Source organism: Akebia trifoliata, chromosome 14 (assembly GCF_017979445.1).
Source record: "Akebia trifoliata isolate Shusen 1 chromosome 14, ASM1797944v1, whole genome shotgun sequence".
In the NCBI taxonomy this organism is placed as follows: domain Eukaryota; kingdom Viridiplantae; phylum Streptophyta; class Magnoliopsida; order Ranunculales; family Lardizabalaceae; genus Akebia; species Akebia trifoliata.
In genome coordinates this window covers 31689289-31761377 of record NC_141388.1, presented here as the reverse complement: position 1 = coordinate 31761377, position 72089 = coordinate 31689289, and the positions used below count along the sequence as shown (strand labels likewise).

General features: G+C 34.7%; 2 protein-coding genes and 2 long non-coding RNA genes across 15 annotated transcripts; 2 read left to right on the top strand and 2 right to left on the bottom strand.

The window, feature by feature from the left end:
- Positions 1-17379: 17379 nt before the first annotated feature.
- On the top strand, positions 17380-24840 carry LOC147386779 (uncharacterized). Of its 4 annotated transcripts, none has more exons than XR_015172223.1 (10): positions 17380-18033; positions 18245-18326; positions 20535-20618; positions 21074-21139; positions 21616-21675; positions 22842-22908; positions 23020-23078; positions 23498-23807; positions 24035-24188; positions 24587-24840. It is a non-coding gene; the product is annotated as an uncharacterized LOC147386779 (long non-coding RNA). The 4 variants fall into 4 exon arrangements; XR_015172224.1 differs by having other exon boundaries at positions 20532-20618; XR_015172221.1 differs by lacking the exon at positions 20535-20618 and having other exon boundaries at positions 17415-18033.
- A 9438-nt stretch (positions 24841-34278) lies between these two features.
- Positions 34279-40545, top strand: LOC147386778 (uncharacterized). 3 transcript variants are annotated; one of them, XR_015172131.1, is made up of 6 exons: positions 34279-34690; positions 34773-34927; positions 35548-35618; positions 36032-36126; positions 36879-36950; positions 39605-40545. It is a non-coding gene; the product is annotated as an uncharacterized LOC147386778 (long non-coding RNA). The 3 variants fall into 3 exon arrangements; XR_015172129.1 differs by having other exon boundaries at positions 34789-34927; positions 39605-40537; XR_015172130.1 differs by lacking the exon at positions 36879-36950 and having other exon boundaries at positions 34789-34927; positions 39605-40537.
- Positions 40546-43974: 3429 nt separating this feature from the next.
- LOC147386777 (NADP-dependent malic enzyme 4, chloroplastic-like) lies at positions 43975-47739 on the bottom strand. Of its 5 annotated transcripts, none has more exons than XM_086422012.1 (6): positions 47385-47735; positions 45560-45678; positions 45388-45462; positions 45013-45273; positions 44694-44859; positions 43976-44306 (listed from the first exon to the last, which is right to left on the bottom strand). In XM_086422012.1, the coding sequence occupies exons 2-4, from the start codon at positions 45644-45646 to the stop codon at positions 45130-45132; spliced, it is 306 nt and encodes a 101-aa protein (XP_086278138.1). In that variant the 5' UTR covers positions 45647-45678; positions 47385-47735; the 3' UTR covers positions 43976-44306; positions 44694-44859; positions 45013-45129. The 5 variants fall into 5 exon arrangements, 4 of the variants coding, with proteins under 4 accessions (XP_086278138.1, XP_086278139.1, XP_086278137.1 ...); XM_086422013.1 differs by having other exon boundaries at positions 45074-45273; XR_015171669.1 differs by having other exon boundaries at positions 43975-44306; positions 44694-45270; positions 47385-47739.
- A 1360-nt stretch (positions 47740-49099) lies between these two features.
- On the bottom strand, positions 49100-53212 carry LOC147386776 (methyl-CpG-binding domain-containing protein 5-like). 3 transcript variants are annotated; one of them, XM_086423764.1, is made up of 4 exons: positions 52871-53199; positions 51362-51481; positions 51029-51266; positions 49100-49607 (listed from the first exon to the last, which is right to left on the bottom strand). In XM_086423764.1, the coding sequence occupies exons 1-3, from the start codon at positions 53141-53143 to the stop codon at positions 51051-51053; spliced, it is 609 nt and encodes a 202-aa protein (XP_086279890.1). In that variant the 5' UTR covers positions 53144-53199; the 3' UTR covers positions 49100-49607; positions 51029-51050. The 3 variants fall into 3 exon arrangements, with proteins under 3 accessions (XP_086279890.1, XP_086279889.1, XP_086279891.1); XM_086423763.1 differs by having other exon boundaries at positions 49100-49604; positions 52871-53198; XM_086423765.1 differs by lacking the exon at positions 51362-51481 and having other exon boundaries at positions 49100-49604; positions 52871-53212.
- Positions 53213-72089: the final 18877 nt, after the last annotated feature.

Sequence of the window (72089 nt, the reverse complement as noted above, 5' to 3'; positions counted from 1 at the left end):
GGTCCTGTCATCTGGTGTCATCCAACTAGCTCTTCATAGCTTTGGTGATTTGTGAATTTAGAAGAAAAAGTTGAAATCTCCATCTTTGGTGGGTGGGGGAGTTGGAATTTGATAGCAGTGACTCACCCAACGCTCTTCTTCATAATCTAATAACATGCCTTCTACGCAAAATTCTGTGTCTTACTCTCACATACTCACAATCAATCTCTCCGAAAAGAAGGAAAAAAAATTAAAATTATAAGGGAGAGAGACGTGAGTTAATGGGGAAGTATGAAATGGGAATTGGTGGGGCTTTTGATGAATTTGGTTTCTTTTGTGATTTTATGGATGGATTTCTCTCTTTGTTTGTGGAATTGGTATCGTTGCTGGATACGCGAGCAGAGGAGGAGGAACCAAAGCAACTGAAGAGGGAAAACCCCATTAATTTGGTTATGTTTCCTTCCTTTTCTCAAACCAACAAGTAAATAATTGGAAGCGATAAGATCTGATTTGGAGAGATATCTTGCAGTCTTTAATTGTATTATATACACGATTGGGTTTGCTTGGAGAGGAAGGAATACTGGGATAGGGGTGATGTTTTGACCACATTAGACTTTCGGAGAAAGTTAATGGAAGAAACATTGAGGTAAAAGTTTATGGAAGAAACATTAGACTTCCCGTTATCATGACATGTACGCGGCATCCCATCTTTTGGTAAAAGTTTCAGATACTCCGCCGTTATCCTAATAAAAAAAAAAACACTTACCTTACTATTGGCACTCCAACCTTTTCTTATTACATCCCAATTTCTTAATTATTTATCTCACCCCAATTAAAGATTAAAGGGATTTTTTTCAAAATGCGCACAACTTATGTCCAATTTAGGTTTCAATGCATTGTTTGTTTTAATTCCCAAATCATGCTTTTTGAGTGAATTCGTCACTTTTATAATCAATGAATTTGCTGGTACATCGTCGTAGATATTAAAAGTGATGAACTCATGAGTTTGAAACTTAAAAAAATGACAAATGCATGTTTTAGGAATAAAAATGAACAGCGTACAACCTCGGAGTTACTTCATGAAATGGAGATTCACCCAACATTAAAACATACTCTTCGAACATTGCAAATGTTTGGCTCAAATTATAATCTCAACATTACAAAACATCTCAACCCTCAGTCAAACGTTTTCAATAGTTTTTTACAAATATGATTAGTCTCGTAGAAATCCTAGAAAAACAAAATCTAGAAAAAAAAACAAATTGTAAATGAGAGAAGTTCTATTGTCACCCCAAATTTTACTTATTCTTAACCATTCACTTCTTCTTTTTATTTTTAACTGTCATGTAGTGAGTAAAAGTTGGGGTGGCAATAAGACCTCTCATTTTAAATCATGCTCATGGACATGGTCATAGGTGAGGAATACCTTTAATTTGTTATTTGCTTAAGTCACTTTCTCGATGACTTCCACCTTCATAGACTTATTAGTCCAAGTCAGTTAGGTCAAAACACTTGCCTTCGACGTTACTTTCAAGTTACGTCTACAACGTGTTCAAAGGAGTGCACTCATTCCTTACCCTCTAAGAAAACACTAATTACATTAATTTGGTTAGTTTGAGAAAAATAATTCTCTCTCCTCTCCTGCTCAAATGAAACAGAGAAAGAAGAGAGAAGCAATGCATGGCTTTCTGCTTCCTCTTGTGCATTTTTAGTAGTTTTCGTCCCTCTATTAGCGAATCCAATATCTGTCTTATTTCTTGCAAGAAATCTGAAATAAAAAATTTAGAAGAATCAGAAGGAGCCACAATTGGAAATTCTAGTTTCTAACTTTCCCATCAACTCACATCTCTCTCTCCTTTGTAGATAAATTATTAATCTTACATTCTTGTGAGATTATTAAATCTATTAAAGAGAGAGATCATGTGAGAAAGTAAGATAGAGAGGCCCTGTTTTATATGCAACACATTTTAGTAGGGATATACATTTTACCCGTTGTAGACAATAAATTTCAACAAATCTACCCCGAGACTCGTGAAATAAGATTGCAAATCATTTTATTGATTTTGATGAAAAAATGAGAGTACAAATCTGAGTATTTTCCTCTGATGAAAATGACGTATATAGATTTTTTTCTATTTAGGCTTCGCACTTTATCGGATAATAAAATTGGTTGGATGATGGCTTTATTTATACTTGATTTTTTGTAGAGGTTTCTGTAGAATTTCTTCTATCCGGGTTTCGTGCTTTATCCATTGAAAATGATTTCTTGACTTCTGAAGAATGACTTTTGAGCTTGATCTTCTTTATAGGTTTGTATAGATTTTCTTTTCTCCGAGCTTCACGCTTTATCAGTTAAGAAGGATTTCTTGACTTCTAAATAATGACTTTTGAGCTTGATCTTCTGTATAGGTTTGCGTAAATTGTATTCTCTTCGAGCTTCATGCTTTATCGGTTGAGAATGATTTATTGACTATTGAAGAAGGGGTTTTGAGTTTGATCTTCTGTAGAGGTTTGTATAAATTTTCTTCTCTCCAGGCTTCGCACTTTATCGGTTGAGAATGATTTGTTGGTTTTGAAGAAGGGCTTTTGAGCTTGATCTTCTGTAGAGGTTTATGTAGATTTTTTTCTTTTCAGGCTTCGTGCTTTATCGATTGAAAATGATTTTTTAGATTCTAGAGAAAGACTTTATGCTTGATCTTCTTTTTAATCGGAGTCTAGATCTCTAAAGAAGTTAGCTTTGTCTCTAGAGGAGAGCTTAAGAGTTTCTTTTTTTCTAGAGGGGGAGCTACTCTCTTCTGAGAAAGTGATCCGGCTCCTCTTCTCAATGAGAAAAGCTCTTGTATTTATAGACTTAAAGATAATTTCATTTTTCAATTATGCCCCAACTTAAGGAGCTTTGACTGACTTGTTTATAGGCTAAATCCTTCCAAATCCAATTTTAAGGATTCAATGGATTATTAATGGGGCAAATTCATTTATTTGAGTATAGGGCCCAATATTTAATATGGGGATTACTTGATTTTTTTTGTAAAAAATATTTAGAACATCTCGAATAGACCTTACTGACAATTCATCACTATTAGAAAAAATTAGAACATCGCCAGCAAAAATCAAATGGAAAATTCTCGGGCTACCCATAACTCTAAGAATACTCAATTGATTTGAAGAAACAAACTAATTAAGGATACAAGAAATAGCTTTCATAATCATTGTAAATAAATTAGGAGAAAGAATGTCTCCTTGTCTTAAACCTCGTCCATTTATGGAAAACCCATGACAAGTACCATTAATAAGAATTGAAAAGCTGGGTGTGGACGGACATTCCATAACACATTCTATCCAAATGGAAGGACATCCTAATTGAAAGAGAATTGATTTCAAAAAGCCCCAATTAACACAATCGTAGGCTTCCCTAATATTAATATTAGCGGTTTACAATTGTGAAAATTGTGAACCATTTCATGGGCAAGAAGAATATAGTCTTGGATTTTTCTTCCCTTAACAAAAGCTGATTGATTAGGAGAAATAATATCAAGAAGACATTTGGCTAACCAATTTGCAAGTAATTTGGAAATGATCTTGTAAATAAAGTTGCAAAGGGAAATAGGTCTATATTTTTCAAGGCGATTGGCATTTTCTTCCTTTGGGATTAAATAAATTAATGTGGCATTAATTTCCTTCAGCATCCTCCCCGTTTTAAAAAAATCCAACACTGCCACACATACATCTTACCCCACAATATCCCAAAAATTACTGAAAAATTCACCCCCAAATCCATCAGGTCTAGGAGATTTGTTCCTCGGGGAAGCAAATATAAAAGATTATATCTCCTCATTTGTTATAGGATTTGATAATATTTTCACATGATCCTCAGAGAATTTCGAATTAAAAGGCACTTGGATACTTACAGTATTGTTTGGGTTGCAAAATAGTTATGAAAAATATTGAGTAGCCCATGCTCCAATCTTCTTTTCATCTTTGAGTAATTCTCCATGATCCGTGACCAGCTTTATAATTCCATTCTTTGCAATATTTGCAACTACTGTTAGGTGGTCCAAAGTTTGACGACCTTTTAAAGAAGGTGGACTAGGAATTAGAAGGAACAAAGATTGGAATACTATTGGTCTAATGAAACTTTTCTTGAAAATAATCAACAATAATAGTCTTTGGAGTGCTTGGATGAGAAGGAGATATGTCTTGCAGGGTAATATTTGGAGATGTAACCCTCCGAATGATTGTTCTTGGGCTTGGAAAGGTATTTTGAAAGTCCGCGAAATCACGAAAAATTATATTTGGTTCTTAGTGGGAGATGGTTCAAAGACATCTTTTTGGAATGATCCTTGGCAAGAAGGGGTTGCGTTAGTCGATCAATTTGGAAGAAGGTCTGCTTTTCGAATGAATTGTAATTTGAATGCTTTGATATCTGATTTTGCAGGAAACGAATGTTGGAAAGGTCTGATGAGAGATGATATAAGACTAACATATATCGCTGATTTAGTTGAAGCTCACCATCCTCTGTGGCCGAACGAGAATGACAGGATAATTTATAAGGAAAATGCGAAGTGGGAATTCACTTTGAAATCTGCATGGAATGCGATTAGAATCCATGATTCAGAGGTGATGTGGCATAAGGTCGTATGGAATAAGTGGAGAATACAATGACACTCTTGTATAGCATGGCTTGCGATGCAATGTAGTCTGTTAACTGTCGAAAATCTAAGGAAGAGAGGATTATTGTTGGTCTCTAGATGTATTGTGTTGTATGGATGTGGAGGATAATGAGCACCTATTTTTCAAGTGTAGTTACAGTAGTGATTGCTAGAAGAGGGTGCTGCTTTGGGCTGCAATATAGAGAAAAATAGTAGGAAGCATTGAAGATGAAATTGGGGGCATTGAAAGTAAACCGATATATCTAATTCTCAGCCTTAAGCTCTGTTCTACATTGTCTCATATATGGCGAGGGAGAAACCGATATATTTTTTATGAAAAAAGAGCTGAATGCCTGCAGCTATGTCAATTAATTATGGCAAATGTAAGAGGTAAAATTGAAGGTATTACGACTTCAAATATTGAAGTGCTAAGGCTGATTAATTTATGGGGCTATCATGGAACGCTGAAAGTAAAGGAAAGGCTAGTTATTCGATGGCTACCGCCTCCAATAGGTAGTATAAAATTGAATATGGATGGGTCAATGTCAGAAATAGGGGGGTATCGATTTTATTGCAATAAATAATGAGGGAGAGATGATCACGGCTGGTATGGGGAGATTGAATTAAACAGATATTATCGCTATCGAATTGGAAGCAATTCTCAAAGGTTTACAACATCTTCGAATGTAGGGGCACGCGAATATTATCGTGAATTCAGATTCGTTATTGGCTGTCAATTGTATTAAGGAGGAATGGAATACGCCTTGGAAATTGATTAGCATATCCAAAGATATTAGAAGAGAAATGCGGTGGTTCAACTCAACTACGATAGAATTTATTTGGCGAGAGACAAATACAGCAGCTGATTGGTTAGCTAAAAGAGGAGTTTTGTATGAGAACCTCTGTATTTTAGATGTTTTAAGCGTTCCTATGGACCTTTAATATATCCTCTTTGAGGATATCAATGTTTGTTATTTTCGGCATTAGTAGTTTTAATAAATTAGGGTGGGGCCCTTTATAGCCATAGCTTACAACAAAAAAAATGTAAAAAACCGAGTATTCCTATCCCCTTCTCGAAGTGATTGTATCCTTGACTTTTGCCTATACATACTTTCTTCATTATCTATCTCAGAATTATACACCCTCAAAGCCTCTACCTCCTGGCCTTGAAGATTATTTCGGCTCCCTCTGAATTTGGTTTTGGATTCTAAACAAATTATCTTTTGCTTCATCTTTCCGCCTGTGAATGGACCCAAAATAATTCCTATTCCATTCTCTTATGAAAATATTCACTGCCCAAATTTTTTTTTCTGAGTCTAAACATAGGATTACCCATGATTTCTTGGTTCTAAGCATTGAACACCACTTCTTTAAAGCTTGGCTTACCTATCCACATAAAAAAAAATTTAAAAACTTTCGGGTCACCAATAGAATTCCTTGGAAATTCCCATTTTAATGGAGCATGATTAGACACTCCATAAGATAAGTAACTAAAACTCATCTAAGGAAATTTAACCACCCACGCCATATTAATTAAAACCCTATCCAATTTACACAAAATTCGTCTACTTCCTATAGATTTATTGAGCCAAGAGAGCCACTCAGAGCTTGTTCTCAAATCTTGCGCACCAATTGAAATAATGAATTCACTAAAGTCTCGCATAGAACGACTAGAAGCAGGTCGACCTCCAACCTTTTCTTTTTGGAATCTAATCCTATTGAAATCGCCCAACATGATTCATGGTTCTGGCATGGCTAAATTCCTAAGATCTGACCACAGTGATCTTCTATCGTTTTCAAAATTTTCAGGATACACAAACGACATAAAGCTAATGAATCCATCCCGAATTCGAGTAACTTTACAATGAATCACTTGACTAGATTCAAAAATCTTGTACACAAAAAAACACATTGGATTCCATCCCACCCATATCCAACCATAAAAATGAGATTCATAAGTATCAACGAACCTCCAATTTTTACAAAGAGTTTTTTGGAACTTCGCTACTTCTTCTGTTTGTACTTTTGTCCACAAAACCCCATCAACTCAGCCTTCTCCTCTTTAATAAAATCATAGATCGCTTGTCTCTTTTGGGCATAGTTCATACCTCAAACATTCCACATTATCACTGACATTAAGACAAATTGATTTGGTTTCCCTCGGTAGGGATAGCTTTAGATCTCGTGGTTCTATTTGCGATCTCCCCCACATTCTTTTTCTTTGTGCTTCTCATACTCTGTTTTTTAACTATTTTTGCGTTCACAGCGCTAGCAACTCATCATCTTCTAGATTCGTTTCTATTACTTTCTTGCTGCTGCCACCGGGCAATTGTACAGGCTCTGCTTCATTCTCCAAGGCTTGAAACGCATTCTCCATTCTCATCGGTTGAACCTTTAGAACTACCTCGAGATTTGATGCCAAATCCGGATTATCCACTTCTTGCTCTATTCCAACCGGTGTTGCCATATCCATTCCAGATTTTTTGATGAAAACCCACAACTACTAACTACCCGATTCCAGCCATCATTCGTTGGAGTAGAATTCTGCAAAATATTTGACTTTCTCACAAAAGACTCCGTATCACCATCCACTCTGACCCACATGTTGTTTTAAAATTTGAATCACCTTGAACTTCGAAATTTGTTGCAGCCACATCATTCCCATCTTTTCCAATTCGATCCATCCTACCTGCACCTGCGCCAACCCCCATCTCACCCTAAATATCCAAATTTACCCCCACAGCTTCAGTGTTACAACCCATCTCTACCGATGTTACTTCGTTAACCCCTTATGGCTTTGTAGCCCAAGCAGCGATTGGTATTACAGGTTTCTTCCTTTTCAACTTTGGACATTGATCATGATTATGATCAAAAGTTGTGCACGCCTTACACAGTTTCGATTTCTATTCATAAACCACTCATTGATTATATTTTGTTCCACTCCCCTGTTAGAGAATAAGATGCATTGTATTAAAATACATGAGATACACTGTATCATTGTTAGTGTATCTCATCACAAATGGAAGGTTGTGATGAAGGATATTCTAGAATATATATTGATATTTAGAATATATCAATTGGGATATTCTAGAATATTTATATTAGGCAGTTTTCATATATCTTGGTTGCTGTAATGTCTATAAATAACCTACTAGGGCTTTTGTAAGAATCATCCAAGAATTATCAATAAAATTCAGTATTTCTACATGGTATCAGAGCTCAAGCTCCATTGAGCACATCGATCTTGGTGCATCGTTCTTTGGCGATGGCGCCATCGCCATCGCCGAACCTTAATCATTTTATTTACCTTATTAGTATTTCTTTTTCAATAAAAATATCATCTTTCTCTATGTTCCAGACCTAGATATCTTTTATTTTATTCTTTGCTATTATTCTAGGTTTTTTTTGTTTTTCCAATAAAAATAACAACTCCTTCTACATCTCTACAAATCTCTCAATTTTCACATTCATGTTACATGATCTCATTTTTTTTTCTTATCTAAAATCTCTCCAATGAGAGTTCTTTCATTTAAATGGCACAATCCTACTTCTTATGCTTCTGGGAGAAATCATGACAGATCTGGTCTAATAAGCCACCGGCTCCGACAGACTCAAAAAGAGCGGGATGCGACAGTGATAGACTTCATAGACAGACGGTGACCACCAGCAAGCACGATTGGCACTTTGACGATCAATGAACACATCCATTAATGAGATCAAGCAATTATTCAACAAAATCAATTGCATATTCCTTTTTCAAAGGACCATGCAATTGCGAGAGGATGTTAGAGAATAAGATGCACTGTATTAAAATACATGAGATACACTGTATCATTGTTAGTGTATCTCATCACAAATGGAAGGTTGTGATGAAGGATATTCTAGAATATATATTGATATTTAGAATATATCAATTGGGATATTCTAGAATATTTATATTAGGTAGTTTTCATATATCTTGGTTGATGTAATGTCTATAAATACCCTACTAGGGCTTTTGTAAGAATCATCCAAGAATTATCAACAAATTCATATTTTCTACATCCCCCTCTCCAAAATTACTATGTCTGGGAAGGCACATCTATAGTCAATCTCGACACATATACGAGCAAATCTGAGTCGGGACCTATTAGCAGTTGCCTCATCTGAATGCAATCCAGTCTCTATTCGTCCCAAACAGATCGGAGACCAAAATTGAATTGGAAATTGTGGAAGCCTAATCCAAATTGGAATCGTAGCGAGCATTTCACACAAAGGTTTAGCATCCATAGACCATTTTCGGAGAATTAAAGGTCTACCTCCAATACTCTAAACTGTAGAATTGAGAACCACATTGCAATCCTTTGAATTGCTGAATTTAAATAAAAAAAATCCATCCTCCATGGATAGCATCTCAAGATTATCATTAATTTTTCACATCCTTAGAACCGCAATTTTTAATCCATGAATTAAAAGGCCGTTTCCCTAGGAGATATCCCACTAGAGAATTTTCCCATCTAGCTGTTTCAGATTCTATCCCCTCTTCTGGCAATAAAATCGTATCACCATTGTTCACTTCAGGAAAAAAATCAAGCCTTTTCTTTATCGAAGAAGGACTACCTCCCTTAAGAAGATCTTTCCAGGAAACTCCAGGAGAATATGCCACCATTAAATCCTAGAGTAAAAACTTCACACAGAAAGTATGGTGATTCTATACTCTTCTCCACAGAGCGAGAGAAAAACGAATCTTCCTGCACCTTTCTTTTGATAGTTTCTCTCTCTAGAACCTCATAGCTTCTCTTTGTTATTGAACTGAAATTAATTTTTTTCAATTTTTTTTAATGATTTGTCATAAAATATCCAAATAATACTTGAAAGATAGTTAACTAACTATTGACAAGCTGTGAAATTTAAATGGTACAACTACTTGTGTAATAGTAATACATGAATTCAAAGAAAAAATTTACTTATATTAAAGACTCAAGAAATAATAAGAGCTTTGCTATAGTGTGAGATTGAATATGATTACTGTTTAATTTTTTGTAGCAATTTTTGTCCATTCTTGAAACTATGGATCTTAAAGTACTCAAATCATACGTAAAATCGAATATATTTTTATTTTTATTTCTTTTCACATTTATTTATCTTGAAAAAAAAAATTGTTTCTCTTAATAGGGGCTAATGATTTACAACACATTCAGTTTTCCTAATAATGGGAAAAATGATGAGTTAGTCAATGCTTCCTAGTTCCTACTCTTATCCATGTTTGTATTCCTACTCATGAGATTTGTATGGAAAATATGTTGAATGATACTATCAATATGGAGATGATCATTATCGCTAAAAAAAATTACATTTTAACTATTATATATACATATATAATCTGACTAATAATTTTAATAGATTGTTCAGATTTTTCAAATGTAGGTCAATTTTTATTAAAATTAAGTACATCTAGATGGAATGAAAGTTTGTTGGAATGGTTTTGAAGATATGGACAATTCATATGGTTGGATGTCTATTGTGAAGGTAATAAATTATATGTAACTTGGACCAAGTATGTAATGCCTTGATATATTAGTTAACTAGATCATCCTCGAATTTCGTGAACGTATGCAATTCTATCCCCCATTTGGAAAACTATCTTGTCTTGAGTCCAAAGGAAAGTCAATTAATCCCTAGAAAAGAGACTATCCAATCTAATGGCAAGTCATTTCTCACCAAGATATTGTAATTTTCACTTAGGGAAAGATCAAATATGATTCGACATCGTTGCAACGCGAACCATGTGGATGGACAGGGGTCGATAGTTAAGAACTTTCCTCACATCCTCATTATTGCCTGTAAAAAAAAAAAATTCTGAAATGGATTGAAAGATGTTGATTGAGGATAGAAAGAAAGAGAGGTTGAGAGGGACATAGAGACAAAGAAAGAGAGATCCAAAAGAATTGGGGATTGGGTTGGTGTTGTGAAAAAATGAGCAAGATAGGGAGGAGGAGATCAAGAAAGGACTGAATAAGTTGGAGCAACATTTGTAGAGAGTGAGGAGAGTTTGAGAGTGGTGGCTGAATGTGAAAGAGAGGTTGTTAGTGAGAAAGCACGTAAGGGAGAGTAGTCCAATGGGAAGAAAAGGACATGAGATGAATGCTACTAGTCTGAGAGTGAGCTGCGTAGATGAAATTGCCTTAGATTCGTGGGGTGCGCGGATCCGCTTTTGACTTTTAAGGTTAGGATTCGCCACTTAGTTATTACGGTTTAGGAACCTAGCATTGACTCTAAAAAGGTAAATAATACTAATCTACGAAAAAAACTCTAGGTCCGGGGATCACGTTACGGGGTTGGAAGGTGTTAGGCACCAACCCCGCCCAATAAATGTTGGTCTTTACTATTTTCCAACAAGACTACATTGCTAAAAAGACCTAAACAATAAAAAAATAAAAAATATTTACCTTTACGAACACAACGGTTTTGTTCCCTCAGATATGGCAGAGAGATCCCTTGATTAATATTCCTTACTTCGTTCTGTCACGTATTCGCTTCAGATCTCCAAGATGAAATACCTCCTTATGAGATTTGAATTTTTTTGTTTTGTTTATGGACTTCTGGGTATTTTTTTTGAGCTAAAGTTGGGGTATGGGTGTTAGGTAAGGAGTTAGGGCTTTAAAATTAGGATTTAGGGGAGGCTAATGAAGCTTTTTGACCTACTTTTCTTAGGGTTTATTTTCACTTACGAAATTAGGTTGTGGAGGCTCTCTATTTATAAAAAAAATTTAGGTACTTTTTTAGATAGAGTTAGTGTTTAATTAGAATTATTTTAGATCAAGTTAGAGTTTAATTAGAATTCTATTAGGATTAGGGTTTGACTTTGGTCTTATTAGACTGATTAAGGTTTTAACTTAAATCTCACTTGATTGACTTGATTTTAGGATTTTGACTTAAGTCTCACTTGACTGACTAGAATTTAGGGTTTTGACTTAAGTCTTACTTGATTGACTTTAATTTTAATTAGGATTTCACTTTACATTAATTAATATTTTAATTATTAATTTCAGAATTTTTTAATTATTAAAATTATAAAATTATCGTTTTGCCCTCGGAGAGGACTCCTTGCATTTTAAGTCGTTTTTCAATGTTTTAGGATGTTTTGAAATCAATTTTTCGCAAGGAATTCAATGGGAATATTGGTTTGTGTCATTTATGAAATTTTTTGTGTGAAATGGTCATGAACTTTATGAGATGCATTTTTATAATTTTATCAAATTTTGTGAAAATTGGTGAAATAGTTGATATGGTTTCGATTTATTGTTTTATGTGTTTAAAAGGATTTTCCTAAGTGTACTCTAGGCTCTAGGGATGTTTTGAGGTTAGGGGTATTTTGATAATTTGATCATTGTTTAGTGATTTTTATTGTAAACTTCTTTTTGTCGGAAAGATGATGATTTCTATATTTTTGAGATTATATTTTTCCTAGCATAGCGTGGTTTCTACAGTTTTGTTTGCTTGAGATACCCCATCCGAATTTCTAAAACATATCTGGTGACAAACAGAGTATTGGAATAACCATTCATGATTGGGAACAGTCGCGATAGGGTTGACGAGTTGATTAATCAGGCGAATACAAAAATGGGGTGTCTACAACAGAGAAGTTGAAAAAGACGTGGGGCCAATGGAGAAGAAGAAGAGATATTGTAGCAAAGAGAGAGAGAATAGGTGAGTGAAGAATGTCCAGTAAAAAAAGAAGGAGAGGGGGCTGGGCAGAATGTGAAGAAGATGAAGGCAAAGAGAGCGTGGAAGAGGAGGAGATGAGTAATTTTTAATTTGATTCTGATTAAATTCGATTGCTTGATTAAATTTTAATTGTTTGATTTTCAATTTTAATTGTTTAATTTGTTATTTGAGTTTGATTTTTAATTTAAATTTTATTTTAAATAGATTAGATTTTTAATTTGATTTCAAATTTCAATTTAAATTTAATTTTGATTTTTTATCATGTTTTCCTAAGGATTAGAGTCTCTAAGTCAAAGAGGGGCATTCTGGTCATTTTTGTGATTTCCCATAAATTTTTCTGTTTTCGTCGATTTGGGTCTCATTAGACTCGAAGTCATATTCTAAGTGCAACGGTTATACTTTCGAGTTTTTTCGAAAGTCCAAAATTCATGAGGGGTATTTTCATCATTTTGGTGACTTTGGCAAGTTTTTTACGAATTTTGGCGTGAGATTTCTTTAAGTCCCAACGTGATTATTTCTAAGTTTCAAAGTCGTATTTTTTTTAACATAGTGAGGTCTCTAAGTTATCAAACTATGTATCGAACCTAAGTATTTGTGCTTGCTGAATTGAGTGTAAGGTGTAGCGATCCTAAACGTGCGTAAATTTCTAGGTCAAGTCGTAGTGAGTGGGGAGATGAAAGGACTAGAAATGGAAAGATTGGGGATAGAACTCACAAGCTTCCGAGTTCTTTACACTCGTTATTAGGAATTCACAGCAACGGGGAGATCAATTGTTGAATTAGGTAGATGTAAAAAATGGGGTGTCTACACCTTACAAAGTAATTCATCTATCTTTTGTGGCTTACATGAATGAATTCTTTTTTTATTGATAAGCTAGGGTTAAAAGGACTGCACCCAGAAACACTACTAACGAGTATAGGTACATATTAAGTCTTCCTCAGCAATTCTCAAAAGTTCTAGGGGAATATTACATAAATTTTCAATAATGAAAAAATCATTTCAATAGGTACCCAATTTCACTAAATAATCTACTGTCCGATTTGTTTCTCTCCAAAAAAATTCAAATGAATAACTCACAAATTTTTGACTCTATTTTGCAATTTCTAGTAGCATTTCCTCATATTTCCATGACGAAACTATTTCATTCTTTATGCATTTGATAGAGTATAATGAATTAGAGGAAATTAGAGTATGATTCATTCCTTTCTCTCTTGCATATATCACATCGCTTCTAATATTGGTTGCAGCTCTATTTGGATTATGTCATCTACAAAAATATTGCTCCAGCCTGCAAAAAGTAATATACCATTGCTGTTTCTGCCAATAAACCTCAAAATCGAACCTTGCATTGATTGAGCTCCATCGGTATTAATCTTTACAAAGTTCTCCTCTGGTTTTGGCCAAGAAATGATTTTTAAAACTCAATTAACAATGGAGTAGCAGCAACTCCAATTGTTTAAAATCTGCCCATATACTTGTATAAATCTTCCTCATTCGATAAACCATCAAACCAATTTTGTATCACCTTTCCAACCTGTTTCAATACAGCTTCCTTAGGGGATTCAATTTCTACAAAAACTCTTTGATTTCTTTCCTACCAACAACAGTAAACCACTACACAAAAAGAAACATAAAGCATTCGCTATATCTATTTACACTGAATTGTGCACTCCTTATCACTTGAATTTCTTCCTCTATTGATTCCACTCCTACTCGCAACACTCCAAACTTCCTCAAACATTGAGTCCATATCCATCTAGTATATGGATATCGAAAGAACAAATAGTCATTTGTCTCTTGATGGCTATAACACAAAGAGCATCGAGACACCTATTTGAATCCCCTCTTATTTAGATTTTCCATTGTAGAAAGCTTCTTCTGAACTGCTAAATAAAAGAAAACCTTGGAATACAATTACTCCAAATAATTTTCTTCAAACCACTAACTCTTGCCTTTCATATAATCCCCCATGAGCCGATTTAGACAAAAATTGGCTATTTGATGTAAGTTTCCAAATTATTCCATCCCTCATCAGCATCTTAGGGATTGGGCTTTCTGAAATGATATCAATAATTGTTTGCATGCGATCATTATATGGTCTTGGGAACACCCATCTTCCGTCCACAGTAAAATTTCGAATAACTAAATTCAAGTGACGATCGAACTGATTTATAACTCGGTTGCCAAATCTTGAAATAATGCTCCCTTCTTGTAACCATGGATCTTTCTATATGTACGTGTCTTCCCCATCTCCAATTAAAAAATGAACGTGCTTTCTAACAAATCCTTTCTCATTTAAAATACCTTGCCATGCCCAAGAAGCATTACTTGAGGACTGGCATCCCCAAATATCTGTATCCCCCACATATCGCTTCCTCATCCATTCTGCCCATAAGGATTTATTTTCCACCAATCTCCAGAATAATTTAGCCATACCAATTTTGTTGATATCCCTAAGACGTCAAATGCCAAGTCCTCCTTCTTCAAATGAATTACAAATTCTACCCTAACTGATAGGACAAATAAAACATTAAAGAAAGGGACCACTCCAGAAAAAGTTTTTAAGAATATTCTCAATCTTTTTCAACACGCTCGCTGGGATATTGAAATAAGCAAACCAATAGACTTGAAAACTTGAAAAGACAGATTTAATTAATTCAATTCTTCTTGTATATGACAAAAGATTCAATTTCCACCTCTCAACCTTTTTGGATACTCTATCAATCAAAGGTTAACAAAGCGTATGAATTAGTCTTGAGAAGAATTAAAGTAGACCCAAATATTTGATAGGAAGGCTTCCTTTCAAGAATCCAAGATTACCAAGAATATCATTTTGATTTTTACAAGATTCACCAAAAAAAATCTAACTCTTTGCTTCATTAATTGATTTGAAGAAATAAACTAATTAAGGATACAAGAAAAAGCTTCCATAATTATCGTAAATAAATAAGGAGAAAAAAGGTCTCCTTGTCTTAGACCTCGTTCACTTATGAAAAACCCATGAGAAGTACCATTAATAAGAATTGAAAAGTTGGGTGTGGATACACATTCTATAACACGTTCTATCCAAATGGAAGGACATCCTAATTGAAAGAGGATTGATTTCAAAAAGCCCCACAATCGTAGGCTTTCCTAATATCAATTTTGGCACTAAGGGTTTCAGGAAGTTTACAATTGTGAAAATTGTGGACCATTTCCTAATAGATTTTTCTTCCCTTAACAAAAACAAATTGATTAGGAGAAATAATATCAAGAAGACAGATGGCTAACCTATTTGCAAGTAATTTGGAAATGATCTTGTAAATAAAGTTGCAAAGGACAATAGGTCTATATTTTTCAAGGCGATTGGTATTCTCTTCCTTTGGGATTAAACAAATTAATGTGGCATTAATTTCCTTTAGCATCCTCCCCTTTTTAAAAAAATCCAACACTGCCACACATACACCTTCCCCCACAATATCCCAGAAATTACTGAAAAATTCACCCCCAAATCCATCAGGTCCAGGAGATTTGTTCTTCGGGGAAGCAAATATAAAAGATTTTATCTCCACCTTTGTAATACGATTTGATAATATTTGCACTTGATCCTCAGAGAATTTTAAATAAAAAGGCACTTGTGTACTTACAATATTGTTCAGGTTGCGAAATAGTTCTGAAAAATATTGAGTAGCCCATGCTCAAACCTTCTCTTCATCTTTGAGTAATTCTCCTTGATCTGTGACAGCTGCATAATTCCATTCTTTGCATCCAAAGTTTGTCCAACTTTTAAAGAAGGTGGACTTGGAATTAGAAGGATCAAAGATTGGAATACTATTGGTCTAATGAAACTTCTTTAGAAAATAATCAATAATAATAGTCTTTGGAGTACTTGGATGAGAAGGGGATATGTCTCGCAGGGTAATATTTGGAGATGTAACCCTCCGAATGATTCTTCTTGGGCTTGGAAAGGTATTTTAAAAGTCCAAGAAATTATGAAAAATCATATTTGGTTCTTAATGGGAAATGGTTCGAAGGCATCTTTTTGGAATGATCCTTAGCTAGAAGGGGTTGCATTAGTCGATCAATTTGGAAGAAGGTCTGCTTTTCGAATGAATAGTAATTTGAATGCTTTGGTATCTGATTTTTGCAGGAAACGAATGTTGGAAAGGTCTGATGAAAGACTAACAGAAATCGTTGATTTAGTTGAAGCTCACCATCCTCCGTGGCCGAACGAGAATGATAGGATAATTTGGGAGGAAAATGCGAAGGGGGAATTCAGTTTGAAATCTGCATGGAATCCGATTAGAATCCATGATTCAGAGGTGATGCGGCACAAGGTTGTATGGAATAAGTGGAGAATACAATGACACTCTTGTACAGCATGGCTTGCGATGTAACGTAGTCAGTCGAAAATTTAAGAAAGAGAGGCTTACTACTGATCTCTAGATGTGTTATGTGTTGCATGGAAGCATTGAAGATGAAATTGGGGCCATTGAAATTAAACCGATATATCCAATTATCAACCTTATGTTCTGTTCTACATTGTCTCATATATGGCGAGAGAGAAACCGACATATATTTTTATGAAAAATGAGTTGAATGGGCAGTAGCTATGTCAATTAATTATGACAGATGTGAGAGGTAGAATTGAAGGTATTACGACTTCAAATACTGAAATGCTAAGGCTGATTAATTTATGGGGCTGTCATGGAATGCTGAAAGTGAAGGAAAGGCTAGTTATTCGATGGTTACCGCCTCCAATGGGTAGTATCAAATTGAATACAGATGGGTCAATGTCAGAAATAGGGGTGGTATCGACCTTATTGTAAGAAATCAAACGGATATTGTCACTATAGAATTGGAACCAATTCTCAAAGGTTTACAGTATCTTAGAATGTAGGGGCACGCGAATATTATTGTGTATTCAGATTTTTCATTGGCTGTCAATTGTACTAAGGAGGAATGTAATATGCCTTGGAAATAGATTAGCATATCTAGATATATTAGAAGAGAAATGCGGTTGTTCAATTCAGCTACAATAGAATTTATTTGGCAGGAGACAACACTACCAAGAAAATGCGTAATTAGAAACGGCATCTTAAAATTCAGCCGTTTTTTATTACAAACGGCTTTAACCCGTTTCTCTAAAGAAAACCGTACTCTATATTAGCAACATTGTGATAAATGTTTTACTCTCACAGGAATGAATAGAACAGTATGACAGAATGAACCTAAAGCTGGACAGAAATTTGCATCTTCGATTTCTCTAAATTTTCGATTGTAAATCTATTTCTCCCATTTTCGATTTCAAAGTTGTGTTTCTCAAATCCTTACGAAACTCGTTTTCGGTCCTCACAAAACCCTAACTATCTCTCATCTTCGATTTCAAACCTTGTTTGATCTATGTTTCTCAAACCCTAACGAAGCTCCCTCAAAATCCAATTTGAAATCAGGTATCTCGATTTCATTCCTCCTATCTTCAGGAAATTTACAGCATAATCACAATTGTTGGTTGGTTTGAAACCTGAAACCCTAATTTCACTTGCCGAGGATGTTTGTTCAAGAATTCTGAGTGATTCTCTGTCTCTTCGATTTATTCTAGTTCGACTGTGAGAAATGCGATTCGATTGTAGTGTAGTTCTACCCCTCTTCAACAGATCAGACTTTTGGAGTTGTTGGTTGGTTAACAAGTTTGCTTACTTTTGAAATTTGTTTATAGGTAATGTAACTTCAAATTCTCGATTTATTTTTTCTTTGAGCTAATTCAATCTGGAGCTATTTTCTTTTACAAATTTCAGTACGATTTGGGTTCTGAATGTCGTATTCAAGCAACAATCACTAATCTCGATATTTTTTTGGTGCTCTAGTTTAATTTATTGATTGCTAGATTTATTTATTTTTAGATTTTTACTTGAATTTGATGCTTTTAGGGGTTCTCTCAAGTCTCAACACCAAAATTTGACTACATTACTTCAGCTTTGGAGTACAAATATCAGGCTTGATGTTGTTGTGGTAAGAAATCTTATATCTTGAAATTGTAAACTTTTTGCGACTTGGTGAGGTAGTAAAGTCTTGTATGTTACCATAGACCTAGGCTCTAAGCCCTGCCTTTGCCTGCTTGTTTAGCTATAATGTTTTTTTCCAATTTCCATACTTTGTAACAAAGTGATTACTCTTGGATTTATTTATTTATTTTTTGTATCTTCTTGTTGGTTGCACGAAGTATCGGTCATAGATTACGAGGCTAATTAACATAGAGAGAGTCACGAATGCAGGGAGATTGGTACAGGTTTTACAATCTCCCTAAGCAATTTTGGATGCCCAAATGTCTGAGTAGTGTATCTAATGGAAGACCGATTACAAATCCCTCTAATTGGTTTGGAGAGCCCATAATTTTCTTCCAATAAAAAGATGTGGTTTGGCTAGCTAGTTGTGGTTCCAATTTGCTGTTATGCCAACTTTCGATCGATTTCAGTAAGGCAAGTACTGTCATGACCAACCAAGTATTGAAAGAGTCATGAAATCCATTGGAGGATGGAAGCTTTTTGGTTCATGTGGATCATTTACGATTAATTATGCTAGGATTTGTGGGTGTAAGTTATAATGGTTGAAAACGGCTCTACAACCATTTTTCATGGGACATAACTTTGATATCAATTGTTCTGTAACACAATGAAGAACAGTAGTGTCTTATTCCTCCTAGTGTCATACAAATTCCAATAGAAATCCTAACAATGCTTTAACTGTTTGTACGATACACCTCTGGAGAAATTGCATGTAAAAACCATATCCTTGTTGAACACCACACTAGAACAAATGAAAGAGAGAAAGTGAGAGAGAGAGAGAGAAGAACTCAATAAATATAATTTCCATTCAACAGAATATTGAGTCTATTCAAGTACCAAGGGGGTTCTTGGTATTTATAGAATTTCTATCCATGCATCTAAAACTCTCAAGAAAACCGACTTTGTAAGGTTGGTACTGAATACCATCATAAAAAGCCAACTCTAAGACTCAATTTTACCCAATTCAAAGAGTTGGTGTTGCCTCCTCAATAATCTACCCCAATGCCATGTCTCTATTCAGGACACCAAGTCATTTTTGAATTTTCAAAACTTTGAAAGTAATAACATTTATAGTAATTGATTTCTCCATTTGATCAACAATCATCCCACGACGCTTTTGTCAGATATGGGTTTTGCCTCGACAAGTCGTAGTACTTAAGAGCTCTGTCTTCTCATATATGCTCTCTCTTTGTGTATCTCGGTCAACAAATTTTCAGAATATGTGTTCCTTCAAAGGATGTTGGCCCCTTGATTTCTCAGTGACTCATCATATAAAATATTTAGTCTCTGGATTTGCAAGAAGGATTGTTATTTGGTGTCATTTGCATCTTCTTCTTTTCTTTTTTACAAGTTTGAAGTTACAGGAGTTGATGATGCTGGTTTTACAAATCCAAGGTCACACATTGTGTGCATCGCTACCCCAAAATCAGCTTGAAATTGGGATTAACATATGGAACTAAGACACTTACACATCAGTCTCTAACATAAGTATGAAGTGTTAGACACAATGACCCCCACAAACCTGATCTGACGGCATCTGTATAATTTGTTTCATATGTTGAGAGACATTGTTTATGAATACTTAACTTCAAGTTAACAATGCAATTTAGAAAGAATGTATTTGAATAAGCTGCTACACCAAAATCATATGAACAATGTAAGAATAATAGTTGAAAATATTATATGCAAATAAATTAAAGATTTCTTTGCTAAAATGAGTCGGCATGTGTCTGACATGTGGTAGCATACTGTTCAGATTTGCAAATTCTTAGAAAATGCCTTTGCCATCAACACGACTCTTAGGAGGAGAAACACAGATTTCCTCAAGATCAGTTCCAATCTTCTAGGGATAATACACTTTTTCCTAGGGATACATTTTTCTTGGGAATCCTTACCATCTCAACAGTCATGTTGATGGAGGGCCTCAATCCGTATCTTTTCTTGTATTCTTCTCGCTCTTTTAGAATCTTCAACTTGCACGTTCCTACTAATTGGGTTATTTGTCTGTGGCTTCCCTCCTACATTTTCAGATTTCCATCCATTTCTATCTCTATCTTTCTCATATATTCAACATCATCATCTCTAGCTTCTTAACATTAGCTTATTAAGTGTCTAGAATTTGGTTGGTAACCTTTTTTGTGATAATATTCAGCAGATTATATTGGTGAGCGCAAATGGTGGTCTCAATCAACAAAGAGTTTATATTGCTTTGCTTCCTCTTTTTTCTCAAAACTTGTAGGTAATGTGGGACTATGATACCCGTGGATGGTAAAAAGACCCAAACATTAAGAGTATCACTCTTGAAATAGTGGGTGCATGAAATAGTTTTGTTGCATATTCCTGTGAGTCCCAAATATTTCTAGTGCTCAAAATGTAGTTTCATGATCTCATTACATTACTTTTTTCCTATGATTACAGGGGAAACATAGCTTCACTTGTCTCAGTTTTCCTGTCTGTATTTCTGCTGTCAATCTGTACAAATAATGAGAGCTTGTATGCTTGAGGAAATTAAATATGGTTTTCTTTTTAATTCTTTGTTTTAAAGCATTTGCTGATGAAATTGAATATTTTTTTCTTTTTAATTCTGTATCAACATATTTCACTGGTCTGCTGTTCTTCTTTCATTTTCTCAATCTTGCTCATAATCTTTTGCTGCTGAAGTCTTTGATGAGGCAATTTGTTATCATATTGCAGATGGACAGGAAAGGTTCAGAACACTAACAAGCTTTTATTATAGAGGCGCACAAGGGATCATTCTTGGTATGCTGCTTCAAATATAGAATGCTGTCCATTCATTTGCAGTCATGTATAGGAAGATTGTATTATATTTATATATATTTTTTGTTTGCTTAGTGTATTGTTTTTATTTGGTTTTATCATCATGCATTTAATCTTCTATCAACACTTGTCAGTAACAAATCAAGCACTGATTCTTTTATTCGCTTGGGACTAAAGACACCACAGATTTACTAATGTAAAAGTTGTGTACTCGTATACATTGGGACATCTTACATTGAGCAAGTTCATTCATCAACACATATTGAAGTTCTTTGTGAACAATTAGATTGTTTGAGTTGTTTAAGATATTGACTTTGATGAATTGCTACTCATTGGTGATGATACGGTGAATCTCATGCACTGTATTAATTTGCTTTCTTTTTTGGAGCAGTGCGGTTACTACATTGCTGTCCTTAGTATTGTTATTTTATTAATTTGCTTGCTTTCTCTAATTTTAGGTCCGGCATAACAAAGCGATCTCAAGGGACATTTCGGCTCAACTCTTGGAATTTTCTAGGGTAAGATATGAACCATATGCATGCATTTGCGATGTTCTTGCACACTCAAGATACCCACTTCATATTCTGTTTATGATTCCTTGCATCTATGACTCATGAGCTTTCTTGCATATATTTACATATACACATTACAGGTCCATAGGTCCCTTGACTTGAGTGAATTTTGAGAAATAGATGCTCCTAGATGAGAAAAACAGTTGCCAACATTAACATTTCTATCATGACAATTTAATTTGCTAGGAATTATTTCACTCTTTTTTTTTCTGCATTAATTTATGCTCTTTCTCTGTCAACCTTTGCAGTGCAATTTCTTCTTTTTTTTACTTTAATATATCTTCTATCTCTCTCTCTCTCTCTCTCTCACACACACACACACACACACACACACACATTTGATAGATTCTGTTGATTGATGGCGAATAGTTTTTTTCTGACAAAGCAGAGGATTTTATTCAAATAGAAAATTTTAAAAACTCATTTCCTTTGAGCAAAGGATGTCTATTTACACCAAGTCTCCTCAATCAGGCAAACAGCTTGAATAAGCTGTTAGGTCTGAAAGGCATACTCAATCTAGTCACCTGGAAGCTAGATGAAGAAAAACCATTAGGTGCAGATGGCGTTCTGATTAGACACATTCACAGATGCAGCAATACTGAGGTTTATGGTGGAGGTTTGCAGGGCTCCAATGCTGGCAGCATTTAGTGTTTTTAGTATGCCACGAGGGTGAGGCGAGGGGGAGTCAGAAAATCATTACTCTAATAACTATAAATGTTTTGATTCATAGTATATTTTCTTTTCTATTAATTATTTTCTTCTCTATTAATTTTTTGGTTCTACAACGGTTAAAATACATTACACATGATATAATCATCTCATCTATTTAATAAATCTTCTTTATCTCTGTAATTTCAATCGTATTTTCTCATATCAAAGGTAGGATACCCATTTGGAGGAGACACCACATTAGTGACAAAGGGAGTGCTGTCTTGGATAGAAGTCTGATTGGTTACCACAAACTTTTTTTGGCCAAGCACCATGACCTTTAAATTTATTTATTTATATATATTTTTTCCTTTTATTAATGAATTGCATCTCTCCATCTATTTTTGGTGCTGGTGGGCTTAAGTGGAGGTGCGCTTTTGAGAGTTCTATTTTTTTCATATCAGGTTACATCATATGCTCCTGGTGCATCAGACTTGCTGGGCATTCAGATTGATGCAGTAATAAATCCTGGTTAGTGGATGTTTTCAACTTTATTTTTCATATATTTGAAATAATCTAGTGCCATTGCACCATGACCTTTAAATTTATTTATTTATATATATATTTTTCACATATTTGTAGGAAATAGTGGGGGTCCTGCATTCAATGACCAGGGGGAGGGCATTGGGGTGGCATTTCAGGTAGGCTTTCTGGTGCATTCCAAAGTCATTGAACGAATAATCATTTGGAAAAAAATGTTAATTTATTGAGAAAATATGTGGATGCTTTCTTTCATGTAATCATTTGTAGGCTTTCTGCATCTCTTTTTATTCACTTGGGTGGGTGACTCATGACTGGGTGTGGGTTGGCTTTTGTATTTTTTGTTGCTTTAGAAAGAAAGGAAGTTGGGAATAAAGCGATAGATAGTTAATGCAAAATTAGGAAGCACCACTCTCTTCCTCTTGTATTTGGTTTTGATGTTTCCAACATCTAAAATAAAATTTGAGTTGTTTTGTGGATTGTTGTTCTCAAATGCTTCTTATAACTTAAGAATGTTATTGGATCTTTCATTATGATCACTAATGGTCTGAATTAAAACATTTTCAAATCAAATTTTCAGGAAAGAATGGTGGAGTCATCTCAAGGAATCCAATATATTGTTCCATGTCTAGGAGATTCAAATATATCGAAGTTTACCATTGAGCTTCTATTTGAGCTCTTGCACGGCGGTTGTGGTTGGAACATATCTGCATCCAAGAAACTCTCAGAACAAAGTAAGGCAATTAATTCCCTTGTTAGGATTCTGAATACGGATTCAAAAAGGAAAGCAAAATCAATTTTGCTGAAGCTCTGTGATGATAATGAAGACAACATTATTCATTCTGCTAAAGCCAACTGGTTTAAACCACTTGTTAATCGGCTTGATCAAGGTTAGAAGCTCCTTTCCCATGAAATTTGGAGTTAAAATGTGTCAATTTCATATTTGTTAATCATGAACCGAAAATTCAGATTCAAGTTTCTATTGAATTAAAAAGAATTCATTACTTGCAGAGTAGTTTAGTCATGTAAAGATTTTTCAATAGTGGCATAAAGTATAACACAACGGGTGCCCCGTGCTCTCATAAATGTTGTAATCTGTTATTTTTCTCTATGACAGTCCATTGTTCTTCTTGATGCCTTCAATAAAGATAGAGCTTCCTTATCCCAACCACTTTTAAATTCTCCACCATTGGCTGGATTTCCTGTTCTTGCTCCAGATCCTCGCACCCAGGAACTGATTAATGAGAAGCTGAAGAAAGCGAAAGATCTTGGTAAGTCCATTATTTGATAAGCTTATGAGATTGTAATGTGTCTTGTATTCATTTGAACTTCTTGAATTATTATCATGGTTCTAAATATCAGAATGTACGGTCGATACATATTGGTATCAGCCAAGACTAATACAAAACATAAACCGGGAAACATTCAATGTTTCGGGTATGTATCACATTATTTCGGAATGTATTGGCAGATGTGGTATTGGTTTTTTCCTTGACTTGAACATTCTTCTGACACAACATTTTAAACCATGGGTGTTATACAAGTTGATAGAAGTAGGTAGAATCTTGGAAGACATGCTTCAGGTATACAAGCTGTACTATGATTAGTCTATTTATTTGTTAAGGGGACTACTCTAATCATTGTTCTTCTGTGGGATTTGGGCTTTCAGATCTCAGACACTCTTTTGAAGTTGCAATGTGGTGACACGAAGGGCTGCTTGATTGGCAATTGCGAGCATTGTGGAGATCTTAAAGAAGATAGGGAGGGATGGGAGTGATGGCATTGCTTCCTTGTAGGCACATGTGCTTGTGTAACGATTGTGAAAGGGTTTATCGATGCATTGTAATTTTGGATTTGTAAATCATGACTCATTGTAACTCTTTTAGTGTATAAATTAATGTGATAGAAAACCTCGATTTTCTCTATTTGGGTCTATTTTGATCACGGGTAATAGTTGTGTAGAAAAAAAAACTCAAATTTTTTTTTTACAGTTTAGATTTCAATTTATGAACATTTTAGACATCGGTTTGTAACCGATGTCTAAAGTCTAAGACTTAGAACATCAGTTTTATAGACATCGGATTTAAAATCGATGTCTACGATAGTTTTTGTATTAGTGTGTATAAATGCAGATTTGGAACGGATTTAAGCCGTTCCAAAATATGATTTTTGCAACGGGTATTAGCCGTTCCAAATCCTGAGATCTAGAACGCCTTGCAGCCGTTTCAATTCATTAACGACGCCTTGATTAAAGACGATCTGTAAACCGTTTCATATTGGCTTAGGAACGGTTATAAAACGTTCCTAATTTCCATATTTGTCTTATTGCAAATACAGCAACTGATTGGTTAACTAAAATAGGAGTTTTGTATGAGAACCTCTACATTTTAGATGTTTTAAATGTTCCTATGGAACTTTAATATATCCTCCTCGATAATATCAATGTTAGTTATTTTCAACATTAGTAGTTTTAATAAATTAGGGTGGGGCCCTTTATAGCCTCAGCTTCCCGATAAAAAAAAAAAAAGTTTAAAAAGATCGAGTATGTCTATCTCCTTGTCGAAGCCATTGTATCCTTGAATTTTGCCTGTACATACTTTCTTCAATGTTTAGCTCAGAATTATACACCCTCAAAGCCTCCACTTCCTAACCTCTAAGATTATTATTCATCGGTTCCCTCTAAATTTGGTTTTGGGTTCTAAAAAAATTATCTTTAGCTTCATCTTTTCACCTGTGAATTGACCCAGAATAATTCCTATTCCATTCTCTTATCAAAATTTTCACTGCCCAAATTTTTTTTGTGAGTCTAAACATAGGAGTACCCATGATTTCCTTGTTCTAAGCATTGAAAACCACTTCTTTCAAGTTAAGCTTACTTATCCACATAGAAAAAATAATTTTAACTTTCGAGCCACCAGTAGAATTCCATGGAAAATCCCATTTTATTGGGGCATGATCAGACACTCCATAAGATAAGTAACTAAAACTCATCTAAGGAAATTTAACCACCCACGCCATATTAATTAAAATCTACATATAAGTTGTCTGCGTCCTATAGAGTTATTGCTCCAAGAGAACTAGTCAAAGCTTGTTCTCAAATGTTGTGCACCTATCGAATTAATGAATTCATTAAAGTCACGCATAGAACGTCTAGAAGCAGGTCGACCTCCAACCTTTTGTTTTCGGAATCCAACCGTATTGAAATCGCCCAACACGATCCATGGTTCTGGCATGGCTAAACTTGTAAGTTCTAACCATAGAGATTTTCAAGATACACAAACGACATAAAGCTAATGAATCCATCCCGAATTCAAGTAACTTTACAATGGATCACTTGACTAGATTCAAAAATCTTGTACACAAAAAAACACATTGGATTCCATCCCACCCATATCCGATCATACAAATGAGATTCATAATTATCAACGAACCTCCAATTTTTACAAAGTATTTTTTGGAACTTCGCTGCTTCTTTTGTCTGTACTTTCGTCTCACAAAACCCCATCAAGTCAGCCTTCTCCTCTTTAATAAAATCACAGATCACTTGTCTCTTTTGTGCACAGTTCATACCTCAAACATTCCAATTATCACTGGCATTAAAACAAATTGATTTGATTTCCCGCACTAGGAATAGCTTTCGATCTCGTGGTTCTATTTGCTATCTCCCCCACATTCTTCTTCTTTGTGTTTCTCATACTCTGTTTTTTAACGATTTTTGCGTTAACAACCCTAGCAACCTCATCCTCTTCCAGCAAAATATTTGACTCTCTCAAAAAAGACTCCGTATCTCCATTCACCTCTGACCCACACGTTGTTTTTAAATTTGAATCACCTTGAATTTCAGAAGTTGTTGCAACCATGTCATTCCCATCCTCTCCAATTCGATCCATCCTACCTGCACCTGTGCCAATAGGGGCTAATGATTTACAACACATTCTGTTTTCCTAATAATGGGAAAACATGATGAGTTAGTCAATATTTCCTAGTTCCGACTCTTATCCATGTTTGCATTCCTACTCATGGGATTTGTATGGAAAATATTTTGAATGATATTAGCAATATAGAGATGATCATTATCGTTAAAAAAAAATTACATTTTAACTATTATATATACGTATATAATTTGACTAATAATTTTAATAGATAGTTCAGATTTTTCAAATGTAGGTCAATTTTTATTAAAATTAAGTACATCTAGATAGAATGAAAGTTTGTTGGGATGGTGTTCAAGGTATGGACAATTCATATGGTTGGATGTCTATTGTGAAGGTAATAATTTATACTTAACTTGGACCGAGTATGTGATGCATTGATATATTAGCTAATTAGATCATCCTCGAAATTCGTGAACGTATGCAATTCTATCCCCCATTCGGAAAACTATCTTGTCTTGAATCCAAAGGAAAATCAATTAATCCCTAGAAAAGAGACTATCCAATTTAATGGTAAGTCATTTCTCACCAAGATAGTGTAATTTTCAATAAGGGAAAGATCAAATATGATTCGACATCGTTTTAATTTAGTATATCAGTTATGGCTTAATTATTTTATTTAATCTAGAATTTTTTCTTACCAGTAAAACTATTATAAATAAGGGAAGGTCTTGGAAGAAGTGGAGAGAAAAAGAGGGAAGAGGTAATTTGTAAGAATAAAATAAAATACTATATGGTAAATTAATTCCAAGAGCTCAAAAGTTTAATAAAAGTATGCATTTTCTGGCTGTGATGTTGGGAACCTCAACATCTCGTAATACGTCAACAAGACAACCCTCATCTCATATGTCCACCATCTGCATATAATGGCATTATATGGAGAGCTCCCTTCAGTGACCATAAACCTGGTCATTAAAATCACAGGTATTGTCTGCACAGGCAAGTCAATTTCCCCCCAAGGTTGGTTAACTCTTCTATTGAACCCAATCACGGGGGCTCTTGCCTGAGTTAGTGCATTTCTGTTCAGCCCCATTTTTTGGAAGTCTGGGGCATACTGGATGTCAACTGAGCTGACGCTATCAATCATCATTCTTTTAAGAGTAAAAGTGCCAACCTGAAGGGTTACCACCAGAGTGTCATAGTATGGCCTAACCACGCCTACCAAGTTTTTCAGTGAAGGCTACTATCTACTGACCATATATGTCATTCTGCTTTTTAAGTCCACTCCTAGTTTTGTAGATGTGCGCTAAATGTTCTACCCACCATCTCTTTACTTTCCCGTCATTTTATTTTCCCCTTACCTCTTGGGCTCTTGTTTTAAGACAGTATGAAGCATCGTTACCCTTCTATCCTGATCATCTGGAGGAGGCTGCTCTCACCTTAGATTCCCTTCCCAAGACAATCTGGCCTTCCTTTCCTCAGTGATCTCCCAGCTAACCCTGCTCTGCCCATCTCTACAGTAGGTTTCTCAAAGTTTGACACTTGTTGGTAGTGTGAGCTCACATTTTTTGAAAGGCGTAGTACTTCTCATCCTGTTTTATTTGATTTGGAGGAAGTGGTGCTGGCTAATCGAAATAGGGCTCATTTACGATGAGGGACAAGATGTCACTGGGAGTATAGGGAAGTACATTCCTTCTTTCTTCTACCCTTTCCCTACTCAGGCTACCTTTTCCTTTTCATTGGCAATGACTATTACGGTTTCTTGGGATTGGTCACCGTGTATACTAGTTTACTTTTTCCAAGCGAATTTCGAAGGTGAACCTCGGATTGGATATATATATTTTTTGTATTTTGAACAATTTACTCATCTTTTCTAGCCTCATCTTTGCAAGAGATCTGTATAGCCCTAAGCCAGATGAAAAGAAGTTCCTGAATGCCACCATTGCAAACTTGTCGTCACAGCTCTACAAGGTCATGGCCTCTTCTTTGAATCTCCTTGTGAAGTCTTTGATGCTTTCTCTTTGTTGCATCCTCCTACTGAGCAGAACATCTACATCTCAGCCAATTTTCCTATTACCAATGTAACGTGTCACAAAAGTAGTGTAGAGCTTCACAAAAGAAGTTATCATCCCAGTTGACAACTTGTTGAATCAGGTCACGACTTTTTCCCAACAAGCTAGAAGGAAATAAGCTGTACATCAAGCCTTCATTCCCTTCCCACAGAGTGATAATCTGTCAAAAGTGGAACAAGTTTTTGATTGGATCCTTTGTTCCTAAATAGAGTGTCAAACACGTGGTACAAACTTTTTTGGGATCTCAAACAAGATCTCAACTGTAAAGGTTAATTTTTAAATACCCCTTATTGTTTGGGTAGTTACCAACCAATATCTGTGATTTCTACTTTCTCATTCTCCTTCCAGATCATATCTTTGACCTTCTCTCAGGTCAAACCCATCATGGGCTCTACTCGAGTTGTTGTCGCGGTCATGGCATCAGTATATTCCGTATCTACATTTGAAACGCGATCATCTCTGATAGGAAGTGGGAGATCTTGCCTTTCTTCTTGTTCGTTCTCCCTGCACAGCTTCAATTGTCAGTTTTGCGAAAAAAATGGGGTATATCCTTGGCTTCAAGATGTTCTTGTTGTGAAGGTGAGGAAGAATCTGTTGATCACCTCTTTTATCAATGTACTTTAACGTTGGAGGTGTGGAATTTTTTTAGCTTCCATCTGTTAGATGAGCGAATAAGATTTATGTCTCTTGGTTTATTACTTAAATGGGGCCAATTGAAAATTCTCAATTCGGTACTGTCAGTGGAATGGTTCCATGGGTAATCTATTGGAATATTTGGATAGCTAGAAACAGTTGTATTTTTGATGGATTGAAGCCTTCAGCTCAAGGTATCATTTACAAATGTCTGAATGGATAAAAGAACTCGAGGAACATCAATCTTTTAAATATCATCCTCAGATGATGCTGTCCGGAAGTTATTGGAAATTGGATTACATAGAAGACAGATTCCACGCCGTTGTATAGTTAGAATCTGATGGGAAAGACCGCCTCCAGGTTGGTTCAAGCTAAATACTGATGGATCAGCTATTTGCAATCCAAGTTTAGCAGGTGGAGGTGCTATTCTTCGAGACGAGCATAGAGATCTTCTGGAAGCAGGTCATTGGAATTTCCGTGTGACGACTAATAATATGGCAGAAATCCGTGCTGTGGTAGCTGCATTGGAGAGCTTTGATCTAATTGGGAAGAAATCATCATTGAAATGGATTAAGCAATTATAGCGAAAGGCCTCGTAAACCAATCAGTTTCTTGGAGACTAGATGAATGGGTGCATAAGGCAAGGACTGTGATCTCGAAGATAGAAGTCCGTGTAATTCATGTCTGGAGTAACCCACAAACATCAGTCGCTAATATTCAAGCGAGTTATAGACTTGCCTTTAAATGCTAGAAATGCTTATTATGGAGATAAGCTTGATCTTCCACAATTCAGATCTGTCATTCGTTAGGGCCCTCCCTATGTATATTTTTTTTACAAATCTAATATAATTCATCTTGCTTGCTTAGCAAAAAAAAAAAAAGGGAAGGAGATCCAAATAGACATAATTAAACATCATAGCATAAAGACAAAATACATTCTTTATATATAAGGACATCATTGAAATAGAAAATATCAAAAAAGCACTTGCATCCTAGTATACTGTACTATTATAAAATGAAGCAACCATCCTAATGATTATAACAATTTAAATTTTCGCCCAATAATATATTTTTCTCGCAAATATAACAACACTTCAAAAGTCAATGATATAAGTCCACATAAAATTTTCCAAGGAAAGAAAAAAGTTTGTAAGGAATTCAAACAAATGAGAAGTTCAACTATAAGAGATTTTTCGAATCTCTCATTCCTTGAGAATTGTATTACTGATGATGCCCTTGTCCTTGATATCTATGTTGATTATTTCTATCTCCAGTCATCTTCTCCATTGATCTCACCTGAAAAGGACATCAGTGTGTTGTTAGCCAAAAGGCCTTCGACGATTAAGTTAATACTTCAAAAAATACAGAGCAAAGTGAAGAAATTTAGAGGCAGAGTAGGAGAAGTCTCCATATTTATAGATTTGTCTCATTAACTTACAATATGCAACTACTTCCCATGATATAAATCATTAATGACACATGATGTCTTTATAAAATTAAAGTCCCATTTTCTTGTCTAATAATGGCTTTAAAGCACCACTATTTAGGCTCATAATGACCTTAAAATTTCACTCTACTGATTTTGTAACTGAAAAGAGAAGTAGCATTTACTCTATAGTCGATTGAACTAGGTGACGAGTCAGTTCCTTAAGTCAACTCAATCGCGTTATGCAGATGAGGTTCATTCTGCCAATATTGAGAGAAAGGTTTTGACTTTTATTTGATGCTATCGTGTAGATGTGGGCCTATCATTTGATTGATCCAAATAATTCCATTTGTGGGATACCTCATGGCTGGGTCCTAACCACCAACATTCATATCAATTGACTATCTTAAACCTCCATTAAAAAATCAGGAAAAAAATAAAAATCTGCATATAACTAAATGACATGTCCTTGTGGCATGACAAATGAGGCAAACAGAAAGAGACGGTAAAACTCTAAGGAATTAGGATGGAAAATGTATGTGACATTTCAAATATTTTCAACAAATAGGGGGCCAATCAACTGAATGGACCTTACTTCATATATCACCATGTGTGTGTTATACTATTAGTGACAGTTTTTTGTCAAACATCCCAAGAGAACCAAAAAAAAAAAAAAAAAACAAAAAGAAAATGAACCAAAAGGAAGAAAGAACAAAAAAGAAAACTTGTTTGTTTTTTGGTTATAGCATATTTCCCCATAATAATAGAGCACCGCCTATGGAAAAATAAATGCTTCTCAGACACATTAAATTTTCTTACCAAAATAACAGTCAATGAAAAAAAATATTTCTTAAAGTTGAGTCTGTTGGACACACCAACAACCCAAAGATCAAAGCTGGAAGGGTAAAATCAGTTTTTAAAAGTTGGATCGTCAGTCCAACCGGGTTCAACTGGAAATTTTAGAAATATCGGTCCGGTTTGTAAAGAACCACTACATAATTTATTATTGTCTGTTTTTTAGGTTCAACGATTAGTCCATTCAAACCGTTGGTTGCGAACCGGTTCCAAACAAAGTCTTAAATCTTACATCATGGCATCCGTTGTAAAAGATAGTGAAAGCTCAACCAATCCAAGCCTATTTTAGCATCATAAGGAATCTACTCTTTCTTAAATTAAAATTCTAACAAAAAATAAAATCCCTTACAATAAAAAATAAAAAAAATTAACAAAAATAATTTAGGAGCAAACAAAATCTGAAAATAATATATTTCTTAGGGTTATATTACAAAGAAAGAAGCCTTAGTATTTTTTATTATTTAAAAAATATAATAAAAAATCAATCAACCCTAGTTTAGTGTCAAATGAAATCTATTATTTCTTAAAATTGAAGGATTCAAGAGGTTTTTTCCCCTCATATTTTGATATCCAAAAAAAGGAATGTTTGAAAAACCTCTAAGAAGAAAAAAAAGGGCATGATAAAACTATGGTACAATATGATGAATTTGAACCATTTTGAAGTACTAGATATTATTAAATATGATTTATTGTGTTGATTTCTTATTTTAGAATTATTTATGAATGTTGATGAATCAAAATATAAACTTGAATGACATTTTCTTTACCTTTTTTATGTGCAATATTTGAAATAATGTTAAAATTTTTAATTTTAGATATTTGTTACTTTTTAATTCAATTATCATTAAGGTAAATAAAATTGAAAATTAAGATCTTATGTTATGTAAAAAAACTTACTTTCCTAAATCATCTACTTTTATTTATTAATTTTTTTGCCCTCTTTTTGTGTACATATTCAATTTTTATGGATATATATAATTATTATTTAATAAATAGAAATTGGTTCGATCGAATTGAACCTCGGTCCAACCAATTAAGAAAAGTTTCGGTTTGATCATCGGTCCGGTTTTTAAAACATTGTGTTGGATACAAAAACGAAAACAGAAGTAAAATAGTCACTTGAACATTGATTCATCAAGCATACCCTGAATCTTGGAATATGGTTTTTGAGGATGATGATGAAACATTTGGATCAAACATATAATATAGAAAGAATGAGCGAAATCTTGTCAAGATAGAACAAGTAGTTTGCACGTGGATTATAATTTTCTACCTTGTCAATCAAGAATCAGTCTATATATCATTAATATAGTTCTAAAGAAGTTTAGTTCTTCAAAACACATGGTTATGCAAAGATAACATAACACAGAATTTTATCCTATTTGCATTTCTTTCGAACAATATTACAAGCCTGAACTTTATATTACTTAAATAGTTATATACAAGCTATGTTCTTGAAAAGATAAGAAGACACAAATACAAAGTTTTCTTATCATACCTACAATCTTTTTATCGCTATACATTCTTAAAATTGCTTTAAAATGCTTACTTAAAAGCACTTTTCTAAAAACATGACAAAGAACATAAAGATGGATAATAAAATGCATAAAAGACAAAATAAAATATAAAAGAGAGAGTTAAATAATTATGCACAGTACCTCTTCCTTCTATTTCCAATTTCCACTTTTCCTATCATTCATTGTCATACCACCAATGGAAATTCAACCCTGAGAGAGACAAGGATCCACATTTGAGTTACTGATGAATGACACGAGGATAAATACGTGGAGAAGGATGGTGAAATCGTAACCTTAGCCACCTGGACTTACTCAAATAAACAGATACAAGATGCACTAAAAGAATCAAAGAAACAAATAGATTCATAAATGTGTCATTATTTAATAATAAATACTCCATTAATAATGAAAAATATATCAAGATAGCGAAAATAAATCCCGGAACAATATTTCAAAGTTTTTAAATGCTTGTGATGCGCACAGCCTAAAGTGAAGCACAGAGTGATGCTAATTGAAAACGTCTTGAGGTATAAGGGAAAATTGTATCAAAACCCAGAGGCATCCAAAAGATGTACGTCTCAGCATTAGGTTATAATTGAAAGTTTTGCTAACGCTACCACAAGATGTTTGCTATTTCCTTATTTGGTGAAATATATGCCATCCAACTTTATTGGTTTTCCTATTTTTATCGGGCATGGTTTTAAAACTCATTTTGAATACCGAGTTGCCTTGAACGAGTTTTTCAATACTTTTGAGTCATCTCGTTCAACAATGAGAAAAATGCACCATGATTTTAAATGTTTGGCTTGTCTATGCGTCTCGTTGGTGGACGATACCGAGACGTATGGGACGAGTTGTGTTGGTCTCGGACAAGATTTAAAACCACTCAAAGGCGGCAAACTCTAGTAAAATATAAAAGGGACGGAAGAAAGAGACAAAGCTTCGAATGATAATAAAAAAAATATGATGATTTCTATTCACTACAACAAAAATGATCTACGGCAACGAATTGAAGCAACGGTCAGCTAAAATATGTCGCTGTAGACTCTCCTCACGGGTCAGCAAACCCATTTAGCTATTTCTCTTTGATCTGCTCTCTTTCTTTCTCTCTTCAATCTGCTCTGATTCTCGGATTCCCTTGTATTTATCTCTCCTTAAACAATATTCGCTCTCTCTACTCAATCTCCTCCATCTGGTTCATCTTTTTTAATCGATACATCAAGGTAACTCTCTCTCTCTCTCTCTCTGCGATTTTCTCTTCGATCTGCTCTCTCTCTTTCTCTCTTCGATTTGGTCTGATTCTCGGATTCCCCTATATTCATCCCTCCTTAAACAATACCACACTCTCTCTACTCGATCTCTTCGATCTAGTTCATCTTCTCTAATCGATCCATCAAGGTAACTGTGTGTGTGTGGATCTAGGGTTTATTGAAGACGAGAAAGTTTGATTTTATTTTTTCTACTGATTCAAGAGATCTAGGGAATTAATTTTTCAGGTAATTAGAGAACTCTGTAGAAATCTCATTGAGATCGAAACTTCAAGAAATCCGATAATTTGATTAAACTTGCTGTTAGTTTGCTCGGTTTGATAATAAAATCAGCTCAAAGTGCGTCATCTCCAATTCATTTTTTCAGGTAATTTCATTTTCCTAGCAATGTCTATAAATGAGATGTTTCGGTTTGGAGAAAATTTTATTACTGATTATATTTCGATTTTACTTGATTTTCTAGATAGGATTTATATCAAAAATTTCCTTTCATGTTGAATTTTGTGGTAAATTCAATAATTTGTGTAATTAAATGGGTTGAAGAAAATTTTATTGCTGATTGTATTTCGATTTTACTTGATTTTGTAGTTAGGATCTATATCAAAATTTTCCTTTCAATTAAACTTTGTTAGAAAATGATTAATACAAATTTCTCTTTGTTTGTTTTACATATGTATGTATGTGTTGTTATTCTAGGTTCATTAACAAGTTTGTTATTTATGCTGAATCAGCATCGCATTGGTTCAGTTTTACCGAAACCCACATTGTTATTGATATCGATGTAATTACTTCTAATGAATTTGATAAACATCATGTCATAACATTTTATTCCGTTGGACTAATTTTGAGTAGAAAACATGGATGATTTTGGAGTCCTTAGAACTATGTAATTTCTATGGAGCAGATGGTTTTCTCTGAACCAGATGAGATATTTTGGTTGTTATTATTAATAAGAGAACTTAGAATACAGATTGATGAATTTTGCAGGAAAATGGCAAAGGAAAAAGTATGTTGGTGTCTCCCTGGTTGGGAAGACATTGGCAGCCATGACCAAGAAGGTGTAGCCTTATATTCTGTTTGCATTTGCACTTGTTCTATTTTATATTATATTTATTTATTTTTGTGATAGATTAGTCTTGCTAGTTGTTAATGTTATCTTTAGTTACATAGATCTCTCCCATCTCTGTAAAAGAGTACAAAAGGGAAATCTTCTATGGGAACCCATGAAACTTTGAAGGTTGTATAAGTTGACAAAGTTCCTGTAAAACAAAAGAAAGGGAATACAATTTGCACACACACACATATTTCATCTCATAATAGTATCAAACTACTGAAACATGTGTTGCATGTTCTCTTTTGTTCCTGATGTAAATGATTTATTTCTAGTCGGGCCATACTTTTTAAAGGGTAATGCTAGTCTCTTAGTTTTCTATAGAAGTTAATGTGAGTCTCTTTGTTTGCCCTTGTGTAGGATAGCACCCGAGCTTCTACTAATATCAAAGGATCTACAAAGAGCATGTGGTGTAACCACAAATGTTGGTATAAAATGTCAGGAGCCACTAACCTGTAAGGGCAGCTTTATATTTCTCAAAGTTTATACTTTTTTATCCAAAACATCCTTACCACAACCATCTTAATTAACATTAGTACTTTTTTTTATCTATATATATATATATATATATAGTATTTACTTATAAACAAAGGAGAATGAGAAGAATATCTTCTTCTTGGGATACATGCCTAGTTGTCTATTTTTATCCTCTGTTGGAGACCTTGCATGTTGTAGTTGATCATATATGTTATCCTGATTTTTTCAGCTACCATCTTTGTTTTGGGTCAACATACATGATCTCCTTCAGTGTAGTTCATGATACGGATGGTCCATAGTCCCAACTAGGAAGGCCAGTGTGTTGGTTCTGAATTTGAGTATCTATGTGCCCTGAAATGCATAAGATGGTTTTGGTTCTTATATGTCATGATCGTTGCATTGGAAAAGATAGACCTGGAATTAGGATAATCAGTGTCAAGGAACACCTGAACCAGGATAATTTGGTTTGGTTCCTGTTGGGGTATTAGTTGACATTCCAAGTTCTAACTTTCATATAAATGTGAGACATTTCTCATTTTGATAAATAGTATTTCTGATCTATTTATATCATTTCTTTTGTTTCAATCACTTTTTCATATCTATATTGCATTAGTGTTGCTATTAAAAAAAATAAAGGTTAGTTTCTTAGACATTTTTTATTTTATTCTTGGTGAAATTGTTTCTTCTAGGGCATGTTTGTTCTCTTATCTTTTCTTATCTTCCTTTACAGGTACTGTATGCCAACACTTCAATTGCTTCTGGCATGAAAGGTGCAAGTAAGGCAATGGCAGCTATGTATAAGGTCTAATAATAATATATGTTCATATATATATATATATATATATATATAAGTTCAGATTGGGATACCTTTGGCATATTGTTAATTTGACAAATTGTCTTCTATCCATTGTTTAAATTTCTGCGAAGTTGTAGCGTATATATGTTTGGCTCCTTTATATGGCCAGGGTCCATGAACTGTTGGGCATATAAACCATTGCTCTCATCCTGCTGCTAAACCACTCTTGATATATGCTACTGACACTCTTGATGTTTTTGTTATTTCTTTGTTGAACTAAGGTATGCCTACGTTGTTACATCTGCATTGCTTGGTGTACAACATATTCTTAGAAAAGATTTTAATCCCACTTATATATGTTTTTCTTTCCATACATGTTTCCTTATACAGAAATAGTTGTTTTTTCCTTCAGTTATTGTAGAATGCTTCTCCTTCCTCTTTGTTTCCTGCCAATTTTGAGTCGTAAATCCCTTAAAGCAACAAATGGAAAGTTTTTTTAATCTGGTTTTGGCGTTGTTTTGTCACAAATAGCACATCTGTTGATCCTGACTCGGATTCTGTTTCGAACAAGGTTTCCTACCCACAAGTGTCCAACAAAATCTACAATATTTGTTATCTGAATTTCTCAATGCTTATGAAGGACAATGCGAAATACACATCGTGTAATCGTTTGCAAATGGGTTTAGTCATCATTGTGTTTTTTTTTTTTATAACCTAAGGTGGTAGGCTACTTCTGTAATGTATTTTTGATCGTTAGTGTAGTATTGCTGTTTCAAAAATTGGGTTTGATATGGCATGAGATATAATGCACTTGTCGCATTGCTCTGTAGAATTTTTCTGAGATATCCCCAACTTTGACTTGATTGGAAAGTATTAGAGAGTCAAATATACCTTAAGAGGCAGATATGAACTATTGATATACTTATACTTGTGGACTTCTTGTGTTTTTGTTTTTTCTAAGAAAGCAAATGAAAATTTGGCCACAGCATCTGCCACCAGATTTCTTGCTTGATACACATACTTGATGTTCCAATGGGATTTCACTAATTTTTCCTGAAAAAAATGAACCCATTCCATAGCAATCCAAGGATAATTGCCATCCTTTAATGCTCGAACCACTACGATTGAATCAGATACAATCAATACTCTTAAGGCCACACAAATCAGCAACCTGAAGCCCAGCAGCCAGCACTCTTAATTCAGCTATGTTGTTGGATAGAACACTAAAATACTTGTGGACTTCTAGTTGTTACATGATGTCTAATACACATTTAATATACTCTTTCCTCTTTTAAGGGGCACAGGACATTAGTACTGCAGATCTCTACTGAGTCTCATATACCACTCAATACTTTGACCTGCTTTTATATTACCAAATGTTTTTTTCCCTTCCATATATTAGCAACCGATATGCCCTGAAGACTTGTGTTTAAGATTTTAAACTTCAGGGAAAAGTTTGAATCAGTGCAGGTAACTAATCCCACAATATAGAGAACAGAAGAGAAGATAGATATAAATTACCAAAATTCTTGTAAGTGGTTATATTTAACATACTTCTTTCGATTGAAATTTTTTACTTACATCTCTTGATAATGAACCATATTTAATATACTTCTCTTGATTCAATCAATAAATATACAGATCAAGTACTTCTCTTGTCATGACTTATTTGCAAAAATATGTCGATTTTCCCCCTTTTTTTTATTAGTAAAAGTAGACTTGAGATCTTCTGCAAGAATGCAAACTAACTCCACCGGTACATTTTGTTTTGACATTGGTCGATTGTCTTGACTCGGACCTTGGAATTTCCATGGACGGTCTGACTGACATTGTTGACAGTGAACTGTCCACCAGATTGTCCTGAAAGTATAACTTCAAATTTTAAATTTGCTTACTAAGTTCTATTTTTTTCTGATAAAATGTTTTATGAATCTTTTCATTCTTTCTTAAGTTCATTATTGAGACACTGAAATTGAGCTATTAATTACTAGTTAACTTTCTTTATTCTTTAATCTTTAATCCTTTTGTCCTTTCATCTTGCCATTCTCTTATGAATAATGATTTTCTAATTAGATGTGGTTTTTCAGGGAGGGGTCCCCTAACCCCAGCTTACCAATCAAAAAAAAAAAAAAATGCGGGCTGCTTTATGTAACCCATTGTTGTCCCAAGTCCAAATTGCATGAGACAATCAATGTTAAGAACTTTACTCAAAGATAGAATTTGAGGAATGATTAACACCCAAAGGAGGAATGAAAGCACATCTAAATACACTTGTAACTTTACTTATCCCATTTTCTAATCTTAAATAGGTTACTCAGATACAATTATATGGTGAGCCCGTAGATGAACGTATTGAGAATCTAGCTGTGGGCCCATCACATAATGTGATTTGTTTTAAGGGATACATTATGAATGGCTTTAGTTTTCACACAAAAGAGCGCGACAGACAACAAAAAACTCAAAACAGTGGTGTGTTTTTTCCTAATTGAATGTTTGTTTGATTATTAGAATTGGTTTTAATTGATTACACAAGCTAGTGATTGATTGTGAACCGAAAAGATCGAAGTTCATAAGCTATTTCATGATTCTAGTACATTAAGAGGTTCTTGTTTTTGGCCAAAATCATACATTTTTCTGATGTTTTTGTTGTCACCAAGCAGGAGAAAACATTCTGAACTGGCAGGAGAACTTTATGTTTTGATGGCAGGATATCTTCCATTTGATGAGATGGATCTTACAACACTGTACAGCAAGGTATGTTATTTTCCCAGTTGTATGGTTTGGTCATCTCTCTCTCACATACACGACACTACGACTTGGATGGATATCCTACTAGATAACTGTTTTGTGATTTTGTCAAAAGAACTTGTTCCGTTTCATTTCCCAATTTTTTTAGCTGTTCAGAAACTCTTAAAATGATGTTTGTTTTTAATGGGAGGAATTGGAAGTACATTGTAATGGCGGCTGGTGTTTAGTTTTTAAAACGTTTTTGTGCAAAGTATTTGTTTTTATAACTTAGTTACTCACCATCCAGTTTATCAAACAACCGTATGTAACTTTCACCACTCATGTATGTTTGCGTGCGTGTGTGTATGTGTGTGCACTTTTGTGTCTGTGAGTTGGAGTGTATGTGTGTGTGCGCGTGCCTGTGCGTGAGTTGGATTCCGGTGACCATTTTATTATGTGTGTGTGTGAGTTGGATTCTATGAGAATTTGTATCTGTCTGTGTAATAGTAACACAATGAGCTCTACAGTAGAGAGGGCATTTGGGTCTTTTCATACTGATAGTTGGGGTTGAGGTCATCTATTTCAAAATATAGGGGTATCTCCAATATTCAGCAATACATAAGGGGGCTGGTGTAGAATTAAAAAAAAAATTTCAAAAGCTTTTATAGGGACGGTCAAAACCGTGGCTGAAGAACAAATTTTTTTTTATAAAAAGACTACCCTGTAGCGACGGCCAATAGTGGCTGTCGCTATAAGTCCTGTACCTAACGACGTTTCTCTGTTGGCCGTCGATATAACATTCAGCGATGGGACTATTAGCGACGAGTACCGACGGCCTCGCTGGCTGTCGTTAGATGCTTTTGCGACGGTATTTTATACTTATAGCGACGGTCTCGGCCGTCGCTATAGCCCTATTTTACTGTAGTGATTCCGATTGATTATATTTTAGGACATCAAGTAATTTAAATATTTCGCATTCTTAAAAGCCAAAAATGTCTTTCGTCATTACCACTAATCACATTTGGGCATAACTCTAACCGAATTAGCAAACCAGTGAGGACTATAGAGGATCTGCCACCAGAGGTGATCCAGGAAATCCTTCCAAGACTACCAATCAATTCTCTACTTAAATCCAGGTGTGTAGGCTCAACCTGGCGCAATTTAGCTTAAGAACCTCATTTTGTTAACATGCACTTCGCTCAATCTTCTCAAAATCAAAACCTTGGTTTCATACTTGAAACCTTCTCCACATCTGAATTCTATGTTATACCAGATTACAAGATTTGTGATGTACTCGCTCATCTCGTTTATTCACTATTTAAACCTTCACCTTCAAGGTTCCAGTTAATGGGTTCTTGTAATAGATTAATTTGCTTAGCAAATCCTTCTTGTAATCATTGAAACCTATTTATATGCAATCCAGTAGCCGGCGAGTTCATGAAAGTACCTGACAATCCAACAACCAAATATAGTATTTAAGATTTTTTCTTTGGGTTGGGTTTTAATTCCAAAAAGAAAAAGTATAAGGTGGTAAGAATGAAATTAGTTGAATATTTTGGATCATTTAGAGGTTGATGTGCATAACCTTGGCACTGATTCTTGGAGAAGTATTGGTTTTCTCCGGAAGATTGATTGTAGGGGTCCGGCTGTTTTAGTTAATGGAATTTAGAATTGGTTGCGTGTTGATCATTCACTTTTTTTTTTTTTCAATATAATAGGTAAACCATATAGATATGAGGGGAGAACCGTGACAAAAGTCATTTTTATTTTAAAGCTGATTAGAACTCCCTCTTAGGTCATATCTATAATTTATCTAGAACTTTCCAACATCTTATAGTCAATAACATCACCAATGAGGAGTGCCTAAATGTGTTGTCGAAGTCTATAAAAAGAGAAGTGGAAGGCCTTAAAATTGGCATGTAAGGAGTTAATAAAAGAATGTGCCATGACTAGTGATATGGTTCATGATAGAGTTAAATGGTGAAATAGGATCCATGATGCCAACCCAATTAATTTGATAAGATGTAGAAAATGATGATGGCATGATATTTAAGTAATTTGTGAGTACATTTTACAATTGCCTCAAACAAAAATAAATCTGCAATAGTCTTATCATGAATGGTTTTGTTTATGAGATCTTTTACATGAATTTGTGGGACCACGCTTTATGGATTCGGGGGTCGGGTAGTCAAGAAACAACTTGTATCATATGGATATGAGTAAATTGAAAAAAATTGAGAAGAACCTCAATAAGATATAAAATGAAGTCAATTGAGATAGTTTGGGCATCCAAGGCAGCAACAAGATAACATGGGTTCATTGTCAAAATTTAAAGGTTGTAAAATGACAAAAATGTGCGGATGGAGGAGGAAGTAAGAATAGATAAATAAATGCATGCATTGGTTGAAGATATTGCTAAGTGTATCTCTATCTACGACAAGTTTTAAACCCAGTTTTGCGGGGGTGGGGGGTCGGTCTTGTATGAATAATGATGACAACCAACCAAAAAAGAAAAAGGTGTTAAACCCAGGTAACTTGAGTGGGTCAGTCATCAAGTTTTAAGTTGTACGTACTCTAAAAAAAATAGACTAAAAAATAGATTGCTTCATCAAGTTTCCATTGCGAGCAAGGTGGTTCCTCCGTCGCTAAACTAAACTAGGAGTTGGCATGTGAAATTGCACATATATCGAAAGCGCTAATTTGTAATCTAAAATATTTATTAAAGGATTTTTTATTACATAGTAAAGGGACACTTTTTGTAATGAGTCACGATAAACTGACGTTAAAAGCTGATGCTCTTGATGTGGCAATGCACAGAACCATAGATCTTTTCATCAAGATACACAAGGAAAAAGATATATGGTTTTGTGCACAAGCCACGTCCACAAAATCAATTTTGCAATTCAGTTTATCATTAGTCTATTGTAATTTGGAAAACTATGCAACATGATTATACAGTTGTATGTTGCAATTTTCTGACCAAAATGACTCTGATTATATTAAATTTAAAAGTAAAAGTGGGGAGATTTATGGACACTCAAATTTTGGTGTTGAACCACTCTTAGAAAAGTCAGATGATTCATAAAAATCTAATCTTAATATGGATAGCTTCAGATCCTTCTCTGATCCAATCCATTTTATTCCCATATCAGTTCCTAAACCCCAATTAATGTGCTAATCCTACCATCTATCAAACATTTCATGGTGTCCAAGCTCTAGAAAACAAACTAGTTATATAGATCTTACCAACAAAATGAGCCATTGTTTTGAACAAAGATAAATGTAAACTCTATGCTATTTTCCATCATCTTGATTTGATACACATTCCAACCCTAACATTGTTTATTAATCTAGATGGGGTTCGTTACTTAAACATTTAAAAATCCAAAAGGTAAGTTATACATAAGAGTTGTTCTTTCTTTCATTCATATTAATCCGAAATAATTAGCAGAACATAATAAACCTTAAAAATATTTCAAAGAGACAATAATCCACACTCAAAGAGAGTAAAGCTAAAGTAAACTCTATGCTATTCTCTATTTTCCAACCATTCTCCATCAATCATTCAGGTCAGCTCATCCAACTCCAACACCACTCCTCTCTTCTTCCTTTTGTATTTTTAATTGTTCGAATCTTCCAAGGGATTTGTATAATATCCTCCTAAATTTTTGTTTCGTTTGGCATTAGCAGTTTTCAATAAAAGGGTGGGGCCCTCTATAGCCTCAGCTTACTAATCAAAAAAGAAAAAAAAAAAAAAAACTTAGACTGACACTCAGAATCATCTGATGTCAGTACTGGCCTCCTTGGTAAGTAGTAAATGCTCAAATCATCAGGGGAAACAAAGGAATCGCCGCCATTAGAAAGAAGGATCAATGGAAGTGGCGTCATGGACATGGTTTCACACACACACACACACAAGGAGTGAAATGAGTGAGGAGGAGACCTTTGATGATGTGGTTGCACTACAACAAAAATGTAAATTAAGAACGGTTTATAACCGTTCATAATCTAGTCTAAAACGGTTGTTAGTGTCTCTAATTGAGGCGTCGTTAATGAAGTTAAACAGCTGGAAGCCGTTCTATATCTCAAGATTTGGAACAGTTAAAAAGTATTCCATAATTCAAAATTTGGAACAGCTAAAAACCGTTCCAAATCTGTATTTATATACCAAAACACATTGCCACAAAAAAATATCTTAGACAATCGATTTAAAATCCGATGTCTATAAGACTGATCTTATACTGATATCTAAACTGGTCTTTAGCTGATATTTAAACATTTAAAAAATAATAATTTTTAAATTTATTTTTCTACACACCTATTACCCGCGGTCAAAATAGACCCAAATAGAGAATATTGAGATTCTCTATCACATTCATTTATACACAAAAAGAGTTACAATGAGTCATAATTTACAAAATTACCAAGTACTTCACAACTGATGATCAATAACTCCAATTAATGAAGTTACCAACTAAAGAAGATGGACAAGTCCTAAATATAATTTTAGATGGGTCCCTGACTTGTGAATGAACGTGTAGACATTACAGAGAGAACATCTGTCACAGATGCCATAGTACATAGAGCTACTTTCAGTACATCCTGTGAGCAACCTGGCTTCACAATGTTTCTGACCTGCCATACGACAGGAAAAAAAGGTTGAACATAAGCACAAGAATTTAAAAAAAAAATTTGTACAAGTAAAAAAAATTTAAAAGAGGTTGGTACAAAAATATGCGTATTTCAATAAAGCTCCACTTAACGGAACTCTGAATCTTGTTTAAATTAAAACATATTTAGAGTAGTGAAAAGGTGTACAATTTTGTAGTCAATAGCATTAATAACTAATGAAGGAAAAATCAAGAGTAGTGAATGAAATAGTGTGAGGATATATTCAATATAAACCCCAATTTATAGTGATATTCTGTGAAAGTTGTTAATGAAGAGCACTGAATGACTGTATATAAAACATATACTATATATGATTGCAAATTGGAGGGGGAAAGGTGGAAACCAGACCACCTTGTCAAGATATTCCTATAGCTTCTTAATCCGGCCCATGTAGTATTTGTCCACAACAGATAGGGTCATTGTTTTGGAATCGGCACCGGGACCATCAAATTGAAGAGGCCCAGGGTTTCTGCCGACATCATCTATCAAGAATTTCGTAGCATTTTGTCACAGCAACCTGTAACCACAACCCCCCAATTGTTTCATGAGAACCAAAACAATAGGGAAAATGTTATTAATGTAACATTTATAAATTTTTTATAATCCATCATACAAAAAGAAAACTATTTTCAAGCACAAATATATGAATCGGCTTAGAAGGGCATTAAACCAAAGGTTTCTAGTTGTCTCCATGTGTCAGCAAAGATGTATTGGCATGCATAGGCACACACCGAGTAATGTGCGGAGCTGAAAAACAGAATATCTCCTAACAACCGATACTTCTCTTTCAAACTGATGTAAAGACCCTGAGGGCGGCAAAAGATGCTTCCATAATTCTGCAAGCCTCACCAACTGTTGGGGTGTATACAACTGGAAGCAATTCCTCGACATTATCAATGAGAAGCTTGTAGAATAGCTTTTCATTTGTCTCCTGTAAACGGGGACAAAACGAAGAAACAACAAATAAATTAACTCACCACTCAACAGCATAACACCTCTATAACTCAAAAACAAAATCCAGACTAGTGTGAGTGAACTTATGTACCTGAAGGTCCATCATAGCCATGTCTCTTTGCAATGGAACCTGATACTGGCGGTGACCATGCGTCAGTTTCTTCACCTGATGGTCCGAATTGAAAATGGGTTATCAAGGATAGTCGTAAAAAAATCACGTAAAAGAGAATGAAATCTAAAGAAATGTCATTTAGAGAAGTAACCTGAAGATCTTGAGCAAAACTGTGGGGGGAAGAAGCCCTCATAAATAATGCGCATCCCTTTCTTTTCATTGAAGGCCAGCCCTTCATTGTGTTTTGGATCCCTCAACAATGAATACCCACTGTGGCACATAAAAAAGCCAAAGGCTTATAAGTTATGGAGACAATGTAGCACAATGAATGACAATTCCACAATTAGGAATAGCGATAACCATTTTATAAAAAACATTAGTGTAGTTGCTTAGTGATGGAAAATTGCGACTTTTCGAGTTCAACACAGATCAAATAGATCAATGGGTGTCAGGAAATCACATAGACAACAAGAATCCCATTTGGTGAAATCCCTTCTCTTCTTGGAGGAAAAGGAGCAAACTTTAAAAGAGGGAATTTATTAGAAGCCCGTTGAACTCAAACCAAACAACAGAAACATGAAATACAATTAGAAATATAAATAAAGCCAAAGAAACTCTTATAAAATCAAGAGAACTCAATCAACCTTCATTCTTAATTTCCTATTGTGCATTTTAGGCACATAAACTGAAACATAGATGGAAAGTAGAGCATTGAATTTCCTCAAATAACATTTTAATAAAAATTGAACAATAAGAAAATCAAGGAATTATCCACTAAATATTAAATTAAATAAAACAAAACCCATCATATCCAACAAGAAATTACCAAAAACATTCAACCAAAACATAACAAGAACAACAATTAATGAAGAAGCATGAGTAAATAAATGAATAACCAAAACTTGTAAAAATTTAAAGCCCAAAATGAATAAAGGTGTGTTAGTATCCTTTTGAAGACAATGACGTCCTCCTCATGGCTGACATTGTTGATGGTCCTTGATATTCTCACCACGCAAAAATCACGAGGAGGATAATCATTGAGAACATCAAACAGATGAACTGTCATTGATAATTAGTTTGAATTTATTTTTCCTAGCTGTTAGTGGTGAAAAAATTAACTGTTTGTTCCTAATATGCCACTCTATGATTGTGCAAGTGCAACAGCAATGTAGAGGAAAAGGTGTATGCTAGAAAGGGTTTCGTGTTAACCTTTCAAGTCATCAAAATAAGTATGCTTATTACATATGAAATTCTGAAATTCACATTGTTTGCTTTAACTTTAGTATTAGTTTCGCTTATGGAACATGCAGTGGAAACCATTAAACTGTGTGTTTTTGTAAACAACGATGCTATGAAATAGTTGGTATGTATGTGGATTAGTGGATACAAAAAATCTGTGAGGAAGAAGTACAGAGATGGATCGAGAAACACAGAAGGGTGCCAATTCATCATCTAATCACTCTGCTTTCCAATTCTATTTCATCTCTAGAGTTGAGTTTTGATCTAAATCCAGCATTAATTATTAATTCCAAAAGAAGAAGGAGGAACAAAGAAAACAAACTACTTTCCTTTTCCATTATGCAGAGCTGTCATTGGATCGCATTCAATCAGATTGGAGTCGATTTAAGACCAATCTGATCTGATGATATTTTGATCAGGTCAACATCGGAAAAAATTAACCCCATTTGATTATATCTACACAAAATTCATATCTTATAATTTATATATATATATATATATATATATATATATATAATTTCTCACATGTTACTTGTTAGATTATAAAATGGAATTAATATGATTTTTTTTTTTAAATCTTGAAAATCAACAAACCCGATCAAACACAAGCTAGAGATCATTTGAGAAGGAAAAGTACAACTCTTCATCGATCAAAAAGAACTATGAAAGATCAACTACACGGATCTAAGAATCACTAACAAAACCTAAAAAATAGAGACCGAAATGGCGAGAGTTACCACCGAGAATTTGGAGTCTTTCGATTTTGGAGAAGTCCAAGAAGGGATTGCTACTCGAAGAGTTGCTGGCTTGTCGCGTGAGGTGATGCAGCAGGCATGAGAGGTCGATTGAGGGAGCAACTGAGTGCAAGAGATGAGATTGAGAGGTCGATCGAGGGAGAGACTGAGAGATTGATTGAGGGAGCGATTGAGCAAGAGAGATGAGATTCAGAGGTCGATAGATCGATCGAGGGAGAGACTTAGAGAGCGACTGAGAGAGAGAGAGAGAGATAAGATCGAGAGTTCGATCGAGAGAGCGGCTGAGAGAGAGAGAGAGAGACGGAGACAGAGGTTCGTTCCAACAGAAAAAGACGGAGATTGGGTCATTTAAAATACGAATAAAAAGATTTTTAAAAGTAAAACGGTTTCATACCACTTTTAAATAAAAGTTTCTTAACGCCGTTTTAAACATATGTTCCTAATTTGCAATTTTTTTTTTTTAGTGTTGGTGGGGTTGAGATCACCCTTGGGCTTACTATTTTGCTAAAACCTAACCCAACTTAACATGGATTGGGTTTGGGTATTGTAACCGTTAGTGCTAGTTCAAAGTGATGTGTAATTAGTTAGATAAGGTTGGTGAAATTAACTGTGATTTACTATTACGAAAGATTTGATTGGTAGGTATGTAATCTCTCCATAATGGGAAAGTACCAAGAGCTGATGATACTATGCTATATGGTGTTGGATTGTTAGCGAATCCCTCTTTCTTGAAAGGGTCAGACACCATGTTACGATGAACCTAGGGCTTGGATAATTAATTTTTAGGCATTAAAGCCCATTTGAAAGGTTGTTGGGAACTTGTGCTTGGGTTTAAAACCCATCTAAGATTGGTAATACATGTACAGGTCATCGTGGAGGTAGCCGATTTTTGAGTTAATTGATTTTAGTTTAGTTAATAAAATAATTATTTTTTTAATAATTTATATATTTATTGTTTATATAAAAATAATTTAAGATTTAATATATTAATCTGTCTTACGAAAAAAAAAAATATCATTTTAAATAAATGGGTCTTGTTAACATGAGCTCTAAGGGCACATGTTAAAGTGTAATAAATACACTTTGGAAATTGGAATATGAGGGTATTTTGGTAATACATAATTTTTTTAATGGCATTTTCGGTAGAAATTCGAATTTTAAAATGTATTTATTACACTTTAACGTGTACATGCCCTAGGGCAGACGTTAACAAAATCCTAAATATATATCTTAAAAATTATTTAAATTGATTTCAGTGAAAGCACTGGGTTTTTTTGCTTGCACAGGTTCTTTGGTCATGAGCATTGTTTTGTAATTGTCATATGTGCTTTATAGAGTATAATTGTATTGCATTTTCTCTTTTCTTACTTTTCAAATAATACCTCAAACTAAAATGCGTATGCAAACTTTGGCATATCAATATAATAAACGCCAGTCCCTTTTTGTCCAACATAAAGAGGGACTGGGTTATAATCTCGCTATGAATCTCGAGGAGAATTTTTAAATTTATTATTTTTACAAGTGTCTTCATTCCAAAAATGCCCTTCCAACTCTATTTTCTTTCCTTTTCAGCCTCTTGTTCTTTCTAAGAATACCCCCACTAACTTTATTATCTTTCATCTATTTTCTTTCTAAGAATACCTCCAGTTAAGCAATCATTCATTGGAAAAAAAAAATGAAAATTAGGGGAAAAAGTGATGTTAGAGAGAACAAAAATGATGTTTTAATGCGTCTCTCTTGCGTAAGATAATATTTATTGCACAAAACTATAATCAAACTATAAAACTAGGAAGACAAAATCTCAATATTTTCCAGAGAAAAATATACTTTAATCCTATTTTTCCATCACTTTGATCAAATACCATAAATATCAAATGCAGTAATTGGATCTAACAGTGATTCATTAAACACACAACAAATTGATATATGAAGAAAAAGGGGTAAAAAGTAATAGTAAACAATTTATCCTGCTAAATGGGGAATTTTCTACACTGACGATAATGATGAAAGCATTGGAATCATCTTTTTCTGCAACTACATGAGAACAAGAGATCTGATATCACTAAAGAATCAATTGATAGGTGATGGATGTTGAAAAAGGTGTGAGTTCCATGCAGATCATTGTTGATGGCCAATCCCAGTGAGCTCCTTCAAATAACTTTGCATGCTTCGTTGTTGTTGGGGCGAAAACATCTTCAACATCTACTAAATCAACCCAGAGGAGCAAACATAAATAGAGATTATAAAAAGATAGTGGCATTAAACATACCATTTGTACAACCACTAAGAGGTCTACTGCTTGTAAAATCCTTTCAATATGGAATGAGAAATTGAAGTGACTCAATTCATCATGTACCATAATTCATTCAGTAAAATAATCATCTTAATATTATTTCACACCGACTGATTCTATTGTATTATAATTAAACTATATAACATTTCAAAAATAGACTTGATTACATAAAAGCCAATTGTATATAACGACGTTTACATAAAGGGCACTCCATTTTGTGGAAAATTTTATGTGATGTACTTTTAATTATAATAACATCAGTACTTCATACTCACTAAATACATAACTTTAAAATGTTTTATTTCCTTTGAGACTTAAAAAAATAAGAATCATTATTTATACCTTATATTTTTTTTCAATATTATTAGGTAAACCATAAAGATATCAGGGGAGAACCAAGACAAAGTCATTTTTATTTTCAAGCTGATCAGAACTCCCTCTTAGGTCATAGCTATAATTTATCTAGAACTTTCTAACATCTTATAGTCAATAACATCACCAGTGAGGAGTGCTTTAGTGCGATGTCAAAGGCTATAAAAGGACAAGTGGAAGGCCTTAAAATTGATATGCAAGGAGTTAATAAAAGAGTGTGTCATGACTAGTGATATGGTTACCATAGAGTTAAATGGTGCAATAGGATCCATGATGCCAACCCAATTAAATTGATAAGGTGCTGAAAATGATGATGGCATGATATTTAAGTAATTTGTGAGTACATTTTACAATTGTCTCAAACAAAATAAATCTGCAATAGTCTTATCATGAATGGTTTTGTTTATAAGATCTTTCACATGAATTTGTAGGACCCACATAAAGATCTTTTACATGAATTTGTGGGACCACGCTTTATGGATTCGAAGGTTGGGTAGTCAAGAAACAACTTGTATCATATGGATATGAGTAAATTGAAATTTTTTTGGAATAACCTTAATAAGATATAAAATAAAGTCAATTGAGATAGTTTGGGCATCCAAGATAACATGGGTTCATTGTCAAAATTAAAAGGTTGTAAAATGACGTAAATGTGTGCATGGAGGAGGAAGTAAGAAAAGATAAATAAATGCATGCTTTTGTTGAAGATATTGCTAAGAGTATCTCTCTCTCGACAAGTTTTTAACAAAGTTTTTTTTTTTTTTGGGGGGGGGGGGGGGGGGGGGGGGGGTTGTATTAATAATGATGACAACCAACCCAAAATGAAAAATGTGTTAAACCCAGGAAACTTGAGTGGTTATTCATCAAGTTTTAAGTTATATGCACTCTAAACAAAATAAGATAAAAAATAGATTGCATCAATCAAGTCAGTTAGAAAAATAGTACAAGATTATAAAGTTACCTTCGTAATGAGGTGCCAAACTTCAATGGGCCAAAGATGCAGAAGCTACAGCCCATTCACACAGATAGGATTCCGGCACCCTTTCGTCACCAACAAATGCCAACCTTGAACTTTCACCATCACTGGTAAAAACCCATCTTACCTTTTTGGGAAAGTCGAAGATTGAAGCCGGTTTTTCTACCCTCTTGTTGACCCAATTAGATCCACTTTGTGCACATGGATCGAAACAGTCCAAAGCCTATAAAAAGTAACAGAACCACATGTAGATAAAAATAATAAAAATAAGTAAATTCTTGATGGATCTACTAAAAAATAGGTTGTTATCTTGCTTACCGAAACATTAGCTTTAGCATTCTTTCCCTTCCCCCTGGATGGACGACTTCCAGTTTTACAGTAAAGGTACACCTCTTTCAATGACCTAAATTGGTGGCCTTCGATCGGATCATAATAAAACTGCACAATATTATAAACATTTCCTAAGATTCTTAGCCATGTTAACCTTATTTTTCCAGTTATACCTTGCAAGTCCCTCAATCAATAGAAGTTTAGATATAAAAATGCATTCAATAAATCATTACATACTTTCTGTATGAATACTTTTTGCAATAGTTTCCGTTATTATTAGTATGCCCATACAAGTCAATCATTACTCGAAATAATATTTTAACCATCATCTACATGTGGCTTGATACCTATTTGAATGCATAGGTAACCTTTTCAAGGTGTAACCCCGATTTATAATAAAGTTAATTTCGTATTATAGGTAAACAGGCCTTGGCACTCATACGATATGAGTGTTTTTCAGTCCTAACAAAAAATTGCAGATACATGTGACTTGACGCCATAGTAAACCTCAAAGTTTTACTAGGACTAGAGGAAGTGAACTTCGAGACAACTCATTTTTCATTGCCCTCACATGCACAAAGATCCTTTTCACAGATTCAAAATTTTCCATTGCGAGGAAGGTGGTCCCATTGTGAGTATGTGTTGACACATTCAAGAAAGGTGGTTCCTCCCTCGTTAAACTAAACTAGGAGGTGTCATATGCAATTGCACATGTATCAAAAGCGCCTATTTGTAATTTAAAATATTTATTAAAGGGTCTTTTATTATGTAGTAAAGAGATACTTTTTGTAATGAGCCACAAGAAACAGACATGGAAAGCTGAAGCTCTTGATGTGGCATGCACTAAACCATAGATCTTTTCTTCGGGATACACAAGGAAAAAAGATATATGGTTCTGTGCACATGCCACGTCAAGAGCGTCAATTTTTCAATTCAGTTTATCATTAGTCTATTGTAATTTGGAAAACTATGCAACAAGATTATACAGTGGTAGGTTTCAATTTTCTAACCAAAATGACCCTGAGTATATTAAATTTAAATGTAAAAGGAAGGAGATTTATGGACACTCAAATTTTGGTGTTCAACCTCTCTTAGAAAAGCCATATGATTCATAAAAACCTAATATGAATATGGATAGCTTTAGATCCATTTCTGATCCAATCCATTTTATTCCCATATCGGTTCCTAAACCCCGATTAATGTGCTAATCCTACCATCTATCGAACATTTCATGGTGTCTAAGCTTTACAAAACAAACTACTTATATGGATCTTATCGACAAAATGAGCCATTGTTTTGAACAAAGATAAATGTAAACCTTATGCTATTTTTCCTCATCTTCATTTGATACACATTTGAAACCTAACATTGTTTCTTTCTTTCTTTCATATTAATCCAAAATAATTAGCTAAACAAAATAAACCTTAAAAATAATTCAAAGAGACAATAATCCACACACTGAAAGAGAGTAAAGCTAAAGCAGGAGTAAGAAATTACCTTGTCAGTCACTCCCGCGGTGGCACCACCTGTCCGGACCCTATTCTTAATTTTCCAACCATTCTCCATCAGCCATTCAGGGGTCAACTCATCTGACTCCAACACCACTCCTCTCTTCTTCCTTTTGCGTTGTACAAACTTAGACTGACACTCAGAATCATCTGCTGTCAGTGCTAGCCTCCTTGGTAAGTAATGAATGCTCAAATCGTCAGGGGTGACAGAGGAATCGTTGCCATCTGAAAGATGGATCAATGGCACTGGAGTCATGGACATGGTTTCACAGAGAGAGAGAGAGAGAGAGAGAGAGAGAGAGAAAGAGAAATGAGTGAGGAGGGGACCTTAATTTGATGATGTCTTTGGTGGGGTTGAGTTCTCCGTTGGGCTTTCTATTTTGCTAAAACCTAACCCAACTTTATATGCATTGGATTTGGGTATTGTAATGCTAGCGCAAAATGATGTGTAATTAGTTGGATAAGGTTGGTGAAATTAAATGTGAATTATTATTATGAAAGATTTGATTAGTAGGTTTGTAATCTCACCATAATTGGAAAGTACCAAGAGCTGATGATACTATGCTATATGGTGTTGGAATGTTAACGGACCCCTCTTTCTTGAAAGGGTCAGACACCATGTTACGATGAACCTAGGGCTTGGATAATTAATTATTAGGCATTAATGCCCATTTGAAAGGAAGTTGGGAACTTGTGCTTGGGTATAAAACTCGTCCAACATTAATAATACATGTATAGGTCATCTCATAGGTAGCTGATTTATTAGTTAAGTGATTTTGGTTTATTTTATAAAATAAATATTTTTTAATAATTTATATATGTATTGTTTATATATAAAAAGTTTAAGATTAAAGATATTAATCTAGCTTACAAGAAAAAAAAGTTCATTTTAAATAAATGGGGTCTTGTTAACATGCGCTGAAAGGGCACATGTTAAAGTGCAAGAAATACACTTTGGAAATTTGAATCTGAGGGTACTTTGGTAAAACGTAAGTTTTTTAATGGCATTTTCGGTACAAAATCCAATTTCCAAAGTGTATTTATTACACTTTAACGTGTACGTACCCTAGGGCACACATTAACAAAATCCTAAATATGTATCTTAAAAATTATTTAAATTTATTTCAACGAAAGCACTGGGTTTTCTTGCTTGCACAGGTTCTTAGGTCATGAGCATTGTTTCATAATTGTCATATTTAGATTATCTTTGCAGATGATGTATTTAATATTCATTCCGACGTATTTAACATTCATTTTGTTTAAGTTTTGGTACTCAATTGTGGTTGCATTGTCCACACAATCTTAACATACCATTTTTGCAAAGAAAAATGAATAATTACTCTTGACCAATTCAAAGATTCAAAATAATTCAACTATTGTTTCTGATAAATTTTTTGACCTTATGAAATTGTCTCGACCCTTTTTCACTAAATAGTTTAAAGTAATCCAATTGGTAAATTGAGGATTTTTTGAGAAATGGGAGTCACCACCTAGTTTAGATTTATGAACCAAAAATTACTCCAAATTGATCTGGATCAGTTCACAGATAAAAGAAATGGGTAAGGGGTTAGATTACGAGTTTCAGAAGGTATTCGGCACCGAACTCGCTTGATCAAGATGATTTATCTTTACTACGATCCACAAATATCCTATAGTCAAATACAAAGACTAAAGTCAAACTAGGTTCCAATCATCATCAAGTTGTATGGGATTTGTTACACAAATCTTACGGCTAAAATTCTCCAATTATTAAATGATTCTTCGAATTTCGTACGTAGGGAAAAATTTGTAAAAAAACCTTAATTATGTCCCATGATCTAGAGTCAATTAACAATCTACATGTACAAATATTTTCTAAATCAACAACAATGAGAATTTGTGAAAAATTTTGAAATTAGAAAATTAGGAATATGAAATTCCTAAAATGGGAAATTGTGAAGTTTCTAAATTAGAAATTGGAAATTTTATAAATTAGAAATGTTTAGATATGATGAATTTCCAAATTAAAAATTTATAAAAATAAATCTTGTAAAATAGTAAATTACAAGTAGAGGGTGAGCTCCAAATTAGAAATTTTCAAATCATGAGTTTTTCGAAATAGAAAGTTTCGAAAATATAGAATTTTCGAATTAGAAAATCACTAATTTCCATAAATACAAAATTTCTAAATAAGGAAATATAGAACTTCTAAATTGGAAAGTTTTCCCAAAATAGAAGATTATGAAATTCCCATATTAGAAAGTTTCAAATATGAATTTTCCAAACAAAATCTTTGCCCACAACCTTTTCGAAATAAAAAATTTTAGTACGAAATTCCTGCAATTTGTAAATATAACTTTTTTTTTTATTGATAAGCTAGGGTTAAAGGGACCCCTCCCTAAAAAATACTACTAACGAGTGTAGATACAAGATAAATCATCTACGATTTTTAACAACTCTGGAGGTACATTTGAAATATCCTGAAGTATAAAAAAACATCCAAACTAGCCCCCAACTTGGCTAGAAAATCCGCTGCCCTATTTGCTTCTCGCCATTGGAACTCAAAATCACAAACATCAAAATCATGATCCTGGATTTCAATCTCCTTCAACGATTCTTCATATTTCCATGAAGGAATAAGTTCTTTCTTTATGCACTTGATAGCATGCAACGAATCTGAAGAAATCAGAATATGTTTGAAACCTCTTAATCTTGCAAAACGCATTGCTTCCAAAATCGATTGGATTTCAATCTTAATGATATCCTCTTCCTCAATATTACTCCAGCCAACAAAGTAAATCAACCCAACTTTATCTCTCCCAATGAACCCAAAACCTGCACCTTGTATTGATAACGATCCATCAGTATTAATCTTCAATACATTGTCCGATGGAGGCACCCATGATAGTTGTTGAGTCACCCTGGGCACCAACGAAAAACCACACGCCCAGTTCCTCAAGATCTTTAACATTTCATTTGCATTATTATTCCCAATGCTCATCCCATCAAAACGACGCCTTATTGCTTCCTTCACCTATTTTAGAATGAATTCTTTTTGAACAACCAAATCAGCAAATACCCACAGATTTCTTTCTTTCCAATACATATAAATTACAGCACAAAACACTATGAACAACATCTGTTCAATCTGATTTTTCCTGAAATGTAACACTCTTGATTACCTGCACTTCTTCTTCAATTGACCCCATACCAACTCTAACGATTCCAAACTTATTCAGACATTGTTTCCAGATCCAACTAATGTATGGACATTGAAAGAATATGTGATCATTCATCTCTTGATTATTACAACACAAGACACAACAAGAAACCCATTTAAGACCCCTCTTATTAAGATTTTCCACAGTTGATAATTTCTTTTGTATTGCTAACTAATCAATAAAGGAAAAACGTGGAATGCCTTTCTTACTCCAAATGATCTGTTTCTATCCCACTGACACTCGATCTACATCCAACACTTCATAAGTTGTTTTTGTAGAAAATAGACCATTAGATGTTAATCTCCAAACTACTCTATCCTTTAACAACATCTTTGGAACTCGAGTAAATGAAATAATGTTAATAATTTCATCCATACGATCATTATATGGTCTAGGAAACACCCATGTATTCTCAACGATGAAATCATGAATTACTACATTCTTATGGCTGTCAAATTGATTAATAATTCGATTTCCAAATCTGGAAATAATACTCCCTTCATGTAACCAAGGGTTTCTCCAAATTTTAGTGCCTTCTACATCCCTAATCAGGAATCAAACATGCTTCCTTACAAATTCTCTTTCCTTCAAAATGCCTCTCCATGCCCAAAAAGCATTATTAGGAGCTTGACACCCTCAAATATCCTCATCTCCAACATATCTCTCTTTCATCCACTTCACCCAAAGAGAGTTACTTTCCAGTAAACGCCAAAATAATTTAGCTCTGCCAATTTTATTTATATCCCTAAGACGTTGAATGCCAATGCCACCCTTATCAAAGGATTTACAGATTTTTTTCCCAGCTAATAGGATGACTAGAACAAGCAAGGGAAGGACCACTCCACAAGAAATTATTAAGAATATTCTCAATTTTTTTCAAAGCACTCACCGGGATATTGAAAGACGCCGACCAAGATATTTGGAAACTAGATAGGACTGATTTAATTAGCTCTAATCTTCCCCGCATAAGATAACAAATTTGATTTCCATCCCTCGACTCTTTTGAAAACTTTATCAATCAAAGGTTGACAAAGTGAATGAGTTAATCTAGAGAAAAATAAAGGAAGACCCAAATATTTAATGGGAAGATTTTCCTTGGAAATCCAAGAATTGACAGAATCTGGTTTTGGTTATTGCATGATTTATTGAAAAAAAAACTTGACTCTTTGCTTCATTTACTTGAGGACCAGAAACACTATAGAAAAGATTTAGGACATCTCGAATAGAAGAAGCTGAAGATATATCATTATTTGCAAAGATTAGAACATCATCTGCAAAAATCAAATGTGAAACTCTCGAAATTCCTGCAATATTATGAACATGCAGTTGATTAGAATCCAAGAAAAAGCATCCATAACCATAGTAAACAAATAAAGAGAGAGTGGATCTCCTTGATGCAACCTTATTTCACTCCTAAAAAACCCATGGGAAGATCCATTGATAAGAATTGAGAAGCTTGGCGTAGATACACATTCCATAACTCTCTTTATCCAAATAGAAGGACACCCTAGTTAACAAAGAATTGACCTCAAAAAATCCCAATTGACACAATCATAAGCTTTCCTAATATATATTTTTGCACAAAAAGACTACAAAGAATTTGGACTATGATAATTGTGAACCATTTCATGGGCAAGCAGAATGTTATCCTGGATTTTTCTACCCTTAACAAAAGCCGACTGGTTTGGAGAAATTATATGAGACAGACAAATGGCTAATCTATTTGCTAATAACTTGGATATGATTTTATACAAGAAATTGCAAAGGGCAATGGGCCTAAATTTTTCAAGACGATTGGCATTCTCTTCCTTAGGGATCAAACAAATCAACATTGCATTAATTTTCTTTAATAACCTCCCTTTTTTTAAACAAATCAATCACCGCCTCACACACATCCTCACCAACAACATCCCAGAAGTTAATGAAGAATTCTACCCGAAATCCATTCGGACCTGGAGATTTATTTTTCGGGGAATCAAAGATGACAGATTTTATCTCCTCCTTACTGATAGGTCTTGATAAAATATTCACATGTTCCACAGAAAATTTAGAATTAAAGGGCATTGGAAAACTTGCCAACTGATTCGGATTTCGGAACATTGAAGAGTAATACTGTGTTGCCCAAGCTCCAATAATATCTTCATCTTTAAGCAGGATTCCATGATTTGTTTCTAATTCCATTATTCCATTTCGTGCAATATTGGTCACCACTGAAGAATAAAAAAGTCTGGTCTTTCTGTCCCCCTCACAAAGCCACTAAACCCTCGACTTCTGCCTGTATAATTGTTCTTCAATGTCTAATTTCACATTATAATCCCTCGGCACTTCCACCTCCTGATTCTGTAGTGAACTTTCCATAGGCTGCTTCTGAATCATTTGTTGAACTTGATACAACTTTTCCTTAGCTCGCTCTTTTCGTCCATGAATGACACCAAAAAAATTCTTATTCCATTCTCTAATTGAATGTTCTACCAACATAAGCTTCCTGGTAAGTTTAAACATAGGAGTTCCCCTAATTTCTTGATTCGAAGAATCAATAATCATCTCCCTAAATCCAGGTTTCCCAATCCACAAAGTAAAAAATTTGAATACTTTGGGACCCCCCATCGAGTTAGATAGAAACACCAATTTTAATGGAGAATGATCTGAAACACCACAATGCAAATAGTTCAATCTCAACTGAGGGAATTTAGTTAACCATGATAGATTGATTAACGCCCTATCCAATCTGCATAAAATCCATCTCTCGCCTACTGATTTATTAGTCCATGAAAACCAATCATCATTTGTCCTCAAATCTTGCATACCAATCAAGCTAAGAAGATTATTAAAGTCTCGCATTGCTCAACACAATGCAGGTCTTCCTCCCACCTTCTCTTCCTGGAATCTAACTGTATTGAAATCCCCTAAAACAATCCATGGTTCCTATGAATACAGACGACTAAGATCTGCCCACAACATTCTTCTATCAATCTCATAATTACCAACATAAACAAATGACATACAACTCGCAAAACCATCCCTCAATCGAGTTACTCTACAATAGATGACTTGATCTGATTCAAATAATTTTTGAACAAAGAAACTCAATGGGTTCCATCCCACCCAAATTCGACCATAATAATGAGATGCATAATTATCAATAAATTTCCATGATCTACTCAATCGTTTCTGAAATTTCATTGCATTTTCTTTCTAAACTTTAGTTTCACATATACCCATCAGCTTGACCTTTACATCTCTAATAAAATCACTAATAACCTCCTCTTCCATGGATAATTCAACCCCCTAACATTCCACATTATACTAGACATTAAAATAGTTTAGTCATATTCCCTTCGGTAGAGATAGACCTTGATCGTATGGATCTATTAACCACTTCAATCACCGGCTTCTTCTTCATATTTTTAATGCCCTATTTTTTCCCAGATATCATGTTGCTCATGCTGCCCTCCACATGAACTTCCTTCTGTAATTCTTTCGAACCATGGCTACTCACTCCTCCATCTGAACTGGACCAGCACGGTGAAATTCATCTTCAACAGGTTGACAATCTGAACCATTGCTTCTCTCTTCCGCCATTTGACCTAGATCAGCCTGATGATCTGCAGCAGCATCTCCTAATGCTTGAAACGCATTAGCACGCCTCATTGGTTGTACAGTCAAAACAACCTCGAGAGTTGAATCAATGTTCGGACTATCATCAACATGCTCTGCTCCAATTGGGCTGCCCTTAACCAAATTCGATTTCCTAGAGTTCGATCCACGTCTATTAACAACAACGTTCCATCCATCTTTCGTTGGAGTAAAATCAAGCATATAAGTCGTATCTTTGACCATCTCAACCGATTCTCCCTCTGATTCTCCGTCTCAATTGAATAATTTTTTGAATTTAGATTTAACTCCCCTCTATTTTCGTTTGCTAATACTGCCACATCAACTTCTTCTTCCACATTGTTCTCATCCATGATTGCTTCTACAACCTCAACCAATTAGAAAACACTCAGATCTAGGAAGCAGATACTTCATCTTGAAGATCAAAAGTGGATTCAGTGATGGGAACGAAGCAAGGAATCTCATACGAGGAATTTTTTCACTAGATCTCAGGGAAAAAAACGTTGCGATCATCTAGGTATATTTTTATTTTATTTATTTATTTTATGTCTGTTACCAATGTAATCTTCTTGGGAAATAGTAGAGACCGGCATTTGCCGGGCGGGGTTGGTGCCTAACACCTTCCAACCCCGTAACGTGATCCTCAGATTTAGTTTATTTTTGTAGATTAGTTGTCTTTATCCATCTCAAGTCAATGCTCGGTTCCTAAACTGTGATAACTAGGTGGTGACTCCTAAACCTCAAAAATCAAAAGCGGATCCGCACACCCCGTGGATTGAGGGCACTTTCAGTGGCGACTCCACTGGGGATTATTAAGGATCAAACTTGAACAACTATGGGAACATTGCCAAGATGATCTAGTTTTTTTTTTTTAGTTTATTTTTTTTATTATTTGTAATTGTTTGTTTATCGATTTATTTTTATTTTTATTATTCTTGTTGACTCAATTATTGATCATTTGTTTGGACTTTGAATATTTGGTTTTGGCATGTTATTTTCTATGTTTCAATCAATGGTCATTTGGAATGACCCTAAATAATGCAAGATTTCGAAAAGGTAATTAAGGATGGAATAATAATTGTTGAATCGTGAAGATTTTTATTTATTTTTTTTCTTTTTATTTTATTTACTTATTACCAAGTGTGTGCCGATCTGTCCATTGATAGTATGTAAAATAAAATATAAAAAAACTTTTTATTTGTTTTTATTGGGCGTGGGTGGATCTTTCCTTGGACAATATATTTTTTTGTTTAAAAAAAAAATATATTTCATAAAATAACGTGTTGTCAGCAACAACACCACCTTCTAAAAAAAAAACATAGATGGTGTGAGATTAGCAAAATATTGTTTTGACTTTTTTCATCTTCTTCTCCACTTATGAAAAAAAAAACAGTACAGTGAGAATAATGCCCCATCCCTCTCTCTTTCAACAAAAAAAATTAAAGAAATAAAAAAAATATTTTTAAAGAAAAAGCAGAGAGAGAGAGAGAGAGTTCCAATCTATCAAACATGGCTTCAAGTTCAAAACCAAAGAAGATCCAAACAATTATACATTGCTTTCGAAGCGTTTAACTATCATAAAACAGTCAGTTTACTTATCTGTGATGACATCATGACTGTTTATTGGGTCGCTGATCTCGATGGCCCATTAGTTCCAAGATGTAGATCTGCTTACATTCTTGAAGTTGAAAGAAGGATTAGGAAACTAACCTCTTTCGTATGAAAGAGGTTCAAGTTTCTTGAGAACAGTGTGGAGCTTTATGTGGAGAAACCCTCACCACCATCTCCATTCCTTGAGTAGCCGACATCATTCGATAGTGGAAGTCATGGCTTTGCCACACCTGTCATCATAGTTCCTCCCATCTGAAGGAGAGAGAGGAAATAAAAATTAAGGAGCAGCCATGTCTCACATCTTTCTCATCCTTTTCGTCACGGCTGTGACATTTCAGATCTTTCCCTCTCGAGTTCTCTCATCTACGCATTCATAATCGTCACTTTCTTTCTCTGCGCCACACGAATCATCACGTACAGCGTCTATTAAGCATTCTTCGGTCGTCTTGTAAAATTCGAATCCCCCCGTTAAATCTCTATCAATCTCTCTCTTATGCCTCTTTATAACAGTTCTATGTGCACTAATTATCAGCTTATTTCTTGATTGGATCGGTTTTATATTCAGCAATCAAGTCAATTGAATTGAGGCTTTGAACCTTAGAGATGAAGTGCGTATTTGGTGAGGGGAATGAAAGGTGTAGTAATGTTTCTGATGTTGTTTTATGATGGGCCTATGTCTGCTATGATGCTGAGCAACATAAGGTTGATACTTTGGGCCCTTTGGATGAGATTGATGTTTGGGATTCTTTGTCTTTTGTTGCTTATAGTGGCTAATTTTCAAAGTTGTGGCAGCAACATATATAAAATAAAAAGAATGAAAAAAGTCTGTATGCTGGCAGCAATATAAAAATGGAGCAAAATAAGTACTTTATAAGTGTTTTTAAAAAAAAATCATGACATGCTTGTTGAATTAATATTTTATGTGTGCTGGCCCACTTTGTCTACAGTTAAAATTGTTAGTTTTTGACATGCTTGTTGAATTTTCATCACCGAAACTCATGACTTTATGAAGTTTGTTATTCAAAAAGCAACTTTACTTGATCCCACATGTTTGAGAAATAAAAGAGAAGGGACTTGGTGGCAGCCCTTTATGGTGGAGATGTTGAGAACTTTTTTTTTAAATTATTTTTGGGGGCACTATTGTCACACCAATTTTTACATGGAGCATATCACATCGTGACATTGATTAATACTTTCTTTGATCATGAATGTATAAATTGGTGTGATGGTAGTATTTTTTTTGTTTTGAATTGAATTTTTTAGGTTTTTGTAACAATTAGTAGTAGTTTCCTTAAACAAATTGATTTTTTTTTAAATAAAAAAAAAAAGTCATCAATTTGTATCTTTTTAAAAAAGAGGAGTCATTACTTCACTATTCCATCATCAATTCAGATATTTGTCAGACTCATGATTTACTTCGGGTCACCCAAAGTAACCCTTGATTGGACCATATAAAAAAAAATCTCTTTGGTTTGGACTAGAAATTATGTGCTCATTCCAATGATTTAATCCAATTATTAGTCCTTGCGTTGATTGCTTATCTAACGTGCCATAATCCTGATTGAGATATGTGTTTAATGTGCTTATTTTAATCCTATTGTTGATGTGATGAGATGTGATTGGATTGATATTTGTCTTGATTAATATTCATGTGATATCAATGTTGTGATAATATGATCAGGCCCATGGGCCCATTTATTTGAAAAAGGCCCCGGGCACACTCTACCCTGTTTTGCACACACCACTAGCACGTTTATCGCTTTGCATGTTTCATGTCCCTCATAGCCAATATGATACTAGTGCGTGGCCCGGTCTATTCGGAGATGCGATGTCATTCATGAAAACCACTACTCTAGTCATGTACCTTAGGGTATATTAAACTGAGGCATCAGTACCGTCTAATCAGGTGAATCTGAAAGGTATATCGATGCACCTAGGCTGGAGCGACCTGAGCCTTTGACTTATTGTAAACCATATAATTACATGTCCTGATTGCCAACGTAGTACTAGTATATAGTAGGTCCTCTCATGGGATGCTAAACCATTTATAAAAGTTACAACCCTAGACTCGTACCTATACGTTATATGAAAGGTAATCCAAATTCACCAATTGCACTTCTTGGTCAAAATCAGTGCCTAAGCAAGATCCTGTCCCGCTGTATCCTACTGTACGAGGGTGATAGACTATGTCTATTCTAGATGAGAGGTGTTTAAGTGGGGCCCTTGCTAAATATTGTGCGCTACCTCTCAACTGGGGATTAAACTGGCTGTTTTTTACTTCAGAGATTTGAATTGAAGTCTTAGATTATCACCTATATACGGTATATCAAACCAAGTCACCACGTACCATTTGATTGAGTACGCTCAAGAGGTATATAGGTGCACTTGGGTAAAGGTGGCTAGATAAATTGCATTGCATGTAGTAAACCTAGAGTCTAGAAAACTCCCTATAGGTCACAACTCGAACTTATCGTGGGTGTTCCCAGGTTGCTTGTTGGAATGGACCTTACAAATGATGAGATTAAGAATGTATGGTTTTGTCTTCAAGGATGAAATTTTTTTAACCTAATTCGAAATTAATATATTGTTGGGTGCACCAACCCAATAAAGAATCCATTTTCATAATGACCCAGTCCATCTCGGTCTAACAATCATGATCGGTTGGACCATTCAAATCAAAATGGTATTCAAACTTTTTGTTGAATTTGGATTTCAATCTATTTTTAAAAAAATATTTTCCAAAAGAAAAATATTTTCCAAAGAAAAAATAATTTTCAAAGAAAAAATATTTTCCAAAAAAAAGAAAATGAAGGAAAAATAACTTACAAAAGATCTATTTTTTCAAGGAAAAATGATTTACAAAAGATCATTTTTTGCATGGACCTTGGAAATTTTCTAAAATATTATTTTTCTAAGCAAAAAAAGGATTTATATAAAAAATCTATTTTTTGCATAGACCTTGAAAAATTACTAAAATATATTTTCCTAAAAAGAAAATGACTGAAAAAAACAATCAGATTTGTGAAAATTTTTTATTCAATAAAAACATTATTTGTCAATAATTTTCAAGAATGCCATAAAATTATTTTCCTTCTGAATAATCATTGCATGAATGAATTTTTTAATGGATTGGTGCATATAATTCAATAAATTCTCAAGATTAATTAAAATATTATCAAGGGGGTAACCCTGAAATTGGTAATCCACCTTTGATGGGGTTACAAGGCTATCATTGCACCGAAGCTTAATCATTCACCGTTTTGTAGGGTCATTAGTCTGGTAAGTTAGAACGAATGTCAACACCAAATGAATCGTTAGAAATGACCTAAAAATCTTTCAAAATTACACAATGCCTTAATCCTGCCAGTTGTAAGCAATGTCTCAGTCCTCAGTTCTAATCAAGCCTATTGTGGATAATTGTCTTGAGTTTTCATGAGTCGTTCGGGTTAGCTCGAATCCTTTTTTTTCAACAAGGTCATGTATTCTTTAGATCAAGTTTACTCTTTTCCTGTTGAGTCGAGTTAGTTTGTTGAGCTTGTAGACACCCCAATTTGAAAGGGCCACTACTCGAAAGGGCCCCAAAATACAGATTTTCCAAATAAATGGGCCAACGGGCCTCAAGGGCCCAAGTCATTGAAAAGTGACATTTTGATCGAACCAAGGCCCCTAAGACCTCTTAATGGTTTGGGAGGCCCGCCAAGAAGACTCGACCAACCCTCCGCTTTCCCAATATTCACCGCTCCGCTTCCAAAACCAACGAGCCTAAAAAGCCTGATTTGCCAACACGTGGCATTTTGATTAATTCAATAATTTCAAAATCTCAAAAAAATAAATAAAATTAAAAATGTGAGACTTGGGACATCTATCACTTCCTCTACCTTCACTACTCCACTCCCGAATCCAATTACCCTAAGCCCACCTAAAACCCGCAAACCCTCAACACTTACAAATTACATGTCTCATCTTATCCCTTAACCTAAATCCAATCTCACACCACCTAAAATCTAAAACATACCCACCTCAAAAATCCAATCCAAAACAAATCCTACCCAATCCAATAACTCAAAACCATTCCATAACCCAAGCCCAATACACTAAAAAACCCACAAATCTTTATCCATATCCAATTCACATCCAACCCATAATCCTAACCCACAAACCACTACCCACGTCAACCAATCACCATCTTGATAATCAAATATGACACATGTCATCACCCCATTTCACCTCCCTCATCCAACTACCTACCTCATTAATTTTCTTTAAACCTTATCTACCCACACATCAACCTATCACTTTTTCTCTAAAAAATCACATCTACCCACACCCCTAACCTATACCTCCCATAATCTACTCGCATCAACCCATCACCTTTTTAAAAAAAAATCTAATCTACCCACACCCCTAACCTATACCTCCCCCTAATCTACCCTCATCATTCCGTACAAAACCCACATCTACAATCTAAATCTACACCCCTCCTATCAAATCAAACACTCATCCTCTCCCATCAACCCATCTCAACCTTTCATCTCCACCCATTTTGACACATGACATCATCTCCCACACCTTCTCAAAATATCATCAACCACCTTCTTACACAACCCTTCTTTTAATTAAAATCCCATCCTCTCAACTCACTTCACCAATTAATTACTCTCTTACACAATCTCATCCTCTCAACCACTCTCATTTATTTTATTCCATCTAATACTCAACCCAAATGGGTTGAAAGATCCAACCCATTTGAGTTGTAAAACAACCCATTTACCCTTCTTACACAAATGCCCTTCAATCATCTCTAATTTACCTTCACCTTTCTCTTAAACCCTACACCATTCTACCACTTCTCTTCATTTCATCCCATTATATCCCTAAAATAACCCCTCAACATTTATAAATACCCTCCTCATTTTCCCAAAAAAAATCTCTCCCCCCACTCTCAATAAGAAAAATCTTACCAATTTTCTCTCACTAATTTTTCTCAAGTCTTACAAAAAAAAATCACATACTACACTCATCTCTCTTATCATCTTTTCTCTACTCCTTCAATCATACAAGAGTTATATTTTCTTAAATCACTAAGGACTCAAGAAGACGCAAAGAAGAAGAAGAAAAGAATATTGAAGATACAAGGTGGGTGCAACAAAAATAATTCCCTTCTCTTCTACACCATCTCCTCCTCCCTCTTCTATTATCCCCTCTCCTCTTCACTTTGTTCAAATGGATTTAGGATGAATGGACCTCAAGGAAAATGATTCATTAGAATCATCTCCTTCAATGAGATGATCCTATGATCGAGCCGAAAGTAAATCCCTACTTAGGGTACAAATGAACACACGTGGCACTTTATTTTTATTCTTGTATTTTCAATCAAAATGACCGAGTTGAGTTAAGGTTACCTCCACTTGGCGGAGAGAAAAGGGTGCCTAATACCTTCCCTTTTCTCCAACCAAATCGCTTACCCTGAATCTCAAGATTTGATCCGTACCTTATCCATCGAGAGTCACTAAATGCCAAAATGTCACTTTTTCAAAAAAATGCACATCGAGTGACCATTCATACCCACTTACAATATGAATGGTGGCGACTCCTAACCTTAGTAGATGTGGTCATCGTAATGACAAAATCACGTATCTACAGAGTCTATAGAGGTTTCTATCTCCCCATCTGAATTTGATTGGATAAAAGAAATTTTTGAATACATCGAGCGCATTAACGGATTAACTAATAATTTGACTTCAAGGATAGATAATGCTCGGGCTCAATCTTTAATCGAGAAAGCAAAGGTTATTGACCTTGAAGAAAATAATTCCTAGAGAAATTCAGATAGAAACCATCCTATCTTCCAATATAACACAAAGGGATAATGTATTTACTCAGACATTTCGAAAGACTTGTTCGCGTAGTCCTATGAGGTTATGTTAGGTGCAAGCTTGAGTGTTATTCGACATAGAATAGATTCTCAGTTGATGAAATTGAAATACCAACGAGATCAAAGAAGGTGTTACAAAATGTATCCATGTTGTCCTCACTGTATCTCAAGTTGCAAAGTTCATCAAAGTAAATGTCATAAGTCAATACAGGGTACCTTTGGAATTAGTCTATGATGATGAGACACACTTCAAAGTCGAAGATTACTCTATGTTCAAAGTTCAAGATCCAGCATCACAAATCATCTCTCTACGTTCTCAGACTAATGAAAAGGTTGACGCAGCCAACAAAAACAAAACTCAAGACAATCAGGTAGTCGATAAGTGACTGTCTCTAATCTTTGACTTCGACTATTTCGACGGTGTTTGCTTCGTGCGATTCGTAATTTTTCTCTATCAAAGGAGGTTTTACCCACCTATGACAAATAGGGATACTCATTGTCTTTTCTTCTAGCATAGCTAAACTTGCAGCAAGACTAGCTAAAGCGTCAGCCTATTTGTTTTTGGCTCTTGGTATGTGCTTGATGATGACGTCTTCAAACTGACTTAGAAGTTGTGTAGCATACTAGTGATAAGGTACCAACTCATGTTTTCGAACGTCATACTCTATTGAGAGTTGGTTGATGACAAGTTGTGAGTCCCCATACACATAGAGTTGGTGTAACTTTATCTTTAACCCGAGTCCTAGACCAATGATTAGAGATTGGTATTCTACAACATTGTTTGAACATAATTTTATCAAAGCAAACGAGAATGACAATACCTCATTTTGTGGGATGATAAAAATTACACCTACCCCCACTCCATCTTTTCTAGTTGCGCCATCAAAGAACATTCTCCAAGCTAGAAATACATCAATAAATAATACTTCTTCATCAAGCAATTCATGAGACAATTCCCATTCAGCGGGAATATGATGATCAGCAAGAAAGTCAGCTAATGCTTGTTCTTTTACAACCTTTTAAGGGATGTAAATAATCTCGAATTCTGATAAGAGAAGGGCCCATTTAGCTAGTCTTCCTAACAATACTGGCCTTGTCATGATGTACTTGAGTGGATCAGCTCGCGCAGTGAGTCGAATTGTGTGTGATAACATGTAATGCTGGAATTTCTTTATAGCAAAGATGAGCGCTAAACATGTCTTCTCGATCTGTGAATAGTTCACTTCTGCTCTAACAAGAGTTCGACTCAAGTAGCAGAGTGTACCTTCCTTTCCTTAGTCATTTTTTTGAGTCAACAATGCTCCTAGTGACATTTCTTACGCACTAATATAGAGAATCAATGATTTCTCGAGTATTGGTGCAGAAATAACAGGAGTCTTGAGACGATACTCCTTGATACTTTTCAGAGCATTCTCACAAGCTTCATCCCATTCAAATGATGTATCTTTCTTCATCAGTCGATTGAAGGGATGACAATGCCTAGTTAAGTTTGAAATAAATCTATGAATATAAACAAGTTGACCTTGTAGACTTTTGAGTTCATGAATGTTCTTTGGTGCCGGCATCTTTTGAATAGCTTCAATCTTATTTCGATTGATTTCAATACCGCAATGTCGTACCACGAAACCAAAAAATTTACCCGAGATAACTCCAAAAGCGCATTTTAATGAATTCATCTTGAGCTGGTATCGTCGTAATCTGTCGAAGGTATCACATAATTGTTGTAAGTGATCTTCTCTTTTCTTGGACTTTATTACTAGATCATCAACATAACATTCTACTTTTTCATATAGCATGTCATCAAAGATCTTCTGCATAGCTCGCTGGTAAGTGGCACCAGCATTCTTAAGTCCAAAAGGCATAACTTTCTAACAATATATACCTTTTAGGGTACAAAAGGCTATAAGCTCCTCGTCTTTTGGCGACATTCGAATTTGATTGTAATCAGAAGATCAATCCATGAAAGACAAAGCTTCATGTCCTGTAGTCGCATTAACCATAAGTTCTATGATTGGGAGCGAAAAATCATCTTTTGGACATGTATTATTCAAGTCACAAAAATCGACACATACTCGAATCTGTCCATTCTTCTTTTTTACCGGAACTATGTTGGAAATCCAAGTTGGATACTTTACTTCTCGAATGAAGCTAGTTTCTATCAACTTGTTGACCTCTGTCTCAATTTATGATATCAAAATCTGGCCGAAAACAACATTGTGCCTATTTTATTGGGCGAACTCCGTGTTTAACTTGAGTTGATGAACAACGATCTTCGAGTCAAGTTCTGGTATTTCTTTGTAAGTCCAAGCAAATACATCTTTGTATTCTTGTAGCAACTTGACGTACTCAGATTCTTCATGATGGTTTAGAAGAGTGCTGACAAATGTGGGTCACGGTTCTTCAATTGTCCTAAGATTTATTTCTTTCAAGCCGTCGACAGTGGCTTGTCTGCTTTCTGCAAAGATCGGTAGAGCATTTTCGAGTTTTTTTTTCTGATGACGTAGAAATTTATTCAGAGAATTTCTCAATGGTAATATGATTTACCGAAACGACATCTTCAGAATTGTCTGTTCCAACAATTGAAGCTTGGCTGTTGTTCGTTTGGTTTGTGAGGATGTTTCACAACCAATGCATCTGATATCGAGACCTCTAAAGTTGTTTGTCGTTTCATGCAAGATGGAATAGTGCTATGCAAACCACTTCTATCTTTAGGCTTTACATATTTATTTCTTTGCTTAGGTCGACGTTGCGATTCTCTTCATATTTTTACTCCAACATTCTGACCAAGTCTAGATAGAGCAGACGCACAAGATTCATGAATTTGTACATCATGATGATCATCTAAAGCACCCAAACGATCAATTATCGACGTGGTCGAGATGTGGCCACCAATTCGATCAAAGATCGATGTTCGTGTAACTAGTGTTTCTTTTACAGACTCATCGATGACTTCTACTGTAGTATGTTGTGAAGAAGCAGTCTTCATCTTAGAAATTTTGATTGGAACCTCTAGCGTTTACCCTAGCCTTACTCGTGTGAATGAAACTCTTCCTCCAGCTCGAACGAGTTTGACTTGTATTGCAGTTAAACCATGAATTTGATCAGTTTGTAGTAGTTCACCCAATCGTACAGGTTCATCTTTTCCATAATCGGTAATCTTGAATAACATTGAAGTTTTAGGATCGAACCAACTTTTGGACTCTACTTTTACATGGTTGTCTTCATGATTTTTCGCGATTGACGTAGTTGGGACAACGTTTTTCACGGATGTCCTTATTATGTAAGATTTTTGGAAAGGTGTAACCGGAAAGGTTAACTCTTTTTTCAACGTCTCAAATTCGATTTTAGAGATAAAAGACTTAGTCTTTGAAGAAATCTCTTCGAAAGGTGATTGTCCCAATTTTCGTCTCGATTGCGGCACGTAACGAAGCATTAGGGTTGACAACACAACTATGAATGATGCGTCTACGATTGATTGACTCACCTTGGTCCGTTGAGTTTCTGGTTCTTATTTCTTTACTTGTTCTTCCTGAAACTGAGGACCAGGAGAAATCTTCTCAACATCCTTCATAGTATGCTTTCCTCTGTCAGATATTTGCTTACTAGATAGAGGTATCGAAATTGGAAGTACTTCTTGAATGATGTAACCTCCAAAATAAAATTTTGCATTTACGAAATATGTTTCTGCCTTGTCAACCGATTGATCTTCGGCTACTACACGTTTTTGCATACCATCTTGATAATACTTGAAGTATTGATGTAACATGGATAGTACTACTCTAGTTATATGTAGTCACGGTCGGTCGAGAAGTAAGTGATATGAAGTTTTACAATCAATCACGTGGAAGAGCATTGTTGACTCTAAATCTGTGATAGAGAACTTGACTCTTATCATGCCAATAACTCTTTAACCACCCAAGTTGAAGCCTTAGATCATCAACTTACTGCGAGCAAGTTGATCCGACGAGATCCCAACTTGTCTCATAGTACGAATTGGCATAATATTGACCACAGAACCACAATCCAAGAGAATTCTTTAAACTTTATTCTCCCTCACATAACCTGTGACGTAAAGAGGTCTATTGTGAGGTCGAGACCCCAATTGGAGATCTTCATCAGTAAAGGTAATTGTGGCCATGCACATATTGTCTTGTTGTGGATCTATGTTAGGTTGAACTTCTTGTTTTGATTCAATTGAGCTTTGCTTTGAAGTAAGCTAAATTTTTTGAAGTTCACTAGAAAAATCCAAGTCGACCTGCGAATCTTTTGTTTCCGAGGCGCTATTGTCTTTATCAAGTCGTTGATTACCATCATTGGAAGTAGTAGGATGTTCTTTGGACTTATCATCAATATCATCATCTAGTACTTCCGCTTCCACTTGATGACATGAAACCGTACAGACTTCCTTCAAGAGCTTTTTGGGTAAGAATTCTAGAAGAGTAACCGGTACACGGAGAGATTGCTGAAGGATCTCTTTGGAATCTGCAGGCAAAACTCGGAAAGCCTTCTTCTTTATTGCTCTCTTTAGTTTCTTTGACCCAATATTTGATTTTGACTTTCTTCTCTTTCTCTTTGGCTTTGGGGTATGAGGAGTCGGCACATGTATAAAGCGTCTTTTTCGATGATTAACAACTGTCCCACCCTCGTCATCTACTAAAGCATACATTGAGATGTTTGACTTTGAATTTGAAATCAAATGAGATTGTGGTCCTTACTGAGGTGGAGTGGGAAATGTGATGATTTTTTTTCGATTTGGCCTTGCCCCCAATGTGGGATGGGCCTTTTCAACGTCCGAATGTATGGACATAAGTTGTGATAGTTTAGGTATAACTTTTAGGATTTGAGAAGATGGAATCTATGTTGCATACTGACTTGCCAAGAATATTGGATCAAAAGATCCAAAGGTG

Bases quoted from the DNA above. Each gene is read 5' to 3' on its own strand.
- LOC147386777 (XM_086422011.1), bottom strand. From the start codon at position 45,646: ATGAAGGGCTGGCCTTCAATGAAAAGAAAGGGATGCGCATTATTTATG. The intron at 45,463-45,559 runs GTTACTTCTCTA...TCGGACCATCAG, and splicing joins GTTTTGCTCAAGATCTTCAG to GTGAAGAAACTGACGCATGG. The intron at 45,274-45,387 runs GTACATAAGTTC...CCCCGTTTACAG, and splicing joins TGGCTATGATGGACCTTCAG to GAGACAAATGAAAAGCTATT.
- LOC147386776 (XM_086423764.1), bottom strand. From the start codon at position 53,143: ATGTCCATGACTCCAGTGCCATTGATCCATCTTTCAGATGGCAACGAT. The intron at 51,482-52,870 runs GTAATTTCTTAC...AATATTGTGCAG, and splicing joins CCGCGGGAGTGACTGACAAG to TTTTATTATGATCCGATCGA. The intron at 51,267-51,361 runs GTAAGCAAGATA...TACTTTTTATAG, and splicing joins ATGCTAAAGCTAATGTTTCG to GCTTTGGACTGTTTCGATCC.